Source organism: Dermacentor variabilis, chromosome 9 (assembly GCF_050947875.1).
Source record: "Dermacentor variabilis isolate Ectoservices chromosome 9, ASM5094787v1, whole genome shotgun sequence".
Classification (NCBI taxonomy): domain Eukaryota; kingdom Metazoa; phylum Arthropoda; class Arachnida; order Ixodida; family Ixodidae; genus Dermacentor; species Dermacentor variabilis.
In genome coordinates, this window is record NC_134576.1 from 82,537,023 (window position 1) to 82,609,111 (window position 72,089).

Here is a 72,089-nt window from a genome sequence, read left to right on the forward strand (position 1 = left end):
TCGCCGCGATGGAGTCTCTCGAACCGGCTTCTTGCGTGAGAGGTAGGTAAACGCTGAGAGTAAACTATGTGAAATATATTCTTATAGTGTTTGTGTAACTAAATGGAGCATAACAGAATGAAGCCTCAATGCAGCGATCGCACAGACTCGCAGCCACCGACTGCGCGTCTGCATGCTTGTCCGCGCACTGTTTCGCATTCGCCGCGTGCGCGTTTTCGCACCGTGCCATGAGCTTTAGGCCGCATAATATGAGCATTTGACAGTATACAAACAACCATTGTTGCGTGGGCGCTATCAGAGCTGTTCAAAAATAATTTCCTTGTAGAGACTTCGATGCCTAGGGTACTATGATGTGCTGTCGCGAAGATTCAATCTTTTTTTTCTTCTAAATTCTTGGACGTTTCAATATTATTTCTCGAGCTGCGTCGCACTGTATGTTTATCGGTGTTCTCAGCGTGCGATTTCCCGCTGCTTCTTTTTTGTAATCCAGTGCGTTAATTCATAACACAAACATGATCATGTGCCATGCTTTCTTTTCATGTGCTTCTTACCGCTCCCTTTCCACTTCAGTGAACTTGCCAGTATGTATAGCATCGAGAAGTTCATAGACCAAACCGTCATGACATTAGTCGGGCAGTGGACACGGGCGAGCTTCTCAATGCGCGTTTTCCGAACATCGCAGACCCGGCGCCGTAGCAGAAATCTTCCTCGCGTCTGTGCTTGCTGCATACCCGAGTTGTAGCCGATGACTGTTTGCCGGTTTTGTTTCGCGAGCCAAGCTTCACGCAGGTTCTTGTCCTGCGGCTACGTGTGATTAAGGCTGACACCCGACTCCATTGCGTACGTCCGGCACTGCGGCACCGAGCAGTAGCCTACCATGTTGCGCGCCTTCAAAGGAAGCCGCTACCTATTGTAGTGCTTTCAAGCGTTGTAAAGGAGACACTCGAAATCGGGAAAATCTCGCCACTAAATGAGCACCGCAGCGTAGGAGGGTGTTGCGTTTCGCCTGCGACACGTGGTTTTGCCGGCGCGACTGCGGAGGGGCGGCAGACATTTTGGCCCGATCGTCGTCGCCGCAACACTCATCGGCAGGTGTTTCCAGGCGCGACTGCGGCGATGCGACCGCAAAAGATCATCCTCTCATTCCAGTCATTGTGCCCGAAACAGGCGATGCCAAAGCAGGGACCATCCTCTCATTCCAGTCATTGTGCCCGAAACAGGCGATGCCAAAGCAGGGACCATCCTCTCATTCCAGTCATTGTGCCCGAAACAGGCGATGCCAAAGCAGGGACCATCCTCTCATTACAGTCATTGTGCCCGACCGGCAGCGCTACAACAGGGTGCTACGAGATCGTGCTCGACAGGGTGCTACGAGATCGTGCTCGTCATGGTGCTACGGCATCGCTACGACAGTGTGCGTCACCATTGGCCCATTGTACATTCGCGTGCTCGTCTTTTGAGGGGTTCCTTCTTGCCCTCAACTGCGAGAGTATAAAAACAGCTGCCCCCGGACGCAAAAAGGAGGGCTCCGATTTCTTCTGTTGAGTGAAGTGCTCTCCCGTCTCTCTACTTCGGTCAAACTGACTGCCAACTCTTTGCGATGTTAAAATAAACAAGTTGTTTTGTTGTTACCAGTCGACTCATGCTTTGCCGGGACCTTCGGATGCTTCCAGTTGTACCCCAGGCCGCCAGGCCAACGCTACCCTTGGGGCTTGCGACCCAGGTACAACCACGGGCGTCAGCGCCGAGTTCCCAACAGATCGTACCAGCAGTCTGATCCAAACAACTGGTTGGCAGCGGTGAGATCGCCTCCGACTTCAAACAACTGTCTGCCAGCGGTGAGATCGCGACAACGGAGGCCAGCAGCGAAGAGATGCAGTTGACTGTATGCTGAGCAGCTCAACGACGATCCGGGAGCAGTGCAACGAGCCCTGTGTGATGACTGGTTGCCTGCAGCGGAACGACTGCGCTGGACTCTTGGCTGCGAGGTTTGGTGAGTGCGGGACTTTCTTCTTCTGAGCTTTGCCAGGCTTTTGTTAGTGTCAGAAACAGAGCTGGTAATTGTGGTTGTCGTTGCTGCCGGGTTAGTTTGCGGCAAGACAATAGTAAGCAGTAGAGAAAGCAGCATTCAGAGCAGCCATGGATTTGAAGTCGTTGCGCAAACCGAAATTGTTGGAGCTTGCAAGAGAGTTGGGTCTGGATGTCTCAGACAAACTAAGAAAACCAGAACTGATAAAGGCTATTCTTGAGTTAGAGGCTGAGGATGACGAGCTGTCGGAATGCCTTGAGACCATTGAAGAGAGAGAGACTGCAAAAAGACAGGAGCGCGAACTTAAAGAGCAAAAAGAAAAAGAAGAGCGCGAACGTAAAGAACAGAAAGAGCGAGAGCAACAAGAGAAAAAAGAAGAGCGTGACCGTCAACACGCTTTGGAAATGAAGCGTCTCGAGATAGAGATGGAACGCGCTCGTAATGGAAGTCAGGCACACGGTGCAGGAGAACGAGTATTGTTCAAAATGACTGACCTGATGCGGCCGTTTAAGCTTGGAGAGGACATTGGTTTGTTCCTGGTTAACTTTGAGCGAACGTGCGAGAAGCAGGGGTTCTCTCGGGAAACGTGGCCACAGCGCTTGCTCACTTTGTTACCCGGCGAGGCGGCCGACGTAGTCGCTCGCTTGGATAGAGAGGAAGCAGAGGATTTCGACAAAGTAAAATCGAGTCTGCTAAAAAAGTACCGGCTGTCTGCGGAGGCGTTCCGTCGGAAGTTTCGGGAAAATGAGAAAGGCAGAAGTGAGTCATATACAGAGTTTGCGTATAGGCTTATGTCGAACATGCAGGAGTGGCTCAAAGAAGAGAAAGCGTTTGGTGACCACGATAAAGTTCTGCAGTGTTTCGGGCTAGAACAGTTTTATAGTCGGTTACCGGAGAACGTGCGATACTGGGTCTTGGATAGGCCAGACGTTTGTACGGTGGCTAAAGCCGCTGAGCTAGCCGAGGAGTTTGTGACGCGTCGGGCTCGCGGAGCTAAGGACGGTCAAAAGGGTGAATTTGGCTCGAAGTTTGAGAGGCCGAAGTTCACGCCCATGAGATTAAAGGGGGACACGCGTAGTGCGGATGCGAGTGAAAGCAGTCCGACCAGACGTAAAGAGACGGCGGCAGCCAAACGCAGAAAGCGGTTCGAGATGAGGCGAGCGGGCGTTTGTTATACGTGCCAGAAGCCGGGTCACTTTTCGGCGCAGTGTCCGGACACAACACCAAAAGTTGTGTTTTTTTCAATAGGCAGCACTGACGAGAACATGAAGCTTCTCGAGCCTTACATGCGAGACCTCCTCGTGAACGGGAAAGAGTGCCGAGTGCTTCGCGATTCCGCAGCTACGATGGATGTAGTTCACCCATCTTACGTAGAACCCCATATGTTCACGGGCGAGTGCGCGTGGATCAAGCAAGCCGTGGAAGCTCATAGCGTGTGTCTGCCAGTAGCAAGGGTGCTTATTGAGGGACCTTTCGGAGCGCTTGAGACAGAGGCGGCAGTGTCATCTATGCTGCCACCCCAGTACCCGTACCTATTTTCAAACAGGTCCGATCACCTCCTGCGCGAGAAGGGGCTTTTGTTTGGTGAAGCTAGTGTTCAGGCCTTAACCAGATCGAAGGTTCGGGAGCTCGCTGCAAAGGCGGTAGTTGCGGGGCCGACGTTATCAAACAACGAAAAAGGGTCAGAGGCGCAGCAAGCTGATATTCAGAGCACGCCCGAACTGAATAAAATTGAGTCTGTAGCGTTGAAGGCGCCAGATACTGGAGAGGAAAATCCCGATTCGGGAAAGTTAGAAGAGCTATCTACTGATTTGCTCATCGCGCCTACGTCAGACGGACTTGATAGGTTGCTAAAAGTCAGCCGGTCGGCTTTGATAGCCGAGCAAAAAAAGGATGGCAGCCTGGAAAACGTGCGCTGCAATGTCAAAGAAGGTATCGCCAGGAAAACTGCGCGTTTTGTGGAAAGAGGTGGAGTCCTGTACCGGAAGTATCTAGACCGAAGAGGAGTGGAGTTCGATCAGCTGATCGTGCCTCAATGCTATCGTCAGGATCTGTTGCGCTTGTCGCATGGGGGTTCGTGGTCCGGACACCTAGGAGTTAAGAAAACTAAGGACCGTCTCTTGCAAGAGTACTATTGGCCAGGGTGTTTTCGGGACGCAGACCATTTCGTGAGGACATGTGACACTTGTCAGCGGGTGGGCAAACCAGGGGACAAATCGAGGGCGCCGTTGAAATTGGTACCTATCATTACGGAGCCTTTTAGACGGCTCGTTATTGATACTGTGGGACCTCTGCCGGTAACAGCCACGGGGTACAGACACATTTTGACTGTGATCTGCCCAGCGACAAAGTTCCCTGAAGCAGTGCCGCTTAAAGAACTCAGCTCAGTTGAGATAGTTAATGCACTACTGTCCATATTTGCGCGAGTTGGTTTTCCTGCGGAAATCCAATCAGATCAGGGCACAGTGTTTACTAGCGCTTTGACGACAACTTTTCTCGAAAGGTGTGGGGTAAAGCTGCTACACAGCTCAGTGTACCACCCACAGTCGAATTCCGTTGAGAAGCTCCACTCCGTCATGAAGCGCGTGTTGAGAGCGTTGTGTTTTGAACATCGAACTGACTGGGAGCTGTGTCTGCCTGGGGTGATGTTTGCTTTAAGGACCGCGCCGCATGCGGCTACGGGGTTTTCGCCAGCTGAACTGGTGTACGGTCGCTCGCTTCGATCTCCGCTTCGCATGCTTCGAGAATCGTGGGAAGGTAGGGGCGACGACCCAGTCGTGGTGGAGTACGTACTTAAGCTCCTCGAACGCTTAAGAAGGGCACAGGAGTTGTCAGGTGAAGCAATGACAAAGGCCCAGCAGAGGGCCAAGGTTTATTATGATCGGACAGCCAGGGCCCGTCGTTTTGAGGTTGGCGATGAGGTCATGATATTGCGCACATCGCTAAACAACAAACTAGACGTGCAGTGGGAGGGCCCAGCGCGAATTGTTCAGAAACTGTCGGACGTTAACTACGTGGTAAGTCTGCCAGGAAAGCGGAAAGCACAGCAAGTTTACCACTGTAATCTGCTCAAACCTTATAGACAAAGGGAAGCAGTGGTGTGCATGATGGTAAACGTTCCTGAAGAGCTTCCGGTCGAGCTTCCGGGACTAGGCTCAGTGACGAACAGGGAAGACACCGGTCGAGTCATTAGTGACCTTATCAGTAAAGCGCCGCTGTCGCCTGAGCAGAAAACCGAACTACACCAGCTATTACAAGAGTTTCAAGGTCTGTTCTCTGAGAGGCCTGGTAGGACTTCTGTACTTACTCATGATATAGAACTTACCTCCACAGAGCCAGTACGATCCAAGGCGTATCGGGTGTCACCCCGCCAGAGGGATATTATGGAGGCTGAGGTAAAGAAAATGCTACAGCTCGGTGTTATTGAGGCAGGTGAGAGTGATTATACCTCCCCTTTGATTTTAGTTGAGGTACCGGGCAAGGAACCTCGTCCTTGCGTCGACTACCGCAGGCTTAATTCCATCACTAAGGATCAAATTTATCCGATCCCTAACATCGAGGAGCGCCTTGAGAAAGTTAGTAGCGCTCAGTTTATTTCCACCCTAGATCTTGTCAGGGGTTATTGGCAGGTTCCACTTACAGAAGAGGCTAGTAGGTATGCGGCGTTCATTTCACCAATGGGAACATTCCGTCCTAAAGTGTTGAGTTTTGGTTTGAAGAACGCGCCATACTGTTTTTCAAGTCTCATGGATAAAGTGTTGCGGGGACAGCAAGAATTCGCTTTACCGTATCTAGACGACGTAGCGATATTCTCCGCATCCTGGTCTGAGCATATGACACACTTGCGGGCAGTGCTAACCCGCCTGCGCGAAGCAGGCTTGACAGTCAAGGCTCCTAAGTGCCAGTTAGCACAGGCCGAGGTTGTCTACCTCGGTCACGTGATTGGTCAGGGTCGTCGCCGCCCCTCTGAAATAAAAGTGGCCGCTGTGCGAGACTTTCCGCAACCGCGCACAAAGACCGATATTCGGTCGTTCTTAGGTGTCGCCGGCTACTATCAGAGGTACATCCCTAGGTACTCTGATATCGCGGCTCCCCTGACGGATGCTCTAAGAAAGACAGAGCCTCAAACAGTCGTCTGGGACGAGACAAAGGAAAGAGCTTTTAGCGCCCTAAAGAGTGCCCTAACAAGCCAGCCTGTACTACGATCGCCAGACTATACAAAAGGGTTCATTGTTCAGTGCGATGCTAGTGAGCGAGGCATGGGCGTTGTACTGTGCCAACGGGAAAATGGAGAAGTAGAACACCCCGTCCTGTATGCTAGTCGTAAGCTGACCAGTCGTGAGCAGGCGTATAGCGCCACCGAGAAAGAGTGTGCGTGTCTCGTGTGGGCCGTTCAGAAATTGTCATGCTATCTAGCCGGCTCGAGGTTTATCATTGAGACGGATCACTGCCCTCTCCAATGGCTGCAGACCATCTCTCCCAAAAATGGCCGCCTCCTGCGCTGGAGCCTCGCTTTACAACAATATTCCTTTGAGGTGCGTTACAAAAAGGGGAGTCTCAACGGTAACGCCGATGGCTTAAGTCGAAGCCCCTAACGTAGGAATCAGCCTCAAAATTGTTTGTTACTGATGTTTTTTTTCCTGAGGCAGGATTTTTTTTAACATATTGCTTTTGTTTAGTGTTTCAAAGTGATGATATGCTTTCTAGTGCAAGTTTTCAATTTGTGGACGCGTTCTGAGTGATGCTAGACTACTGTAAGGAACTAGGCAGTGGTATAAAAAGGGGAAAGAGCCTGGCAGGGCTTAGTGAGGGTTGTGCCGTGCTTGCTGACTGAGCGGTTGAGTTTCAGCGTAGTTCTAACGCTTACCGGGAACGAGAACAAAAATGTGAACTCTCCCGAAGTCACTTTGCAGTGTCCCGTGCGAACCTGAACAAGAGAACGAGGCCTTCTCTGTGCGCTGCGCTCAAGAAACGTCGAGGGACGCCCGACTTCGGTTATGAGCATCATCGAGCGACATCCCTCCGGACAGCGGATGCAGTCCCCTGTCCATCGGGATCTCCTTCCCCCGGCGGGGCGGTCTGTTGCGTTTCGCCTGCGACACGTGGTTTTGCCGGCGCGACTGCGGAGGGGCGGCAGACATTTTGGCCCGATCGTCGTCGCCGCAACACTCATCGGCAGGTGTTTCCAGGCGCGACTGCGGCGATGCGACCGCAAAAGATCATCCTCTCATTCCAGTCATTGTGCCCGAAACAGGCGATGCCAAAGCAGGGACCATCCTCTCATTCCAGTCATTGTGCCCGAAACAGGCGATGCCAAAGCAGGGACCATCCTCTCATTCCAGTCATTGTGCCCGAAACAGGCGATGCCAAAGCAGGGACCATCCTCTCATTACAGTCATTGTGCCCGACCGGCAGCGCTACAACAGGGTGCTACGAGATCGTGCTCGACAGGGTGCTACGAGATCGTGCTCGTCATGGTGCTACGGCATCGCTACGACAGTGTGCGTCACCATTGGCCCATTGTACATTCGCGTGCTCGTCTTTTGAGGGGTTCCTTCTTGCCCTCAACTGCGAGAGTATAAAAACAGCTGCCCCCGGACGCAAAAAGGAGGGCTCCGATTTCTTCTGTTGAGTGAAGTGCTCTCCCGTCTCTCTACTTCGGTCAAACTGACCGCCAACTCTTTGCGATGTTAAAATAAACAAGTTGTTTTGTTGTTACCAGTCGACTAATGCTTTGCCGGGACCTTCGGATGCTTCCAGTTGTACCCCAGGCCGCCAGGCCAACGCTACCCTTGGGGCTTGCGACCCAGGTACAACCACGGGCGTCAGCGCCGAGTTCCCAACAGATCGTACCAGCAGTCCGATCCAAAACAAGGGAAATTAAAGTCTGGTTTTCAGCTCGCTTCGGCGCTCCCGAAGCAGCCTACGCGGCCGCTTTGTCCACGTGATCCCTAATAGCACGTCACGCCGATGGCGGCGCCAGCTTTTCCAGTGGAGGTGCTCGAGGCCAATAGCGACGCGGCATCAGCCTCGGCCAGAGGGCGCGAGGAGGAGGCGGCGGCATTCTTCAAAGCATGCCGCTAGTTTACGAAGTTTAAGGGGATTTAGGTGGCAGTAAAACCCCTCAATCTCTCAAAGTAGCGCCATTCGCTTCCCTCCTCCTCTGCTCGGCGCGGCCTCGATGGTGGTGCCGCCGGTGGTGGGCCTGCCGTAGCAGACGACGGCTAACACGCTTCGGGAGGAAATCCGAAGAGAAGAAAAGTTCGTTCGAGCCCTGCGGACAAGTTTTTTCAATCAAGATCTTTCTTCGTCAGTCGGTAACTGGCCTTTAGAATTTCGTCTTGGAATTGCGGAAGAAATAGAGAAAATGGCCATTATTCAAGGCGTATTTAAGGCGTAAAGCGCGCGACGTTGAGAGTTCGTGTTGCTGAAACACGACGCAAGCACGCGGTGTACTCAAACACGCGCGTAATTATCAAAGTTTCAGGTGTTGACAGCGTGAAAGTATGTGCACGTGGTTTCGTAGGTTCATTCACGTACCTGCAGGACACTTTTGTTCGGTCGGCGCGTGAAAGATTCCGGCTGTGTGCGGTCACAATGCCTGGCAACAGGGCTGGTTTTTTTTTTCATTGCGGGGTGCTTTGGTAATCGTGACGATATATTGTTTTTTTTTTACGAGTACTGCTCCAGGAGGGCACATGTAATGACTAACGGAGGCCTCTGAAGAGCACGTAACATTGCCCTAATGGAGGCGTCGCAGGGAGTGTTCGCATACAAAATTGGCTGTCCGCGATCTTATACCCCCTTCGCATGCACAGGCTTCGGCGAGCCCCATCCAGCCCTGGTTCTAGCTTTGGTGTTCCCGTTGCCGCTTTGGTGCCCTGGAGGCGCCGTCAATAATAGAAAATAATGACAAGCTGTTACAACTAGTAAATAAAATTTATTGAAGAAATACAATCGCGCCGAGGCGCCAACTTCTAAAGCAGCGCTAACGCGCGAGTATTATGAAACGCCAACGAGGAATTTACCGGCGCACGTACGACTCCACGATCAAAGTGCACGTTAAACATCACCAGGCGAGCTAGATAAAGTTATCTGGAGCCATCCACTACGACCTCCTAGCTTTAGTCGCTGCGGAACGTTAAAAACCTTAATCACCACAAACCAAATCAATACATGCGGGCGTACATTCGAAGCTAAAAGTCGGCATCGTAAGTCATAGTGAGCCTTGCAAAAGCGTCGAGAATGTGCTAACTTCTGGTGGAGCTCAAAACACACCCTGAATAAAGTCGCTTTTATGTCACAGGCCAGCTACAGATGCGTGCATTTCACCGCAAGACGAAACTACATGAAACAAAGACAGCACATTCGAAAAAAAAGTTAAAGAAAGCGCTAAAAACCACGCAGAGCATGAACACACACTTTTTCGAAGCGGAAGGCGTGAACTAGGCTCAAAATAAGAGGTTGTGAGTAGCCGTGGCCCTTACTTCACTAAGCCGTGCGTTCTTTGCCACTTCCTCGAAGTCAGCCCGCCCGATCCTGCGACTCCACACTTCTTTTTGCGTTGCGCCCGCCGGACGGCAAAGCAAAAAGCTTTTTGCCCTCGCTGTGTCTGTTGCGGCAACCGAAGGCGCAGCAGCATGGTATCGCAATTATGTTCTCGGCCCTGCACATTCTATTACGCTAACGCACTCCGTCAGTCCGCCTGCCGTACTTTCGTCGCGCAGGCCCAACAATGGAGGTCGCGCGCGCTGGAAAGAAAAAATATACAAAAGCACGGCGCCTGCTCCGCGCTGGAAAAAAGCTTCCACGTGACACAGATTGGCCAATGGGGGAGCGGAGGAGGCTGGGGCGACAGGAGGCGTGGAGGAGAACACGCCAGGGTGAGAGGGGTGGCGGAAAGATCTAAGAATGGCGCTACTTTTGAAAAATTGAGGGGTTTTAGCTGGCAGAAGCAATTGGCGCCATCCATCGGGAGGGCAGGAAATGAAATCCGCTTCCTCTTGTGCGACCTCCTAGATCGCCGGGCACCCGCGCTCACCGATCCAGGAAGCAGTGCCCTTTCGCGGAGGGAGGTGGTTTCGGTATCGCTGCGAGAGGACGCGCTGTGTATGGGCTCCTCCTCCGACGTCCACAGCGACCGGTCATTTCGACTTGAGGCTCTCAACATCGCCACCATGGTATCCGGGAAGGTGAGCCGCCCATGTTGAGCCCACCTGGGTGTCACTATCCCGCCCGGGTCGGATTTCTCGGCCTTTTCTCCGTCTCCCTGGTGCCCGCCGAGGCTACGCCTGTCTTAGGCCTAGCATCCGTGACCCCCACAGCCCACCCAGCCATGGAATACCAAGTAAACGGCACTGAGATCGACTCCGCCGAAGCCCTAAACGGGAAATGGGACACTGTCCTGCGTCTCCGCAAGCAGTACCGCCCGGCGACTGCCACTCACTCTCCCCAAACGGAACCCAAAGGCGGCGACGGCCGTTCAACCGCCGAGATATCCCGAGCTGCAGCGCCGCCGGCTGCGCAGCGCCCGCTCCGTACAAGACATGCGCCTGTCCCGCAACCCCCGAGTGGAGACTTCAAGATCGTATTCCGACCACGCGGCGGTTTGGACGTAACCAAGGAGACTCCTCGAACGCTCTTCGCAGCAATCTGTGATGCGACGAAAATCCACCTGCAGGCAGCGTTCGCTCAGGACCAGGTGCAGCTACATCCAACAAACGATACCTTGACCATCAGCACTCCAGAGGAGGCTGGAGCTCGCGCTTATGCCCACATAACGTCAATCCGCATCGGCACGAGCGCAACTGATGTCACCGCATACCTCGCTCAGCTCGATGATGCCGTGAGGGGCGTCATTCACATGGCCCACAGTGGTGAGTCGCACGGTGAAATCCTGAAAGGACTTGATCCCTTCAATCCTCAACTACCAATTATTGACGCTCGGCCCTTCGGGAAAAAGCGATCCATTATTATCACTTTCGCCACCGGCCCCTTGCTAAAACCTGTCCGCTTTTGGGCGGGTATTCACACTTGCTTTCCCCATCGACCAAAATGGAGGCTTGCTATAACTGCCGCCGTATCGGACACCGGCAGGATGTCTGTCCCACCCCAACTAGCGGATGTTGCCACAATTGCGGTGACAAGCACACGCCAACTGAACTCCCAACCTGTACACCAAGTGCATTGTCTGTGGGGACGAGCATCATACTGGGAATATTCAATGTAAGTACCGGTACGCACGCCCGCCACCACGCACCCAGCCAACCACCGGAGGCCAGTCAAGAACCCGGGAGCAGAAGCCAGCCCCGCGGAAGTCATCGCCCAGTGCAAGCACTGCGCGCTCCATTTCACGTGATTGTAGCCACAAGCCCCAGCAGGACCTCACCTGGGCCGACCGTGCAAGGAAATCGCCGCCCGCCCCCGCCCAGAAAACACCGGACCACAACGAAGGGGAGCTCCGGGCCCTGCGGGAGGAGGTAAGACGCCTCGCAGTCCTCACTCAGAGCTCACTTCCCTCTCCTACTCTTTCTCCCTCCCCTTCAACTTCACCTCCTACTCTATTGCAAACTAACACCGCTCCCTCTCAATCACACCCCTCAAAAAAACATCGTATCACTCCCCACCCCTCACTTCCGAGCCGATCGACGTCGACTCCAAATTGAAAGACCTCTCCGACCAATTCGACAAAAAACTCAGATTGAGGTTCGCCTCGAAAGCAAATTCAATGCTCTCATCACTGACCTCACTACGAAAGTGGAGACGCTCTTGGAACGCTGCATGGAATCTATACTTCAGAAAATGGTCAACCTCCTCGAAGCACGCCTCACGCAGCTCCCCCCGCTCTCTACCCCCCTTCTCCCCACAGCACAACGAACTTCCATGGAACCCCACATCCCAATAGATGCGAGACTAACCCCTCTTATCCATCTCTCTACGCTCCAATATGGCGCGACGGTGCAACAATAACTCCCTTCCCATCATAATATGGAACTGCCGCGGCTTCCGGGGCAAGCGCGCGCCCCTGCCGCTCCTACTTCCTACACTTTCCCCAACACCCCAAGTCCTTCTCCAAGATACCGCCAATCAGGCCACACTCCCCAGTTACAACTCCACACACTCTAACACGACAAACAGAGCCAGGGCGTCCACACTTGTGCACCGCACTCTAACGCACAAGACACATTACATCACACCAGAGACGCCCTGCGTGACCACCGAAATTATCCATCATACACATACAATCCCATCCATCTTTATTGCCAATATCTACCACCCCCCATCCAAACCGATGGCCTCGTTGGACTCCCTCCTCGGAGAGTTGTACCGCCTAGCAGGGAAGCACCCTGTACTAATCGGTGGGGATTTCAACAGCCGGCACACTGACTGGCGATATAAAACAACCACACACAGAGGTCGCAGGCTCTGGCTGCTCATGTAGAACCTCCAACTTTCCGTCCACAACAACTTTCAGATGCCTACGCGAATCGGCAACAGTGTCAGCATGGATACTAGTCCGGATCTGGTGATCAGCCGCTCCCTCCATGATGTGACCTGGACGAGAACACAACACACACTGGGCAGTGATCATTACATGATTCAAGTCACTGTCCCATTCAAACCACCCCGCCACGCCTACATGACACACAAACTCATTAACTGGGACGCTCTCCGCACCGCGCAGACTGCCCTCCCTGACAACCCCATCACCGACATCACCGACTGGGTAGACTCTCTTCAGACTGACGTCCAACACCATACGCAGCTGATTGAAACCACCACAGACACCCCAACACTAGACACCCGACTCGCCCACCTCTGGGAGGCCTAACACAGCCTCCTAGAAAGGTGGAAATGGAGTAAACATAACAGAACACTAAAGAAACGCTTAGCCGCTTTACAATCCCAAATTAAACTACATTCGGAGGAGCTCTGCCCCTCAAATTGGGGGCAAGTATGCGACGGCATCGCCGGCAAACTGACAACCAAAAGGGCGTGGCACCTCCTCCGACACCTGATCGATCCATCGAAAACAAAAAACACCTCCCAGCACCACGTCACCCGGCTCATACACACACACATGGGCAACCACGATGCTCTCTTGGGTACACTCCGCGACACACACACTTCACCTGGCATACCATCTCCTCTCCCCTCATACACAGGACAGCCGAACCCCGAACTCGACACCGACATAACAGAGGCGGAGGTCAGAGCAGCCTTCATGACTGTCCGTACCAATTCCACGCCCGGCCCTGACTAGGTCACCAACACAACGCTTCGTAATCTGGACAATCAGTCGATTACTCGCATCACGGAGTACTTCAACCAGTGCTGGAAAGAGGGCACCCTCCCCCAGTCCTGGCGACACGCAAAGGTAATCTTCATTCCGAAGCCCAACAAACCACTTACACTCCAATACCTTCGCCCAATCTCGCTAACCTCGTGTCTCGGAAAGCTTTTCGAGCATGTCACCACGATAAACGCCGCAGAGCTCGAGCTACAGCACTGCACCGTTATTACGGCTCGGAACCGGACGCCGTATGGGTAGACGCAGCCTGCAAGGGTGATGAAGCGGTCGCTGTCGTGGTGGATCACACTCTCGCTGCGATTGGAACGCACACACTCCCCCCAGACACCTCTCCCGAAGCTGCAGAGGAAGCCGCCATTGCCCTAGCTATCATCAACACAGAAGCACGGTATGCTTTATCAGACTCCAAAACTGCAATCCTAAATTTCGCACGAGGCCGAGTCCACGTCCCTGCTTTTCCAAATCAGCTCCACCCAAATCAGGTCCACATGACGGGGTGTCATGTGGAGCTGGTTTGGGTGCCCGCGCACTGCGGGAATCCGGGAAACGAGGCCGCCAACCTCTTAGCCCGAGGCTCTTTAAACCGGGCTCTTGCGGCCTCCGATCCGGGATTCACGAAGGAGCGCACGCACACTTTCAACGGGCTGACGAATGCCTCCAAGGCGGCGTGTCAGCTGTACCCCACACCGCACAAATCCCTTAACAATCGACAAGCAACCCTTTGTTGCCGATTACAAACTCACGCTCTCCCATCTCCTCTGACTCTTTCTCACTATCACCCACTTTTCCTCACATCAGCCTGTCATCTCTATCCCGAACCTCGCGCTTCTGCTCTCCACCTCCTTTCTCATTGCCCGGCGGATCCTCCCCCGCGGGGCCTCGAGCACCTGAAGACCTGGGAGGACTAGGAGACCTTGCTGCGCTCTGGAGACCCGGTCGTGCAGACCATGGCTACTGATCAGGCTGCCAGCGTTATGGAGCGAAGCAACATAAACGCTTGAGTGCAGTGGGGTCGTGCGAGGGCCCGGGAGCCTGCATGCCCCAAACTCTTCAGTCTTATAATAAAGTTTTTATGATGACGATGATGTCCTTTCGCCATTCCCCTCAACTCCTCTCCCCTTACCCTCCCTCGCAATTCTCTCAACTTTGACTGTCTCCGCGCGCGCCCAATGCAAGTTTAGCCCGCTGCATGATGTTTGATGTCTCATTATTTGCTGTTATCGGGAAGCGTGCGCTGCTGTGCGTTGACCGTCGTGGGCAGGTTCGTCAGTTTCGTTGTCCTCAATAGCTGTGTGCTTGAGCTCCGCGATGTTTCACCCGTATCACGACTGGCACCGCTAGTGCAGTGTGGCACGAATACTTAAAAACAAGCCCTGCAAAGGTTGTTCCCGGTGCCTAGAGACGACAGGTGAGCGCGCAGACCCAAGGACATCAAAAGGCGCATGTACAGGAACACGGTTCTGTCCATGTGTGTGCTCCGTGAGTCTCCGGACGTCGTTGTGCATTGATTGTGCTACACTTCCATCTTACAGGTAGAGAAAGCTGACAAATAGATGTTCCTCCTCAATGTCACCTGGTCTATGACTTGTGTTTATCTGTGCCAAGTCTTATTCTGTAATTTCAGTAGCTTGCCCAACTTTCCATTCCGCCCATGTTTCTGTGTGTCACAGTCTACAAACGTACTAACAGCTAAAAAATTACTGCTCATGTCTGTATATTATCTCAGTAATTGCCGACGGGAAAACCGCGCGAACAACCTTCATGTGTAGGCATGATACGTTCTTTTTCTTCTGGAAAGCATGAGTATTGTAAGTGTCCTAAATGCAGATTTTTGCAGTTCGTGTGTATTACACAAAGGAGTGCCCATTAGGTACGACTTAGTGCCTTAGGTGACGTCATTTTACTGCGAAGCATTGCATTCAGGGTGAAAGAAAAGTAGTGTGGTTGGCTTATTTTACCTGGTCTTCGATTGAACAATAGGCATTTCTGCGAATGTTTTCTATGTGCTGCTGCAAAAGCTGACTATCTTCTGTTCCCCCTGGCCACCATTACTCTAATTGTGGCGTAGTGCAAAATAATGCAATAATGTGTATTTGAATTTTTAGTATTGTTATTTTTGTTCTGCCATGTCTTTTTTAATTTCTTGAGTAGTAATGAACATGTCACGCATTTCATATACTTTTGTGCAGGTTTATAGCTAAGCACTTGCTGTATTTCTCGCTATGGCTGTCAGTCAAACAATCTTAGCATTTTATTCTATTCTTTAGGTGTTTTGCATGTCATTGTTGTGACATTGCCAGTGAATTTTCCGTTTCTTTAGTTTTCACCACTATCTCATGCACGCCATGCAGTTATGTGCAATATCTCTGAATATATCAGAAGTTCTGCTACTTTGGTCTTTAGGGCATTGTATAAAAACCTTTTATATGTGTACATGAAACGACCTTCGCGTTGTTTTCAGTTTATATATATATATATATATATATATATATATATATATATATATGTCTTTGTCTACGAACTGTTGTGTTGGAAGTTGAATTTATATATGTCCTGGCAAATGCTGGCATACTGAAAGTATAGACAAGACTGCGTGCGTGGGTGTGTGCTAACGCATAAAGAACGGATGGTGCACCACGCGCCAGTTCACCAACAATGGCTGGTGTAGCGCACGCGCGCGATAAAAAAAGAAAAGCGATACGCGCCGCGGACAGGCAAAATGGTAAGTGCACGCGGGGCATGGGGAAGGGTGGGGAGGGAGCGGAGCGGGTTGTCATAATGAAAAAATCAACAACACCAAAAACAACAACCAAAGAGCGCTAGGCCGAGGAGGTGCCACGCGCCGGCTGTTTGTGTTGCCTTGACAGCGTAGAGAATCGCGGGGGCCGCCATTTTGTCAGTGTATCGCCCTGATGATAGGGCCGTAAGTCAAGGGGGCCTTGGCGCTAGCTAGCGTAGAAAGAGTGTCCGCTCAAAAACAGCCAATGGCAGCCATGCGGAGATTCACCCCTAGGGAATAACTGCGAGTCAGCCTAGTCGGAAGAGATTCATTTTTAAAACGATTATAGTGCGCAAAACAAGCAGGGACGAAGAAAAGGAGCAACAGAAGGACGAGCGCTTTCTTACAACTAGTTTTATTTTCGAAGAACCATCTGCTTAAATACCCAAAGATCTGCGCAATCTAGTCAACAGAACACGCCAATAGCGCATATATTGTGATAACATGTGATAAATGTGATAAACGGCTCGTGATAAAATGCCGCGGATCAGCGTTACCTGCTCAACTTAAAAACAGCAAGGGCATAAAACAAGCACTCAAGATGAAAATGTGTTAGAGATATGATGACAGAAGCGAATTCTCTTTATCCAACAATGAAACTGAAGCATGGCTAATGCATTTTCCCTTTAGTTTTGCAAACCAGTGAGCTTCCACAATTTCTCTCGCGGTTGGATTTCTATTTGCGAAATTGTGAAAGCTCAATGGATTGCAAAACTAAAAAAAAAATACGACGAACCACTCACGATGAGTGGTTCATGGTATAATATCGAATGTTTGCATTTTTTCACAGAAACGCTCGGCAGCAACACGAGGACTTAACACTGCAGTTTAGATTCTAGAAGCACCACTGCTTCTCAAAATTAGACGGTTCTTCATGTGTTTAACTGGTGGTAATTTGAAGTAAAACTAATGAAGGCTTAGAGCTATTTGCAGAATACGAAAAGGAATGTATCAATATATATTCCCTTTTCTGTGTTACGCGTTGAACACACTTGAGAAATTTATTGGTGCTTGTTTCTTGAGGGATATACATGACGAATCTGTTTGACGAACTGGCACAGGCTGCTCGGCCGAAACGTTTTTGTGAAATAAGCCTTTTGGGTAGTATGGTTGCAGCCAAAAAGAAGTCGAAGTGTCAATATTCGTAGTATGGGACATAGAAGATATCATAATTCCCTGGTGGAGGGTCAGAATTCAAGTGAAATATCTAAGGCTTGTGGAGTTTTCTTTATGAAAGTTTGCGAGGTTCTCTTTTATGTACCGACGAAACGAATAGTTCTCCGTTTGTAACATTAAACAACGCTGGATCGAACCATGGTGAGGCAGAAGCAGCTTGAATTTTCCTTCTCTAGGCAATCTAAGCTGCGCTCTAGTACCTCGAGAATACTTTAGGCATTCGAAACGGCGCTGTAAAAATGCTTTCAGGATTCACTTCGAAGTGGCATTGAACTGATGGGTTTCGCGAAGAATGGGTGCCTCGCCATACCGACAGTCGGGTGCTACCATTGCATGAGGGGTGTGCCATATTGTCGATAAAAGCTACTGAGGGCCATCATGAAACACTTCATCGCTTTAAATTGATTGGCTCTCAATCTTTACCATGAAACTTTTCTCTCAGGTGATTGCTACTTTGGTATTTGTGAATTAACTACGTAAATACTCTACATGACGCGCGGTCGAGTTAGCAGCAATGAGCATATAGTTTTTAGGGGCCTGTTTCAGAGAGGCATGAAAGTAGCAGCAAACGTTTTCATAAGAAATGCGCGCCTAATTCTTTCTTTTAAGCATTAATAAGTGGCCATACTTGACTAGAGCTCACGAGAGTAATAAGAATCATGATGACAGCTTCGCTGGACAGTGTCTTTCTAAGACAGATAACATGTTGGCGCCAGTTACCAAGATCTTTCTCCCATGTAAAATGCAATGTCTCTCATAGCTAAATACCAAGGGAATGTTAATTGTTTAGCGAAGCATCATACACAACTTCGCGTGTTGAATTTGCAGTCATTCTTCTTACGAGAAATTTATGGACAGACACGGCACATATATGGATCGTAAAACCAGTAGACCCCTTCAACGCTACAGAGCTTGCCATATCCAAGCCGTAAATTTTCTCGACTCACACGTTTCGAAGAAGGAACTGTGGTTCAGGCATGGCAGCAGAAAGAAGCCGACACACCCTTCAGTAAGTACGGCTCCAGCCATCCACACCCCAAGCATACTCGAAGGAAACGAGCGCGCGCGGCAGCTGAGCGAGCCGCAGCGAGCAGCGTCCTGGCCATGACGTCACTAGCGAGTGGGCGCCACTCCAAATTCTCGCCGCTAATACCGAGCCTGCTGCTAGGAGGAGGCCGTCCCGCCTCCTGCAATTGTAGACGCCTGTCCGTCTCCTTTGCGCGTTGCTGGTTCGTGGAAGTTCTCCTGTAGAGTTTGACCGTTCGAGGAAAGGGTCCCTCTAAACACACACACACACACACACACACACACACACACACACACACACACACACACACACACACACACACACACACACACACACACACACACACACACACACACACACACACACACACACACACACACACACACACACACACACACACACACACACACACACGCACGCACGCACAAAAGAGGCCTGCAAACACTGCGGGGCTTCCGCCAGACCGGCAGACACTCGAAATAGTCATGGGGAATTAGGAAGTCACGCTTCATTTCGACGAGGCATGGCGAGAGAAGGTCGGCTGCAATTTCTTTCTGCACATGGTGCCAGACGCCAACCGTGACAGCATCTCCGGCGGGGGAGGAACATCCCGACGCGTAGGGGCCAGCATCCGCTGTGCGAGGGATCGACGTTTCAGTAGCAGAATTCCCCTTAGAGGTGACGAACCCTTAGTCCGTAGCTGATAGTTTCCTGGGAGTTGTCATCACTCCTCGTGGTGCTGTTGTGACTTTTCTCCCTGGTCCGGTCCGGTGAAATTGGTCATGCAAGCAGGTCTCGCTACTTTTCGTCTCGTGCGTGGGCAAGCAGTCACCCCAGAACAGTGCAGGACCCACGACCACAAAGCAGCGAGCACAAGGCCACCTTCCATCAAGACACACCAGGCTTTAAAAAAAAAGAAAACCCGCTAAACTTTTCCCATTCCTTACGCGCGTCCCTCCCCCCTGAACACTAAAAACAGCCATTTCTTGAAACCGTTAAGAGGTGGTTAATTAAATCAGCTAACAATCGGCTGCGCTTCGGAAAAAAAAACGTAGGAACGAACGTAAAAATGCCACGGAAACCCGGATGAGCATGAGGCTTTCATTACTCTAGGGGCAACGATTCAAACCGTTGGCATTGCCGTTAAGCTTAACCTTCTTGTACAGAATATCGAAGCTGTACTGTTTAAGAGCCAAACTCCAGCGCAAAAGACGACCGTTTTTCGTAGGCATGTACTGCAGCCATGTGAGGGGACAGTGGTCAGTCTCTATGGTGAACCTTGAACCAGTGATATAGCAAGCTAGCTTCTGCACCGCCCATACTACGCAGGCGCATTCCTTTTCTGATGCACTGTATGCTTCCTCACGAACTGAAAGCTTTTTACTGGCGTACAGTACAGGGTGTTCGTTTTCGTCATCTCTCTTTTGACTGAGCACCACCCCCATACCCCTGTCGTTGGCATCACACAAGAATGAATGGCTTAGAGTCGTCGGGCGCGTTCAACACTGCCTGACTTGTTAGTGCTTTCTTCAGCCTTTGCTTTTGCGTCATTGCATTTTACCGTTTGCGGTTCTGTTTTTCTGAGAGCATCCGTGAAAGAACTCGCAATCTCCGAATGCCGCCGGATATATCTTTGGTAATAACCTGCCAAGCCAAGGAATGACATGATGTCCCGCTTGGTGCGTGGTTGCGGGAAGTTGTCTATTGCAGTCAGTTTAACCTCGGAAGGCCGACGATGACCTTGCCCTATTACATGACCTAGATAAGCTACCTCCGCGCGCCCTAATTGGCATTTGGGAGCCTTAACAGTGAAGTTGGCCTGTCGTAGACGACACAGCACAGTTCACAGGTGTTGCCTATGGTCGGCCCATGATGAAGAAATGATTGCTTTGTCATCGAGATACGGAAGTGCATATTCCTCCATTCCTCGTAGCACCTGATCCATAAGGCTAGAGAAGCAATATGGCGCAGTCTTCAATCCAAAACTCAGGACTTTCGGACGAAAGGTTCCTATCGGGGAAATAAACGCCTCAAGCCTCCTTGCTTTCTCGGTCATGGGAACTTGTCAGTACCGTCTGACTAAATCGAGCGCAGAGATGAAATTAGCACTGCTCACTTTCTCAAGCCTCTCTTCGATATGCGGTATTGGATAAGTCTGGTCTTTCGTGATTAAATTGAGCCCGTGGTAGTCGATGCACGGTCGCGGCTCCTTTCCTGGGACCTCAACTAAGATAAGAGGCGAGGTATAATCACTCGCTCCTGGCTCGATTACACCTAGTTCTAACATCTTGTTTATTACAGCGGCCATGACTTCACGCTGAGGAGGTGAAACGGGATAAGCTTTCGAACGAACTGGGTCCGATGAGGTAAACTCGATGTCGTGAATGATCGGAGTGATCCTGCCCGGTGTGTCTGAAAATACATCTTTAAATTCAAACACGAGTTCCCTCAGTTCGGCCCTCTGATTGGGATTCAACTCCGCCTGTTGTACTACCTTGTCAATGGTCTCGTGAATGTCTTTTACCTCCGTCACCGCTGTTAACTCCGGAAAGTCGACAGGCATCTCCTCAGGTTGGTTAAGGGAAATGTTCACAATGACCTCCCTCTGCCGGTAGGGTTTAAGTAGATTGCTATGATACACTTGGGTGGTGTCCTCCGTTTTCCCGGTACCATGATTACGTAGTTTGTTTCAGATAATTTCTGAATTATGTCAACTGGTCCTTCCCACTGAACCTCTAGCTTGTCTTTCAATGAAGGTTTCATGATCATTGCCTTTTCCCCAACTTCAAAGCGTCGCGTGCGAGCCGTCCGGTCATAGTAATGTTTAGCATTGCTTTGTGCCTTATGCATTTCCCGCCCCGCTAATTCCTGAGAAGCGTGCAGACGGTCGAAAAGCTCTAGCACGTATGCCACAACTGAAGGATCGTCTGCCCGGCCTTCCTAGGCTTCTCGAACAAAACGAAGAGGGGAGCAAAGGCAGCGTCCGTAAACGAGCTCTGAAGGTGAAAAACCTGTTGATTCGTGCGGTGCAGTTCGAAGCGCGAACATCGCTGCAGGCAAGGAACTCTCCCAATCGGCTTTGTGTTCATAACAAAGGGCTCGCAAAACCCATTTCATGACTGAGTGGACTTTCTCTACCGCGTTTGATTCCGGGTGGTACACTGAGCTATGAATGATTTTAACACCGCACCTTCCCAGAAACGTTGAGGAGAGTGCGCTCGTAAAGACGGATCCTTAAACTGATTGGATTTCTGCGGGAAACCCTACTCGCGCGAAGATAGACAAAAGCGCGTTGACGATCTCCACCTAGCTTAGTTCTTTGAGAGGCGCTGCCTCAGAAAATTTCGTTGCGGGGCATAGTGAAGTAAGAATGTGTTGATAGTCAGACTGCGTTGCAGGAAGTGGTCCCACTGTGTATTATGAGCCTGCGAAATGGCTCCATGATAACAGAAACAAGTCTCATTGGCTCTCTAGCCTTATCTCCGGACTTGCCTATGCGTTGACATGTGTCGCAGCTTCTTATAAATGCTTCTATTTCTCGAAAGCAGCCGGGCCAGTAAAATTCCTGCAGTAAGCGGTCCTTTGTTTAGCGAATGCCCAGATGCCCTGTCCAAAAGCCCCCATGAACCAGGTGCAGGAGCTGCTCACGATAGGGATGCGGCACCACTAGTTGGTCGATTTGCACTCCCTTTCGACTGGTGTACTTCCTATAGAGGACGCCTGTCCTCTTGAGGAACGTTACGTTCTGTTTGGCCACAACTTCTTTAGCGTCTGGCCTTAGGTTACGCAGGGTGAAATATTTTTCCTGCTCAGCAATCAATGTGGCAGGGCTTACATTCAATAACTTTTGTCTGCATTCTGTCTCGCGAGACATTTCAGGCTCCGCTGCTTTCTTGACCTTTTCATTAGCTGGCGTACTTTCCGCATCATGCCCTATAGGGCTGTCCTGTTCGTTACTGGCTGACGAATCCTCCGTCAAACCTGTTCCCTCCACCACTCAACACTCATACAGTGCCTTGGCCGCGAGCTTCCTTGCCTTGGAATGAGTTAGGGCTTGCACTATCCCTTCACTAAACCCGATCCCCCTGCGTCGCAGCAAATGCTCAGATTTGTTAGAAAAGAAATATGGATACTGAGGCGGGAGATGTGCTGAGACGGCAGCTTCAGTGTCCAGTACTCCAAACGGGCCTTCGATACAAATCTTGGCCACAGGGTGACAAAAACTGGAGGTTTCCATGGCTTGCCTTATCCAAGCACATTCTGCCGTGAAGTGGCCTTCGTCTACGTACGACGGATGCACCACGTCCATTGTGGCTGCCAAGTTGTGAAGCACTCTACCCGGTTAGCCGTTTACCACGAGGTCTTGAATGTATGGTTCAAGCAATTTCAGATTTTCCTCGTTACTAGTTGGTGACATCAACACAAGTTTGGGATTTTGCATCCAATGGAGATATATCCTGTTTGCTGGGGGTTGTAGCCAACTATTGGTTTCTTGGCCTCGAAAGCTTTCTTCTTTTGCCTTTCTGCCCTCTGCTCGAGTGACTCCTCCCTTCCCTTGCTGTTCTCGTCACAAATTTTCACAGAATCAGACCTTTCCTTTGACTTATACTGATTTGACTTCGACCATCGCTCTGGCTTGTCGGGTCTGCATTTAGTTACCTCCTTCTTAGGAGCTTCGTTGCCTTCGAACGCACGGCGGGTTACGTACTGCTCAGCGAGATTGGCCGCTCTCGTAACAGTGTCTACGCCTGGCCTATCCTGAACCCAATGCTTGATGTTTACTGGCAGCCGGCGGTAGAACTGTTCTAAAGCAACGCACTGCATTGTCATTTCGGCGTCGCCGAGTGCACCCTCTTCTCTGCGCCATTCCTTCAGGTTTACCTCCAAGGTGTATGCAAAATCTGAATATGACTCACTTTTGGTCTTCTCGACTTCCCTGAATTTTCGCCTGAATGCTTCCGCTGACAATCTGCACTTTTCTAGGCAGCTTCGCTTTGACTTTATCGAAGTTCTCTGCTTCTTCTTTCCACATGCGGGCGATGATATCAGCTACCTCACGTGGCAGTAACGTAAGGAAGCATTGCGGCCACGTGTTTGTCGCAAATTTTGCCTTCTCACACGTACGCTCAAGCTGTACCAGAAAAAGGCCTATGTCCCCTCCTACTGCGTAGTGTGCCATAAAGTCTGTCATTCTGCGCTCGCTTTCACGTGCCTCTGGGCTATGTTTTTCAGAATTTTGAGCTTTCAGGAGCTCAATCTATAGGCGCTTCATTTCGAGTGCGTCGTGTGCAACGCGGTCGCGCTCCTCTTTTCCTTCTAGGCACTTACGCTCTTCCTCTTTCTCTGCAATGCTCTCTAGGCACTCCTTCAGTTCATCGTCGTCGGCCCCGATCGCTTCTATCGCCTCAACGATTTCCGCCCTTCTCTTTGATTCAGCCATTTCGAGACCCATCTGTTTGGCCAAGCTCAACAATTCCGGCTTCTTTAGTGCCTTCAAGTTCATGGCTGCCCTCAGTGCTGCTAACACTTCACTCTATAACAACCTTGACGTACTCAAAACTTCCGTCAACGGTTAAAGAAAAAACACACTGCACTGTACTTTCCAAAATATACGTAAAGCCAAGTTATATCTTAGTGAACAAAAGCCGTGCACTCACCATATGCAGTCATGAATACAGACACCTTCCTTCCGAACGTTGTTACTAGGAGGAAGACGCTACGATCTCGTAGTGTTTGTCCAAGTTGGGGCCTCCTGGGTAGCTTATCCCAATCACTGTCAGTTAGTTTGTTGCGTACTCCAGGGTAGCGTATCCTACTCCTGCCGAGTTGTAGCGGCGCCTGCCTATCGAAGCTCGACCGACGTTACTTTTTGGGTAGTGTGCTGTTGTCGGCGGGCTGCAGGCATCCGGTAGACCATGGCGACCAAGCAAGGGTGAGATGATTTCTAGTGCGAAACTTGGATTGTTTATTCAAAGATTGATGAAAGATGATGAGAAGAGAATGAAATGATCAAAAATACATTTCGGAGCCCCTTAAATGCGCTCTCTGCAATCGTGGGAGGGATGTTGCTTCCATCGACGTCACATGACCGGCACAGAAAGAGGGCCCCTCCACCTCTGGTCATACCCAGCCTGCTGCAAGGAGGAGGCCATCCCGCCTCCTGGAATTGTAGACGCCTATCTGTCTCCTTTGCGCGTTGCTGGTTCGCGGAAGTTCTCCTGTAGAGTTTGACCGTTCGAGGAAAGGGTCCCTCTAAAGTCACACACACACACACACACACACACACACACACACACACACACACACACACACACACACACACACACACACACACACACACACACACACACACACACACACACACACACGCACGCACACACACACACACACACACACACACACACACAAACACAAACACACACACACACACACACACACACACACACACAAAAGAGGCCTGCAAGCACTGCGGGGCTTCCGCCAGACCGACAGACACTCGAAACGGTCATGGCGAATTAGGAATTCACGCTTCATTTCGACGAGGCAAAGCGTGTGAAGGTCAGGTGAGAGAAATTCCTTTCTGCACGTGGTGCTGGACGCCAACCTTAGCAGGAGCAGTCACGCCTCATTTCGGCAAGGCGTGGCGAGAGAAGGTCGGGTGAAATTCCTTTATGCACGTGGTGCCAGACGCCAACCGTCACAACATGCAGCACTCGCTGAACAAGGGCACACAGTGCTACAGCGCACACAAAGTATTTCAAGCCAAAGGCTGCAGTTCATCGTCAAAAAAGGGACCATAAATTGTCATGACTGCACCATGACACCGTAACAGCATTGACGAGAAAGCAACGCCGTACACGCACGTGTGCGCATTCTTTACTAGCAGAGGGCGCCATGAGCTATCTACTCTAAGCATGCATGGCGACTGCGACTATTCCACTCAGTTTTGTCAGAAAAATGTGTTCTGTAAAATCGCATATAAGCTGTTCCACAAATCAGCATACTCACATTTCAAAGAAAACTGAAGCAGAGAATATCGGATGAAAAAGCCACGTTGCCTTCACGTAGCGAGCGCGCAGGGCAGTTCCCCCGCTTACGGATGAAGGATGAATGCTGTGAGCGTCCGCTTTTGAACAGGGTGGTGGGTTGCACCACCAAGCTCTTCTCACGTCACACGCATGAGGGCGACATTCAAAGATTTCGTAGCTAATACAGGCAGCTGTAGTTTATGCGAATGCGACAAGAAAAGTAGGTATAATTCGTGGTTAGAATTTTCGAAATGGTTAGTTGAATAAAACAATGGTAAGATCGACCGAATATCAGAATCTGATGTAAACATAATGTCTAGTAAACAGCCACATTGTGTGGAAGACCACGGGACTGAAGAAGAGAATGAGGTTCATCTCGGCACAGAACGTCTACGCTTGCGCTCAGTAAAGTGCTAACACCTGGAGACTCAGCTTTTGCTTCAACAGGGTATACCCGACAATTTTTTGGGGGTTGCTGTGTAAATTCGACTTACGCAGGACACACAACTAAGCAGCAAGAACACCACCCCACAAGTTGAGCTGGCTCCAGTTAACCGCAAAGCCGGTGAATCCAAGGCATCGTGAAATCCAAGTCTTCGTGAAAAAGTGAGGCCCTTCGGCCTCAGGAAGATCTTAGGTCCTTGGCCGACATACTCGCCGCAAGGACGAGCATTACTTATCCTTCAAAGATATTTAGAAGGGAGCAATATTCTCGGAAAGTGTTGAATATAATGTTTGTGTGGGAGAGGGCATTCTACCTTTTTCTGTTAACGGACTTTAGCCGCTCCAATGGATGGTTTTTTGTAACTCCATGCGACTTTACTTCATGATTTCTTATGTGCCCTTATTTTAGTCAAGCTAAGTGACCGGACTTTACGTTTACTGCGCATATGTAACTGGACTCTGTGTTGCTGTGTTACTGAGTTGACTTTCAGTTTTAGTGTGGCATTAGTCTACTTACGTGACTGGACTTTGTTTTTAGGAGTTCTAGTTTTGTTTCAGTTATAGTGTGACATTAGTCTACTTATGTTACCGGAGTTTGTGTTGTTGATTTCACTACTTTTGTTACGATTTATTCGTTTTTTTAGATCTTTATGTGAAAAGGAGCATCTGGCGCCAATTAAAGGCGACTTTAATCTCCTGAATACCGTATAATAAAACAACGTGACGACTGCGACCACTTCGAACACTATAGAAACGGTGATGCCGTCTTGATTGACGCTGCTGAACCCATGAGTGCCTACGGCTTTTCATGGCGACACATTTGAAGATGTGGAAGATTGTCTGTTTGAGTTCGAGCGCGTAGCCACGTTCAACGAGTGGGACAACAATGAACTCAGGAACGTCTTCTTCAGCCTCGAGGATGGCGCTCACACGTTATGAATCGTGGAAGTGCCTTATCGTGGCTTGGGTTCCAGCGCAAGCTACAGGAGCCTAATAACTCCAGCCCCGATCGATGGGATAAATCGGAGCGAGTCCTTCCGTCACGTGTTCACAAGCCCAACGAGAAGGTCACAATGTGCGTGGAGTACATGACGCGTCTCTTTCAGCGTGCCGATCCGAGCATGTAAGAAGAAAAGGTGCGTCATCTGATGAGAGGCGCAAAGTAACTGTTCTTTGGCAGTCTTGTTCGCAATCCGCCGAAGACTGTTGCGGAATTCCTTACCGAAGCCACCGCTATGGAGAAGAAACTTCAGCAGTGGTCCAACATGTACAACCCCCAAGTGAAGGCCACCTCCTCTCCGGATACGTCAGTAAGCTTCGGGTATGATGACACCTTGCTTTGCAACCTGATTCGCTCAGCTCCCTCGCCAGCGTCGTATGCAACAAAACACAACACGCGCCTGAGGCATCTCTTCAAAAGGTAAGCACACCCTCTGCCAAGCTAGTTTCAGTGCAAGACTTACGCAGAAAGATTGCTGCGACCCGCCCAAGCTTTCACCCCTCCTTATGTTGCTTCACTAGTAGTGCTGCAATCTGCGGAAGGAGCTCCGACATCTCCGTTACCATACTTCTAAGACCGCTGAACACTCACGCGGTATAGCGAGCACCCGATCGACGACCACTGTGCTACCACTGTGGCGAAGCTGGTCACGTGTATCGGGAGTGCCTCTACCGAAGACTCGGTCAGCGGGGTATTTCTGTTGACTCGCCACTACCCAGACTCGGCGAATGGTCTCGCAACATCGCAGAATTCCTCGACTAGCATCGCAGGCCGAGCACATCGCAGCTTCAGTCAAGCCCACCCTCAATGCGGCGATATTTCCCTGCTATAGTGATACCGCCTTGAGGACAGCGCAGGGGGGATCACCAAGTTCAGTGCGGCAAAACTGATGTCAGCAGCCTACCGAGGGGACGCCGCTGATAGTAGACGCGCTGAAGACATCGTATCGACCCGACTGTAGCACATGGAAAATATGATGGCGCCAGAACCCATTCCCACAAACAAGATACAAGATTTCACTGGAAATACCAGTGTTGATGGGCGGCAGAAAAAGGAGTGCACTGGCGCAGATCACTATATTACTCTATTCTCACTGGTAAGGTGACGAGCGTTCTGCAAAAAGTTGCGTCGTCCTGCACTGGGATGTCAGTTCGTACAGCAGGTGGCCACGTGGTCACACCACTTGGCTTATGCAACGCTACAGGAGAAATTCGCGGTGTCGCTTTTATTGCCACTTGTTTGGTTCTGCGCCAGTGCTCCCGCGATTTAATTCTCAAAATGGACTTTCACGAGGAGTATGGCGCCATCATTTACCTCTGCGAGTGCTGTATTACTTTCTCGACAAATAGGGCGACAGCACAAACCGATGCCATCGAACGCCGATTCGAATTTCGCGTTTCGGACGACAGCATCCTGATACCGCCGCACACGTGTGTGATGGTTCCGTTGAAGTCCGACGAGCTACATTACACTTAAGCCCTTTGAAAAGGCAACATCTCGCTTTTGCCGAACCAATGTATCCGTGTTGCCCGAAGCCTTGTTCAACTTCGTGATAGCCAGACAGCGGTCCTCCTTACCAATTTTACCCTCGAACATCGGCGCATCTTTTGTCGCACTGCCGTCGCCAACGCCGAACAATCAACCGACATAATCGAGTGTTTTACTTCTGAACTGGGCTAAAGACGACGGCTCGCTCAGTGGCATCGATGTAAACTCCGAGCTTATGGAATATCAGAAGGGCGCACTGTAGGGACTCTTAAAGGAGTTCCACGCGTGCTTCGTTCGATTTACAAAGGTGAGCCTCTATACGCAAAACACAAAGCACCAATTAGCGACAAACAACGATGCACGCCCTATCAAGCAAGAGCCCTACCATGCCTCGCTGAAAAAAAGTGGGGCAATTCAAGCTCATGTCAAAGAACTGCCAGATGATGCCGCATTCAGCTTTCGCAGAGTTCGTCGTCTTTCCCTGTCGTTCATGTCAAGAAAAGAAAAAAGATGGAACAGTTTGTTTCTTTGTTGATTATGGGCGCCTCAACTTGTTACCAAGAAGGACATGTATTCGCTACTACGTATCGATAATTCCTTAGACAGGTTGGAACAAGAGAAACACTCTTCGTCTCTCAATGTAGAGAGCGGTTACTGACAAATTGAGGTATATGAACGAGGCCACGAAAAGAATGCTTTTGTCCCTCCACATGGCCTTTACGAATTCGGAGTACCTCCTTTCAGCCTCTGTACTGCCAGCAGCGTTCCAGCGAATGATGGACGCTGCCCTCATAGGTCAGAAATGGCAAAGCTGCCTGGTCTATAGCGATGTCCTGGTTGTTTTTTGACGACGTTTGCCGAACACCTGAAGCGTCTGCGGCAAGTTCTCGAAGGCATTCGAACGGCCAACTTCACCCTTAAGCCTTACACGTATCAGTTCGGCTTCAAGGAGCTGATGTACTTGTGACACGTGGTCAGCGCGAAAGGCGTTAGACCCGATCCCGAGAAAATTGCCGCTGTAGCCGCATTTACAGCGCCCACAGACAAGAAAGGTGTCCGAAGAATCCTTGGCCTTCGCGCATACTACCAGCGTTTCATGGAAAATTTTCCGCAGATGGCTGTACCACTGACTCGCCTCAAAAGGGAAGATGCATCGCTGGTCTGGACCTCAAAGCAAGGGACGTGTTTCACCGAGCTTCGACAGCACCCGGTGTCGGCGCCACTTCTGGCCCGTTTTGAGGGGGAGACGCGGACACGGAAGTCCCTACCGACGGCAGCAACAATGGTCTTGGTGCAGTGCTTCCACAACGGTAGGAAGGCATTGAGAGCGATCGCCTACGCAAGTCGCACACTATCGTGTGCAGAGACCAACTACGCTACCACCATCACCAGAAAGAGTGTCCAGCCATAGTAAGTGCACGGGTTAAATTTCGGCTTCACCTCTACCTAGCCTATTCAAAGTTGCGGCCGATCATAACTGGTTATTCTAGCTTACTAACCTGCGGCACTCTTCTGGACGACTGGCGAGGTGGAGTATATGTTCGCAGGAATATGCCGTTACCATGGTGTACAAGTCGGCTTGCATGCACGAAGACGCTGACGCACTCTGGTACGCCGCTATCGACATGACCGACCGAGACATTAAGAACGACGGCGTTTTTCTTGGGAACGTAAGCGTGACCGATTTGCCCACACGGCAGTGCACAGACGATGCACTATACGACCTATATTTGAACACTTAGAAAGCAGAAACACATTAATATCCCAGCATATCGCTCTAGGATTGTTCTCTTTAATAAGACCTGCCTTTTTGTCGTTCCAGTAGACCTCCGTAACGAACTTTTGTTCACCTGCCATGGCGATTGACGCGGTTGACCCACGGGTTGATCTGAATGTGACTGACCCACTTGGCAAACCTTTCAACTAGGTTCGCATGAATTTTTTGAGCTCGTTTGCACTGTCATCTTCTAGAAATATGTAGATAATCATCGCCGCAGAATATTTAACGCAGTGTGCTGATACGACGGTGCTGCCATGAGGCACAGCTTCTGAGGTTGCCCAGTTTTTCCTACGAATCATGCTGAGGAATGACGCCCCATCGCAAGTCATCACAGGCTAAGGCAAAACCTTTATGTTGACACGTGTAGTTATCTTTATCGGGCGACCACGTTTCGTCGCCTAACAAATGTTATCGCACAGCGTGGGACGCGTCTGCATGTATCCGAAGTTTCTGGAAAGTTATTGATGCTTCTATACGCTGTCTGTTGTCGCCGAACCTTATGTTATCTGATTTCATCGCCTGACGCGAATGGTGTAGAACTTTGTGGAAGGCACGCGGGTCCCAACGATTAGTCTGGAACGTTCGACGATTGATATATAAAAGCCGACGCGCTTGACCGGTTGATCAGATTTTCGACGATCGCCGACTGTGTTCGCCGCTATCGTGGCGCTTTAAGTGTAGCCTGCCTTTGTGGGCACAGGTTCTCCCAATAAAAGCTAGTTTTGTCTTTAACAGTATTGCTACTGTGTTCTCTAACGTCACTACCACGTGACATATGGTGGAGGTGCTTTTCGTCCATGTACCGGACGCCCCCAACAAGCCGTGATCCAAGCCCGGACCGCAAAGAGAGCACAAACGTAGTCCCGGACCATCGAGCAAGCCGTCGTCTACAACAGCTGCCCCCGGAGCACGGTCTTCTACCTGAGAAGACCAGAAAGATTGTGACCAAGACGACCACAATGGCAGCCTCAGTGTCACCCGTCGTACTTCAACAACCCAGAGAGCCCCCTACCTTCCGTGGAGCTACTTCGGAGGATCCGGAAACCTGGCTCGAAATCTTCGAAAGGATCTCGACCTTTAACAACTGGACATCTGAGGATAAGCTACGACATGTGTACTTCTCCTTGGAAGATGCCGCGAGGACTTGGTTCGAGAACCGGGAGTCCACCCTTGCAACATGGGACCTGTTCCGCAGTAATTTCCTGAGGACGTTCACGAGCGTTGTCCGGAAAGAAAGGACCGAAGTTTTGCTGGAAACCGGAGGCCAACTACCCGATGCGACTATCGCCATCTTCACAGAGGAGATGACTTGTCTTTTCCAGCACGCCGACCCGGAAATGACTGAAGAGAAAAAAGTACGTTTCTTGATGCGAGGCACAAAGCAAGAACTTTTCGCCGGACTAATCCGAAACCCACCGAAGACCGTAGCTGAGTTCCTGACAGAGGCTACGACGATTGAGAAAATTTTGTAAAGGCGCACTAGGCAATATAACCGCCAAGTGCTCACGCCTCACTGCGCCATCCAAGTGCTGGGCTCCGTTGATCTCCAAGAGACCGTCAGGGCCATTGTGCGCGAAGAACTGCACAAGGTCTTGCCTTCGTCGCAGCCTCAAGTAGCTTCGATCGCTGACATTGTCAAAGAGGAGATTCAGCGACCGCTGGGATTTCCTGAGGTGCAACCTCAATTGCCGCATCCCCAGCCAGAAGCGATGAGCTACGCCGCCATCGCACGCCGTCAAGGTCCCCCTCCGCGACTGCGCCAGGGCCCTGTGACGCCGCAATTCCGTCGTCCGCCGCCACCGCCAGCACGCCCACCCGTCGCCCAGCGCACCAACGCGAGGAAGACGGACATTTGGCGAGCCCCCGACCACCGCCCGCTCTGCTATCACTGCGGAGAAACCGACCATGTGTACCGCCGATGCCCATACCGCGACACGGGACTCAGAGGGTTCGCCGTCAACGCGCCGCGTTCCCAGCTTGGGGAGCGCCAACGGGACATCGCCGATTACCTAGCCGCCACCCAGTGGAACTCTCGACGACCGTCCCGTTCACCGTCACCAGGCCGCTACCTGTCGCCGCAGCGCCGACCGTACACCGGCCCAGCCCAGGGCCGCTCTGCGAGCCCATATCCGGAAAACTAAAAGCAGCAACCGATGGAGGTGCGGTTGCTGTTCGTCGAACTGACGAAGATCCTCCGTCGCCGACGAAGACGACGAAGAGACCATCTCGACGACATAATAACGACACGCCGCCGTCCCGACGATGTCAGGAAGCCAGGACTACACCGACGAAAGACGACTTGAAGATGCGACGTTGCAGCTTCAGTTCAACACGACGCAGCCGTGATCCGACGCCAAGGCCTAACTGCAGCGCCAGACAGAGAACCACCGACCTCGACGTGCTCCTCCACGGCCACGCAGTTACCGTCTTAGTGGACACAGGGGCCGATTACTCCGTCATGTGTGGACACATCGCCGTCCAGTTGAAGAAGGTTAAGACTGCATGGGAGGGCTCTCAATTTCGGACAGCTGGAGGACACCTCATCACGCCGACTGGAATCTGTGCGGCAAGAATTACCATTCATGACCGGACTTACCCTGGCACCTTCGTTATCCTCCAGCAGTGTTCACGAGACGTCATTCTCGGTATGGACTTCCTGAACCAACACGGCGCAATCATCGACCTGAAGTCGAAGTCAATAATGCTGTCGGAAGATAAAGCGATGCTGCCGGAGATCCCTCGTAGTCACCACGCCTTCAGTGTGCTCGAAGATCAAGTGAGCATGCCGCCTCGCTCTAGCATTGTTATTTCGGTCGGCACCGAGACACCGGCTGACGTAGAAGGCGTCATCGAAGGCGACCAACGTCTACTGCTAGACCGTGAAATTTGTGTCGCAAGAGGGATCGCTCGACTGCATGGAGGGAAAACTGAAGCGTTGCTGACAAACTCCAGCCAGGAGTTCAAGCATTTCAACAAGGGCACGACGATCGCGTACATCGAGGACATTCTGGAAACCAGTAATGCGTTTGTCCTCTCGGATTCCGCCGCATCTACCCCGACGACCATGGTTCCCGAACCAGACTACGACATTAATCCAAGTCTCCCCGTGATTAAGCAACACCACCTCAGAAGTCTGCTCCGACGATACAAGGGCTGCTTTTAGACGTCATCGAGGATTCCACAAACACCAGTCGCCAAGCATCGCAAAATCACCGAGGAGTGCGCTCGACCACTCCGCCAGAGCCCTTACCGAGTTTCGCCGCGAGAACCTGCAGCTATAAGAGAACAATTCGATGAAATCCTGCGCAACGACATCATCCAGCCGTCGAAAAGCCCGTGGGCATCCCCTGTAGTCCTGGTCAAGAAATAGGGCGGAACCCTACGTTTCTGCGTCGATTATCGTCGTCTGAACAAGATCACAAAGAAGGACCTATACCCTCTCCCACGGATAGACGACGCATTGGATCGGCTCTGCAACGCTAAACAATTCTCGTCGATGAACCTGAAGTCTGGCTATAGGCAAATATAAGTCGACGAACGAGATCGCGAAAAGACCGTCTTCATCACCCCAGACGGCCTCTACGAGTTCAAGGTTATGCCATTTGGACTGTGCTCGGCGCCTGCAACGTTCCAGCGCGTGATGGACACTGTTTTAGCTGGATTGAAGCGGCAGACCTGTCTCGTTTACTTGGATGACATCGTTGTCTTCGCCGGAAATTTCGACGATCACCTTAGGCGGCTTACAACAGTACTAGAAGCCATCAAGTCATCAGGGCTCACTCTGAAGCCAGAAAAGTGCCGCTTCGCTTACGATGAGCTTCTGTTCCTGGGCCACATCCTCAGCAAGTCTGGAGTCCAGCCCGACCCGCAGAAAACAGCTGCCGTCGCAAAGTTCCCGCAGCCCATTGACAAGAAAGCCGTGCGTAGATTTCTTGGCATGTGTGCCTACTGCAGGCGATTTGTCAAGGACTTTTCACGCATCGCTGAGCCGCTGACACAGCTAACTAAATGTGACGTCAAGTTCAAGTGTGAAACGCCGCAGGACGACGCATTTCAAGAACTCAAACGACGCATGCAGTCGCCGCCCATACTTGCGCACTTCGACGAGCACGCCGATACCGACATACACACTGACGCCAGTAGCCTAGGCCTCGGTGCCGTGCGAGTCCAAATAAAAGATGGACATGAACACGTGATAGCTTACGCTAGCCGGTCGTTGTCAAAAGCGGAAGGCAATTATTCTACAACCGAAAAGGAATGCCTCGCCATCGTTTGGGCTACAGCGAAATTTCGCCGTTACCTCTGTGGCAGGCCATTCAAAGTGGTCAGCGACCATCACGCGTTGTGTTGGCTAGCTAACTTAAAGGATCCTTCAGGGCTGCTAGCACGGTGGAGCCTCAGACTACAAGAATACGACATCACTGTAACATACAAGTCCGGACGAAAACACTCAAATGCCGATTGCCTATCACGCGCCCCCATTGACCCGCCGCCGCAAGATGACGAGAATGACGACGCCTTCCTTGGAATAATAAGCGCGGGAGACTTCGCCGCACAGAAACGAGGAGACCCGGAGCTAAAAGCCGTTGTCGAGCATTTGGAAGGGCACACCGACGTTGTCGCTACGGCGTTTAAGCGTGGATTGTCTTCGTTCACGCTTCAAAACAACCTACTCGTGAAGAAGAACTTCTCACCAGTTCGCGCTAACTATCTTCTTGTTGTTCCGTCAACCCTGCGTCCAGAAGTACTGCACGCCCTATATGACGATCCGACCGCTGGACACCGCGGTTTCGCCCGGACGCTATCGAGGATACAAGAAAGCTATTACTGGCCGCACCTAACTGCCGATGTCGCCCGTTACGTCAAGACATGCCGAGACTGTCAGCGACGCAAGACACCACCGACAAGGCCAGCGGGATTACTACAGCCGATCAAGCCTCCTTACCGACCTTTTCAGCAGATCGAGATGGACTTGTTGGGACCGTTTTCGACATCACCTTCCGGAAATAAGTGGATCGTCATGGCGACGGACTATCTCACCCGCTTCGCTGAAACTAAAGCTCTACCGAAAGGCAGTGCAGCCAAAGTGGCGAAATTTTTCGTCGAGAACATCCTGCTGCGACCTGGTGCTCCAGAAGTCCTCATCAGCGACAGAGGAACGGCTTTTACAGCAGAGCTCACGCAAGCCATTCTGCAATACAGTCAGACAAGTCACAGGAGGACAACTGCCTGCTATCCACAGACGAATGGTCTCACGGAGCGCCTGAACAAGACCCTCGCCGACATGCTTGCAATGTACGTCGACGTCGAGCACAAGACGTGGCATGCGGTCCTGCCGTACGTAACATTCGCTTACAACACGGTGGGGCAAGAAACAACACAGCTCACGCCATTTAAGCTGGTTTACGGCAGGAATCCGACGACGACGTTCGACGCCATGCAGCCGCACGTCACTGACGAGGAAAATCTTGACGTCGCTACCTATCTCAAGCGCGCCGAAGAAGCCCGACAGCTGGCCCGCCTGCGGATCAAGAACCAGCAGGGGACCGACAGCCGACACTACAACCTCCGACGACGCTTCGTGGACTACCAAACCGGCGACCGTGTTTGGGTATGGATCCCCATACGCCGAGGAGGACTCAGTGAGAAACTACTACGACGCTATTTCGGACCCTACAAGGTCATCCGACGTATTGGCGCACTGGACTATGAGGCCGTGCCAGACGGAATTTCGCATTGACAGCGGCGCCGCGCACGATCTGATACGGTCCACGTGGTGCGCCTTAAACCCTTTTACGGACGCTGACGAACTTCCTTATTTTGTTGTTTTCGTTGCTACGAGTGCTTTTCTTTATTACTTTCGTTTGTTTGAAGCATCGGGTCGATGCTTTTTAAGAGGGGGGTAATGACACGTGTACTTATCTTTATCGGGCGACCACATTTCGCCGCCTAACAAATGTTATCGCACAGCGCGGGACGCGCCTGCATGTGTCCGAATTTTCTGGAAAGTTATCGATGCTTCTATTCGCTGTCGTCGCCAAACCTTATGTTATCTGATTTCATCGCCTGACGCGAATGGTGTAAAACTTTGTGGAAGGCACGCGGGTCCCAGCGATTAGTCTGGAACATTCGACGATTGATGTATAAAAGCCGACGCGCTTGACCCGTTGATAAGATTTTCGATGATCGCCGACTGTGTTCGCCGATATCGTTGCGCTTTAAGTGTAGCCTGTCTTTGTGGGCACAGGTTCACCCAATAAAAGCTAGTTTTGTCTTTAACAGTATTGCTACTGTGTTCTTTAACGTCACTAGCACGTGACAATATAGCACAGCTCAATGAAGAAATTTTTTTGAAAACGCAGCTACATGACCCATTGAAGGACTACTGCTTATAATTCGCAGACAAACGGCTTGACCAAACGAGTGACTAAAACGCTGACTGACATGCTGTCTATGTGCGTAGACGTACAGCACAAGGCCTGTGACGAGGTACTCCCGTATATGATGTTTGCGTATAACACTCCTACGCAGGAAACTACACCCTTCGCATGATTTTACCTCGTTTAAGATATTGTGAAGTCCAGGCTATAGTGGAAGAAATGCTGCCATGCGGCAACATCGATCGTCTTGACCTCGCCCAAGATAACGAAATTTTCGTGCAACGCGCTGAAGAAGCACGACAGCTGGCCCAAATGCATATAAATAACCGCGAAGCATCGATGCGCGCTGGTAATATCTCCGCCATCGACAAGTCGAGGTCCAACCTGGTGATGAAGTTATCGCCTCGAACCCCGTCTGCCAACAAAGACTATCCGAGGAATGCTTGAGGCGCTACTTCGGACCCTATAGACTGCTGCAGCGAATTAGTGACGTAAATTATGAAGTCTCCACTGACCGAAGCCAGCCTCCCCGACATCGCCAACCGCATTCTGAGATTGTGCTAGTTGTGCGCTTAAAATCGTGAGCCAATATTATTACAGCTTATGTTATTTCTTGTTGTTTCTCGTCGCTCGGTGACTTGTTACTATACCACAAACTACAGCGTTTGTGACTAAACCCTTTGTGTTCGTCCTAGGCCCTTTCGGCCTTCTCACGTCAAGCCTGTTTTTCTTCATTTTTTCAATATTTTGGAGTCTATATAGGCTAGCCTTTCTGTCAGATTTAAGGCTGAAAGCTGGGCTAGTTGGTGGTTATTCGTATCAGGGGACATTGCACTAGCGCGTAAAAAAGGGACACGGCCAGGAACATGAAAAAGATACACCGAACGCTAGACATCAACTGGCTTTATTCTCAGGGGGACACAAATATATAGGCAAAAAGATGCTTGCTACATGATCAATTCGTAAAGCGATTGCCAATAGCACCCAATTGTGCAAGAATTTTATTTCTTTTGTCGTCAAAGGTAAGTTGGGTTGGCTGACGCAGGCATGTTTTTCCCCATGTATAAGGAAGGCCTCGAATATTTCACGCTCTCTCTGATCTGTGCTAAACATGCACAGCTTTCATGTATAAATGATAAGACTCAAGTGATTACTTCTAGCACAGATCAGAGAGAGCGTGAAATACTAGAGGCCTTCCTTATTCATGGAGAAAAACAGGCCTACGTCAGCAAACCTATCTTTCACGGCAAAAACAATAAATTCCTGCAACATAGGGTGTCATTGTGCGTGCGCTTGAGGGATTGATCATGTACTACTGGTCTTCTTGCCTATATGTTTGCCTCCTGCCGAGAATAAAGCCAGTTCAGGTCTAGCACTCGGTGTGTCTTTTTCTTGTTCCTGTCCACGTCCCTTTTCTACGCGCTATTGTAATGTCCGCTTTCTCTCAGACCCAACGATGATTCTGAATTTTTGTAAGAACCATAGGTGCGAGCGCGATCGTATCTCGAAAGCGCGAAACAACTAATTATTTTGGTTTCACTTGGGGTAGCAAATTCTGTGTCATTATAGACGTCTTTAATGCTGTCGGCGTGAAGTACTCGGCAAAATCACGTTACTATGACTCACCCATACCATCACAATGGAAGAAAATGGTAGGTGACTAGACGAAAGCTCTATCCTGAGTGCTTCATTAATTTGTGACGTGATGAGCACGCCTCCCTTGCCTATATCAAGATAACTCTCTAGATTGTCTCAAACCCTTGGACGTGCCATATGAGCTACCATAGAATGGAACATTGCACGTTCTGCGTCTTCGCTTATCGCTATATAATCACTTTTGTTGGCACTATCAGCCACATGCAAATAAAGCCCTGCTCCCTTACCACTCTACGCATCCTAAATTAGCTAAGATGGCGATTTCTAGTCTGTCCTTCAAGAATGCCCAATTCGCGTCACGATTCGGTTACCTCGAGTTTGGCCAATAAAAAGTGAGGCTGATTGATGCTGGATACCTCCAGCCATTGCTGGTCTCTGAGATTGAGAGTATATTGAGAGACAGCAAGAATGCCGGTTAAACTGTGTCCAGATCGGTTCAGCGCGCGAGTCCCATGTGTTACTGTCTGCCATTATTAGAAAAAAAAAATGACGCTCAGTGGACTAACGTTCGTGTGGTCTTTTCCAGCCCGCACAAGCTGGAAAAACTGCGCAATGTCACGGCTACACACGCGTACAAAACACTTGGTTTCGAAGAGAAACACAAACGATTTGGAGGATGCTTAAGCTTCGCCTTTAAGAGGAAGCTTTAGCTTGGGCCCAACTCCAACGCGGCCTATTCAAATACATGTAAAAACGCAAAAACCTTTTTCTGAGATAACCCCTGGACCGATTTTGATGAAATTTGTTGCATTTGAGAGAGTAAGATAAATTCTAGTGACTGTCGGAAGCAGAATTTTGATTTAGGGCTTGAATTTTGTTAGAAAGATTTTCAAAAATTCAGAAGTTTGAAAAAAATAGAAGCATGAAGTTTACAAACTAATAGCTCTGCATCAAGAACAGATATCGCGGTTCTGTAAACGGCATCCATTAGATCATTCAAAGCGGACAAAAATTATGTCATTTTACATCTTACGTGAATTTGTTACATTGTTTACGAGGGTTCTGCAAAAGTTGTAATTACATATTACTACATTTTTTGTGATTCATGTGTAACATATCAATTTTGTCCGCTTCAGATGTGCTATCAGATACAACTCACAGAATTGCGACATCATTTTTTCTTGTTGAGTTACAGAGTTGTAAACTTGATAGTTTCGTTTTCTGAAAATTTGCAATTTTTGCCAATTTTTTATAAAATATTGACGGCCTAACTCAAAAATTCGAAACAAACAGTCACCAGATTTTAAGTTTTTCTTTTAAATGCAGCAAACCCAGTCAAATTTAGTGCAGTGGTTGCCGAGAAAAACGAATTCTCCTTTTACATGTATTTAGATAGGAGCACCCGAGCTAAAGCTTCCTCTTAAGGGTGTGTTTGAATCCCACCGATGGCAACGGTTGTTGTGGTCGCACCGATGGTACGACCTGTTTGGAACTCGGCGCTGACGCCCGTGGTTGCACCTGGGTCGCAAGCCCCAAGGGTAGCGTTGGCCTGGCGGCCTGGGGTACAACTGGAAGCATCCGAAGGTCCCGGCAAAGCATGAGTCGACTGGTAACAACAAAACAACTTGTTTATTTTAACATCGCAAAGAGTTGGCGGTCAGGTTGACCGAAGTAGAGAGACGGGAGAGCACTTTACTCAACAGAAGAAATCGGAGCCCTCCTTTTGGCGTCCGGGGGCAGCTGTTTTTATACTCTCGCAGTTGAGGGCAAGAAGGAACCCCTCAATAGACGAGCACGTGATTGTACAATGAGATAAGGTGACGCATACTGTCGTAGCGCCGCCGGTCGGGCACAAAGACTGGGAGGAGAAGGTAACTCCTACTGTCGTATCGCCTCCGGTCGGGCACAATGGCTGGGAGGAGAAGGTAACTCCTACTGTCGTAGCGCCTCCGGTCGGGCACAATGGCTGGGAGGAGAAGGTGACTTCTACTGTCGTATCGCCTCCGGTCGGGCACAATGGCTGGGAGGAGAAGGTGACTTCTACTGTCGTATCGCCTCCGGTCGGGCACAATGGCACATACACTCACACACGCACATGAAGACACGTGGCATCGGAACATGCCTGGACGCGCTTGGCGGGGAGCGTAGCGGCGACGCTGAACGGGCCAAAATGTCTGCCGCTTTGTTGCAGTCGCGCCGGTTAAACCACGCGTCGTAGGCGAAACGTAACAGGTGGAACGCGATTGAATTGAAAGATGCCTGACTGCTTCTCACGCTTCCCGGCAATTGCAGGTTATGTAACCGTAATGTTTACTGGGAAACGCTGGCTGCGAACGCTATGCACGAAATCTGGTAGAAACGCGGCGACTTTAGTGGGCCGCGATGAATGCACGGATGGATGTTGTGAGCGTCCTCTTTGGAACGGGACGGTGGGTTGCGCCACTAAGCTCTTTCTATTATACTGCCTAATGACCTACCTTGGTTAAAAAACAACAAAATAAAAAACAATACGAACTTCCCCAACCAAATTTTCTGATCCCCTATTGCGAACTTTGCTTTTGGACGTCTCCGTTTTTTTGTCGTTTCCCTAATTTTCCTCCACGATCCTCCAACCGCCTCTTACTAATCCGTATGGCTGACATGTTTCCTTGTCCACTGCTCCCGCTGAACCCAAGGGCTACAACGATGCATCTGGTGCCTAAATTGACCGCTGGGTATACCTCTTAACATTATAATAAAACATGCTGCATAGTTTCCCTAGCTTTACCGCAGCTAGCGCATGCTTCGTCTTCCTCCTTATATCTCGCGTTATAGGTGCATGTTCTAAGGCATCCCAATCTCGCTTCGAAAAGTAATTTGCTTCCCTTTGAGTTATCCGAAATTGTTTTTTTCCTGATTTCGTTTTTCTTCTTCAGTAGTTACTCATGGCAGGTTTCGTTTCCATTACCACCACCCATGAGATTATTTCAGCCTATCTGACTTTCTTCTTGGCATTTTTGTTGCTGTGTTGCCCACGCTACTGGCCGCATACTTGCTGGCAAGCTTCCTAGTTATTTTCCTCCACTGTGAATCAATATTTTTCCTGCACAGATACCGAGCCCATTTACTTTTATTCCTATTCCTCAGTCATTCTTCATGGTTAATTTTACTGCGAGCTTCCCCTCACTTCCAAATTAGTCCAGCCCATAATACTTCCTTCTGGCGCCCTCTCCATCCGCACCATGTACATCATATACAGCAGTGGGGATAAAGGGCACCCCTGCCGCAGTCCTTTGTTGATATGAACTTTCTGCTGGCTCCTCAACCCTTCCCATTCAACGCAAACAGTATTTGCTTGGTAAATCGCTCTCAAAAGCTGTAGACAATCGTCACCTAAGCCGTCCCCTTTTAGAATATCCTACAAAATGTTGCGGTCTACGTAGTCATAGGCTCCTATTGTTAAAAAAGCCACATATAACTATCTGCTTTCTACTTTTGATATTTCAATACATTCAGTAAGAACCAATAATTTATCCTCCAAACGCCGACCTATTCTGAATCCATTCTGAAGTTCTCCCAAAATGCCATTATTCTCTGGCCATGCTCGCAGCTTTAATTTGATTGCCTGCATTGCTAGCCTGTATATTACCGATGTAATACTCAACGGTCTATACGAGTAAATTCTATCTTTCTCCCCCTTACCCATATAAATTAAATTCATTCTACTTTGTCGCCAACTGTCTGGTATACGTCTCACTTTCAGAATTTTTTCCACTGCTTTCACCAGAGCTTCCTTATTTTTTGATACTAGGTCATTAACCTAACGGAAACCTCATCTAGCCCTGTGGCTGTGCGCTTAGGAATTTTCTCTTCAGCTTTCTTCCAGTGGAAATTTGTCAGCTCCAACTCCTTTTCCACCTGGGTCTCTTTCATGCTCATTTTTTTTTTCAAGTACAACCTCGTCATTACCTTGGAATGATTCGCCTGTCATTTTTCGAATGTAATATATTGCCACTTCCCCTTCCACTTTATTTCCACCTTCGTCTAGGATATGTTGTTGTATTCTTGTCGACTTCCTGCCTAATAATTTTATGTGGTTCCGAAATATTCTAGGTGCGGCCTTCTTTTTCTCACGTATTTCTGATAACGAACGTTTACTTTCACTTTTTATTTTCGCTTGCACCAGTAATGGATCACCTTGACACAGACTTTTTGTCCCGGTATATTTCACATTTACTGGCTACTTCATCCTGCGGCAACTGCGCCTTCTTTGCCTGCCTGTGCTCTGGAGATGCTCTCTGTCGTTCGGCGATCGCTTCTCGTACCTCGACGTTCCACCAGCTTTTCGGTTTCTCTTTTCCTTTCTAACGAACATATTTCCGTTTATCCGTATTTCTGCCGTTATTATACTTAGAAGCTCACCATATTCCCACTCTTTACTTGGCCATTTGCCAATTTCTTCCTCGACTCTAGTGACTATATTTGCTATTTGTTCAGTCTTCAAATTTGGACTGGCCATTTTGCACTCATTGCTCTTTTTCCCAACTACATATCCCATATTCAAAATGAAGCGTTTATGATCACTCCCTATACTGCTATACCCTTCCTCATCAATGACCATTTCTCTCAGCTTATCATGAATTTTTTTCTGTGATCAGACAGCAATCAATAATGAATTGCTGATTTCCCGCTTCCCACGTGGTCTGCCCTTCACACTTAGGCCCTGTATTCACGATAACAAGGTTAGGTTGCTCACAAAGGTCTAGCATTGACTTCCAGTTGTCGGTATTCCCATGTATCTCCTGTATGTGGGCACTGATGTCACCTTATAGGATAATTTCAGCATCATTCCCGAAAGCCTTAATATCAGCACTTATGCATACCACTAACTCGTTATTCTTCTCTGTGCAATCATTTTTGGTCCACAAATACGTAACGTCCAGCCAAATTTTCCCCACTTATTGTACTTGATCACCAAAGGTGCTCTTGATAATTTGAATTTACTGTTTTCCATTTGGCTCCCTGATAGATGAGCATTCCGACTCCCCGTCCCTTTCTTTCCGACTTAGTTCTCTTCCACACTTGCCAAACAGTTCCCAATCACTGGCGTCTCTTTCACGTCTCTAAGATGCGTTTCTGTAACCGCATACGCCCCTATTTGGAATCTATTTAACTGCTTCTCAGTGTCTGCCCACTTTTCCTTTCTTCTCCCGCCCTGCATATTTACTTAGCCTGTTGCATGGCGAGCTCTCTTTCTTGCTTTCCCACTTTTTCTATTATTAACAGTGAAGCTATACTGAGGTTCCCTTAGGGGACCTTCTTCATTGCTATCTACTCTGGCCTTCTTAGCGCCCGTGGGCCCCCTGAAAAAGCAGCAGCGCGACCAGCAAGTCGCCAGCTCACTTTTCGTGCAAGCCTGTAATTGAAGTGGATCCCGTGTCGTTTAAAACAACCACACCTTATCACTTCCCTGTTTAGTTCGACAACCTCGAAGCCTTTCTCACGGCTGATTTTCCGTATCGCCTCATTAGCAGCCACTACGGCTCTTTGTACGTGACTGTCGCGTACAGGCACCTCTGGCACTGTGCACACCACGATCTGCACCTGAGGGGACAGCTCGCGCAAGTCGTCCACCCCTTTTCGCCAAGCGCTGGGCTAGTTCTGTTCCTTTCCTGTTTAGGACGTCATTTAGCTCACCTGCTACTATGACAAGGTTACCCACGTCAGCATTTTCCGCGAGCTTTGCTTTTGCTTGATCCATGACAGAACCCAGCGTCACCCCGAAAATGTCCCTACCAACACTCTTTCATCGCCTTTCACCCTCTCCACAATTGCTCCGGAGCACCTAGCTAGGTTTGATTCGCAGGTGATAATCACTATTTCACTCTCTCCTACCTCTCCCTGCTTCCCTTTGTCCTTTTCCGCGTGACTCGGACTTGACAGAGAGCATTGATTCATGCGCACTGCTTTTTGCGCGTGATGGCCTCAAGGTAGGTGCCACTCTTTCCAGCTAACCCCTCAACACAGTGCATGCATTCCACGTACTTTGCTGATACTCCCTCTCCTGACACCTCCGGGGACTGCGTTTTATTCTCACGACCATTCTCGTTCACAATGGCGGCCCTGTTCAGCTTTTCCTCGGTTGCTGCAAGTCTTTTTCTACTACCTTCCGTGCATCATGCTCCCTATTTAGCTCATTTTTTCACTCTTCCACCTGCATGACATGTTCTAACTGGAAAGCCTCCATTTTCTTCAGCCGAGCAGACTCGATTCCCTCTCCATTGTCATCCGTCCCCTTACCTTCCTTGAGGAACCCCCCGCACACTGCCCGCTTTCCCGGCTCTCTTCCCATGTATTGCATGGCTTTTTCTAATGCAAATACTAATAATACTATAAAAAGCCGTAATGGTGAAACAAGAAAGAAAATTGACTTCATAATTTCTGCTGATCCCAGCATGGTACAGTATGTAGAAATGAAAAGTAGGCTAAAGTGCAGAGATCATAGGATAGTGAGGGCTAGGAGTCATATCAATTTGAAGAGAGAAAGAGCGAAATTGGTCAAGAGAGAGCTAAACCTGCAGGTAGTAAGGGTAAAAGCAGGTAACTTCAGGCTGGTACTTGCAAACGAATATGCATTCTTAGAACAGAGAGAATGCTGACATAGAGCTACTGAATGATACCGTGGACAGGTTGGCTTCAGAGGCAGCAATTGAAGTGGGAGGCAAGGCACCAAGGCAACCAGTAGACAAAATCTCCCCAGTAACAAAGGACTTACTACAGAAACGACAAAAAATGAACGTGGCCAACACAAGAGATCAGATAGAATTCGCGGAACTGTCAAAACTGATCAGCAAGGTGAAAATAAGTGTATTAGAAACTATAACGTGAGGAAAACTGAAGAAGCCGTAAAAAGTGGACGCTGATATTAACTGATTTTAGGCTGCGTCATCTTTTGTGGGAAATAAACTTGGAATAGGAGAAACCAAGATGTATGCACTAAAACATAAGCAGGGCAATATCATCAGCATTTTCGAAGATATAGTAAAGGTAGCGGAAGAATTCTAAACTGACCTGTACAATACACAGAGGAGTCAGGATACCTCAATTAGAAATAGTAATGAACAGGGTACAGGAACTCCTATGACTAGTGATGAGGTCAGAAGGGTTCGCAAGACATGAAACGAGGAAGACCGGCCAGATAAGGTGGCATAACAGTTGATTTATTAAAAAGTGAAGAAGACACAATGCTTGGAAAACTGGCGGCTCTTTATACGAAGTCTACCGACTGCAAGCGTCCTAGAAAACTGGAAGAATGCAAACATTATACTAATTCACAAAAAGGGAGACGTAAAGAATTGAAAAATTATAGACCCATTCGCATAATCCTGGTATTATATAAAATATTTACCAATATATTCTCCAATAGAATCAGGGAACACTGGACATTAATCAACCAAGGGAACAGGCTGGCATCGGGAAGGTATACTCAACAGTGGATCACATTCGTGTCATTAATCAGGTTATACAGAAATCCGAAGAGCATAATAAGCCTCTCTATATGGCTTTCATGAATTACGAAGAGGCATTTGATTCAGCGGCATTAAATACCGAGGAGCACAGAATGCTTACGTAAATACCTTAGAATATCTACAAAGCTTCTACAATTCTAGACAAGAAAAGCAGGAAGATACCTATGAAGAAAGGGGTCAGACAGGGAGACACAATCTCTCCAATGCTATTCACTGCGTGATCGGAAGAAGTATTCAAGCTATTAAACTGAGAAGGCTTAGGAGTAAAGATAAACTGCGAAAAGCTCAGCAACCTTCGCTTTGCCGATGACATTGCTCTGTTCAGCAACAATTAGGACGAATTACAACAAATGATTGAGGACCTTAACAGAGAGAGTTCAAGAGTGGGACTGAAGATTAATATGCAGAAGGCAAAGATAATGATAAATAGCCGGGCAAGGTAACAAGAGTTCAGGATCGCCAGTCAGCCTCTAAAGTCTGTGAAGGAGTACGTTTACCTAGGTCAATTCATCACAGGAAACCCTGATCATGAGAAGGAAATCCACAGAAGAATAAAAATGGGTTGGATCGGATACGGCAGATATTGCCAGCTCCTGACTCGAGGCTGACCATTATCATTGAAAAGGAAGGTGTACAATCAGTGCATTTTACCAGTACTGACATATGGCGCGGATACTTGACAAAGAAGCTTGAGAACAAGTTAAGGACCACGCAAAGAGCGATGGAACGAAGATGGCTAGGCATACATACTTAATCATACATCCAGACATCCTACATACTTAATCGACATGCTTGAATCAGTCCAGAACCGAGCTGCCCGTTTCATCTCACGTAATTATAGCCATCACTCCAGCGTAACGCAAATGAAACTCGATCATTCCATACAGCCTTTAGTTCTTCGCCGTAATATCGCTCTGTTATCCTTGTTTCACAAATATGTTTATAATGCCACACAATCCACACTACATATCCAGACCGCCTCGAACACGTCTCGTAGATTAAATAACCACTTAAGTTTTGCGCGCATGTACGGTACGACACATGCTTTTAACTTTTCCGCACTCCCTACGGCCATTCGCTTGTGGAACAATCTGCCTGAGCACATTGCTTCTGAGTCAGATCAAGAAAAATTTCGTCATCTCCTACACGAGCATTTTTCATAATAGCACTTACAAATCACTTTATCTTTTTTCGTACACTTTGCAATCTGCTTCGAACATCCTGTGATATTTTTTTTCGATGCATTGCTATCTCGCTCTTGTGAATTTCTATTTTATGCTGCGTCGTGTGTTCACTTGTATGCCTTGTATATATTATTGCTTTTTAGCGTCTTTTTCCCTGAATATCACTTGAAGAATTGTGCTCCCTGATATGTTCATCTTTTGTGTATTTTACTTTCTTGTATTAATGCCTTGCGTTACGTTTCACTCATGATATTTTTTTAAGTGTACCTTTGTGGCCTTTCATTACTTCAGTTGTTCCTGCTTCATGTTTTAAACTTGGTAGTATTGTTGATGAGGCCTGTATTGAGGTATATCTTTTGTGTACTACATTAGAAGGCTGCTTACTCTGTAACCCCCCTTACACAATGCCCCCATGGGGCCTGTAAGGTATTTTAAATAAATAAAAAAAATAACCTTAAGAGACAGAAAGACAGTGGTTTGGATCAGAGAGCCATCGTGTATAGACGATATTCCAATTCACATCAAGAGAAAACAATGGAGCTGGGCAGGTCCTGTAATGCGCCGGTTAGATCACCGTTGGACCATTAGTGTTACAGAATGGTTACCAAGAGAAGGGAAACGCAATCTAGGACGACATAAGACTAGGTGGAGCGATGAAACTAGGAAATTCGTGGGCATTAGTTAAAATCGGTTGGCGTAGGACAGGGGTAATTGGAGATCGCAGGGAGGGGCCTTCATCCCGCAGTGGACATAAAACAGGCTAATGATGCTGATGATGATGATGATGACTATAATAATGTAGAGCACGTGCCTTGTGGCAAAAAAAAATACGAACAACATCTAAATCCTTTAAATTACGCAAACTAATTCTCACCAATGTTTTAAAATCAATCAATGCAGTAGATACTTAAGGGGTGACACGTTTTAGCACGGGTTCAACCACGGTTTTACACTCTCACTTTCCTACCAGCACACACACAGTAAAATCACTAATAGCTATTAGTCTTGCCACTTCCAAGCTACTATTTAAAGGCCATAAAGACCGAACGTCCCACCCGGTGGCATGGAATGAAGCACGTGGTGCGAAAAGCCACTCTGACTATCCTGTAAAACCAAATGGACACGAAACACACCCGCGCACACAAAAAAAAAAGAGAAAAAAAAGGCAAACCTACCCAATTATTGAAAAGCTAAAAAAGCGCAAATCAAAAACAGAAGCAAGCTCAAAGTAGGCACAAAAGCTTATGATTTCGTTGCCGCTACGAAGCTCTAAAAAGCATCTCCATCCACCACAAGATTTCAATCCACACCGGTGCGGTAAAGCCCCTTAAACTTCGTAAAGTAGCGGCACGCTTTGAAGAATGTCGCCTCCGCGCACGCTCTGGCCGACGCCGCGTCGCTACTGGCCTAATAGTATCACGTAGGCCCTCGCGCCATGCACCAGCACTACTTTTGCTAGAGAAGCGTCAACGAATTGTCGAGGAGCACATGTTGGCTTCTGCTGCTACGGTAGAACAGTGTAGGCGGCGCGACGGTCGAGGAGGGAGCATGAAAGAGAGGAGAAACATGGAGTGAAGCGGAGGAGGAGAGTGTTACTCGTTTATGAAGTTTATGGGGCTTTACGGTGCGGTAAAACCCCTCAATTTTTCAAAAGTAGCGCCATTCTTAGATCTTTCCGCCACCCCGCTCACCCTGGCGCGTCCTCCTCCACGCCTCCTGTCGCCCCAGCCTCCTCCGCTCCCCCATTGGCCAATCTGTGTCACGTGGAAGCAGGCGCCGCGCTTTTGTATATTTTTTTTCTTTCCAGCACGGAGCAGGCGCCGCGCTTTTGTGTATTTTTTCTTTCCAGTGCGCGCCGACCTCCATTGTTGGGCCTGCGCGACGAAAGTACGGCAGGCGGACTGACGGAGTGCGTTAGCGTAATAGAAGGTGTAGGGCCGAGAACTTAATTGCCATGCCATGCTGCTGCGCCTTCGGTTGCCGCAACAGACACATCGAGGGCAAAAAGCTTTTTGCTTTGCCGTCCGGCTGGCACAACGCAAAAAGAAGTGTGTATTCGCAGGATCGGGCGGGCTGACTTCGAGAAAGTGGCAAAGAGCGCACGGCTTAGTGAAGTAAGGGCCACGGCTACTCACAACCTCTTATTTTGAGCCTAGTTCACGCCTTCCGCTTCGAAAAAGTGTGTGTTCATGCTCCGCGTAGTTTTTAGCGCGTTGTTTGACTTTTTTTTTCTTTCCGAATGTGCTCTCTTTGTTTCATGTAGTTTCGTCTTGCGGTGAAATGCACGCATCTGCAGCTGGCCTGTGACATAAAAGCGACTTTATTCAGGGTGTGTTTTGAACTCCACCAGAAGTTAGCGCATTCTCGACGCTTTTGCAAGGCTCAATATGACTTACGATGCAGTCCTTTAGCTTCGAATGTACGCCCGCATGTATTGATTTAGTTTGCGGTGATTAACGTTTTTAACGTTCCGAAGCGACTAAAGCTAGGATGGAGGTCGTAGTGGATGGCTCCGGATAACTTTATCTAGCTCACCTGAGGATGTTTAACGTGCACTTTGACAGTAGAGTCGCACGTGGGCCGGTAAATTCCTCGTTGGCGTTTCATAATACTCGCGCGAGCGCGCCAGCGCTGCTTTAGAAGTTGGTGCCTCGGCGCGATTGTATTTCTTCAATAGATTACATTTACTAGTTGTAACAACTTGTCATTATTTTCTATTATTGACGGCGCCTCCAGGGCACCAAAGCGGCAACGGGAACACCAAAGCTAGAACCAGGGCTGGATGGGGCTCGCCGAAGCCTGTGCATGCGAAGGGGGTATAAGATCGCGGACAGCCAATTTTGTATGCGAACCCTCCCTGCGACGCCTGCATTATTGTAATGTCACGTGCTCTTCAGAGGCCTCCGTTAGCCATTACATATGCCCTCCTGGAGCAGTAGTTGTAAAAAAAACAATATATCGTCACGATTACGAAAGCACCCCGCAATGAAAAAACGGCCCTGTTGCCAAGCATTGCTGACCGCGCACAGTCGGAATCTCTCACGCACTGGCCGAACAAAAGTATCCTGCAGGTACTTAAATGAACCTACGAAACTACGTACACATACTTTCACGCTGTCAACACCTGAAACTTTGGTAATTACGCGCGTGTTTGAGTACACCGCGTGCTTGCGTCGTGTTTCAGCAACGCCAACTCTCAACGTCGCGTGCTTTACGCCTTAAATACGCCTTGAATAATGGTCCTTTTCTCTATTTCTTACCCAATTCGTACACAAAATTCTAAATGCCAGTTGCCGACTGACGAAGAAAGATCTCGATTGAAAAAACTGCTCCGCAGGGCTTGAACGAACTTTTCTGCGGATTTTCTCGCGTAGCGTGTTAGCCGTCGTCTGCTACGGCAGGCCCACCACCGGCGGCGCCACCGTCTAGGACGCGCCGAGCGGAGGAGGAGGGAAGTGAATGGCGCTACTTTGGGAGATTGAGGGGCTTTACGGTGCGGTGGAGACAAGCGCCATCTGGAGGAGTTGCAAGGAACCAGGCGGCATTTTTACAATTACTAGTTGGTACAATGGGGCGTGGCGCTTTTCGCGGCGCTCGACGTTTCTGCGCAGGTGCGAGTAAGAGTGGGTGCGAGAGAGAAAGTCTGGGGGCCTTTGCTCCTTGAATATGCGAGTCTGCCTAGGCACAATGGAGGATGTTTCTTAACGCGTGTTGTATGCGTTCGTCCACTAGGCATTGCGCAGTTCGCTCTGGTTTGTTTCATGCTCCGCCGCTGGCTGCCCGCGCGGTGAGGCAGTGGCCACGGACGCCCCATTTGGCGATCGCTGTGTCAAAAGGGGAAAGGTTCTGACTGGTGTTGTATAGGTTCGCGGGTCGCGTTTGCAACCCTCGAACTTATACAAATAATTCGAAATAATGCGAATAATACAAATGCGATATAATGGCACGTTGTTTTATTTAGTAGACAACACGATTGAATAAATATAATTGCGTCGAGCCGCCAACTTGCGATGCAAAGTTCAGTACTACCGCACCCCGCGACTTCTGCTGGCACGCCTAGGCAGAGTCCTATATTTAAGGAGCAAAACTCCCCACATTTCCTCTCTCGCACCGGCTCTTACTCGCGTATGCGCGCAAACGTCCATCGTCTCCACAAGTGCTACGCCTCGTTGTACCTACTAGCAATTGGAAATACGCAACTGGAGGCGCAGCTCCGTGGCGCCCAAGATCTGCGCGCGCAGCGCGCGCAAATTTCGGACGCAGTGGCCGGTCATTCAATGGTTGAAACGCTGGAAAATGTTTTTTTTTGTTTTCGCGTAACAGAATTATGTTTTCTCGCATATTCAAATTATATTCCCACGGTATCATGCCTTAGGATGTGTGTAAGTCATACTTTACAATTTTTCTTGCGTATTTTACTTTGAGAAATTTAATTAGTTCAGTAGGTTATTTGCACTAGACCGAGGGTCTGCGTGGTTGGGTTTGCATGGTTCGGAGTCATTTTTGCCGAAATGACGGTCGATGGTGGACACCGATGCCGGACGCGGGACGCGGGACGCCGACGCCAGATCTTCTGCGACACGGGGCCCTAAGGCTGTCGCGTTAACAACATATTTGCAGATTGCGCTGAATGTGTAGTTTACTGCTTACCGTTGTCTTGTGGTAGCAGCTATGTAGGGAAAACTAGCCGTTTCCTTAACGATCGGTTGCGCGAGCACAGTTATGCTATCAAACGTGGTTGATGGCTTTCTAGCGAAGCCTTGTGAGATTTACGGTTGTGTTTGTTTGACAGTTCCAGAATTGTAGGCCGAAATAGCACTCAGCTTACAAGGGAACCTATCGAAGCTGAAGAAATAGAAAAGATGGGCGCAACGTGTATAACGATGCCGCCTATCACCCTGCCCAGAAAATATATTGATCTTCTGGGTGTGCCAGCTTTGCTAATGTAGAAATGTGCTCTCGAACATGATTATTTATTTAATCATCTATATATCTATTACAGTACCTTGAAGGCCCAGAGAGCGTTAAAGTGGCAGTGGAATAAAAGAAAGTAGTCATAAGGCAGCAAAACGAAAACAGTAGGGCACACAGCAATGAAAAAGCGAAGGTTTAGGCGAAATGCAAGTTCAGAATAGTAACAACGCAGATTAAGCAATCACGTAGTTTTTCATTGGCAATTAAAAAAAAATACATGTCAGTAATATCAGCAACGGGGGTTGGTAGGTGGTTCCAATCACTAGCCGTCTTTGGCACAAAAGAAAAGAACATAGTATACAGCAACGAAAAGGCGTAGGCTTACACTAAATACAGATGTGATTAGTAACAAGGCAGATTGGGTAAACGCATAGTTTTGAGTGGCAGTTTTATTGAACACCTGTCAGAGATATCGGCAACACAGGTGGCCAAGTGGTTCCGATCGCTAGCGGTCTTTGACACAACAGAGTTAAAGTACGCATTAGTTCGGCAGTACAATGCCTTGGATTTCTACGAACTAATGTGCTGAGATTGCACGATTGCATAAAAAGTAGCGTTTGGATCGCAAAAATAAAATTGTTGGAGGTAGCGCCAGTGTGTGTCTGTATGCCGTTATTTCGTTCCTTGTTCTCCTTGCGTTTATCCCGTTCTTAAACGCTTAAGAAAAAAATTAAGGGGTTTTACGTGTCAAAACCACTTTCTTATTATGAGGCACGACGTAGTGGAAGACTACGGCGTGCCTCCTGGGGTTCGACCACCTGGGGTTCTTTTACGTGCACCTAAATCTAAGTACACGGGTGCAAACGCTCAACAACGTATGCCACGAGAGTGAATTGTAATGTAACGTTGTCTATTGTTCGAATATTCTGGAGCAAAAAAAATGAATATTCCGGAGCGTTGCTATTAACAAAGATCGCAAAAAGTGGGAGGAAAGCCTCACTTTCATACTGTTTGAAACATCCAGGGCCAGGACAACTGATGCAGCCATGCCAGGTTCTTGCCAAATTTCTACAATTTCCACGTCGATTCTCTTCTGCATGTCGGGTGGACGTAGCCTGGATGCAAAGTAGGATACAGAACAAATTTGTGACCTAATAAGAAATATACTCGGCATAATTTAGACAAATTGCACGTGTTAACACAGATGAAGACTGGATGAGCATATTGGGAGCCACAAGGACGTGGTCGCTTTCATGTTTTTATCGCGGTAAATAGAAACTGAAGCAAAACTCTAAGGAAAGGCAAATATTAAAAGATGCCACCCCTTGCATATTACGGTACTGCCCAACCGCGTAGTATAGGGTGTTTTTCGCAGTTCTCTGCACTTTTTACAACACTGAGGTATTATTTCACATGAGCTTTTCAACCTCTTTTTACCTCTGAAAACTTGCTCTGCAGTTTAACAATGGTGCGAAATTAATTGTGACATGCGTTGCAGTAGCACAGTTTTATTTATTTCAGCTAAGATGGTGTAGAAAATATGCTATGCCTACTTCTATATTTTCCTGAATACTGGTGATCACAAAGGGTAACATGCAGAGCACATAATCCTCCTTGTTAATGCGCGCCCTCATACTAGTCAGAAAAGTGAATCGAATTGCACGTCCTTGGCAGTGTAAAACAAGAAAATTCTTAGAAAATCAAGAAAACACCGTTAGGAGCACATACTAGAGCAGCTCAATCTAACAAAACACAGTTGTTCATCTTTTGTATTTAGAAAATAAAAAGTCTATTCCACATATTTCATTCACAAACAGACACAAACTGCGTGCATACTCTGCTGGGTTAGGAGATTAAGCGGCTTTATAATCGGAAGTCATCTAAAAAAAATCACCAAGATATGCAACGAGAGGCATCTTATTCAGAGGCTACAAGTAACTTTCTAACATGCTTCTAAATATGTGTGTATGATATGTTCGTCTTCAACTTCCACCTAAGTTCGGCTGGCGTGCCAGCGAATAAAGTACACAACTACACGGTGAGCAGCGGAAAACTACGATAGCTCAAAAAATTGTGGCAGAATACTTTTCATACCAATGTATTTGAGAAAATGCTGATGTAATGTATTCCTCATTTCGTGGCGCGATTTTCCGCGGTTCTCGTGCTTCACAGAAAAGAGCAGGCAGAGGAGAAACTGCAACCCATTTTTCTGCCAAAAATTCTGGCAAGGCCACAGGGGAAGAAAAATAGGATAGGCACTCAAGTCCCCTTTTTGAAGCCGAAAGTGCAGCCTTGTTGGCGCTCCATGTCTCTGCGTCTCCAAGCAACTCGCCTGAGTGGATGGTGCGAGTTTTGCACTTACATTGTGACAAGACACAAGAAGTGCACACCGCTGACACGCGTCAGGAAAAAAGCTACGAAACTTATGTGACTGCTTTAGTTAAGCAGATTGAGCCCAGTATATTCTAGTGCCACGTTGAAGACCGAAAATACCTGCGTCGGTATTACGCGAGAACATTTGTTGCTAGCTCATATTAGCACTTACAGAGCCAAAACAGAATTTGACTGCTTTGTTCGTGAGGCAGCTTGTCTCAGGAACCGAATGTGCTTCGAGAAAGGACCAATCCAAAAACTTTTCTCTCTCTTTCCAAAGGCCCAGCGCAGCAGCGAAACCTTCACGGGCTAGGTTGCTATGGAAACGATCATGTTTAGAACATCACTCTCAATGTTCTCTTGAGAGAAACAGCGCGCGATTTATACCACATTCTTTCCAACACATCTGGGATGATTTGGGCCTCTTCTAAGCTTTCGTCCATCCATGGTCGAAGTTACGCTGTGCATGAACAATTGTAATGTCGTCAGCATTGTCATAGTCGGGTGACCGCCATCATCTTTCTGCCACTGTACTAGATGCCATCAAAGCGGAGATTACCTAGATTTTGAATTACGCCTAGAAGTTACGCCATTCATACTTTTTAAAAATCACATGAATGTTCAATCAGAGAAGCCAATAAGACAGATTAGCCATTCAGGAATGAACACATGACTGTTAAGACAAGTTAAGGCATTGAGACTTGGCTGCCGCAAGATTCCTCCCCCACAGCTCGGTCCATCTCGTGCACACGGCGTCTTTATGCGACAAGCTCTGACCGACTCCCCTTCTCCCCCCCGTTGCACCTCCTGCGCACATTGGCGGTAGGACCGCCCGATCCGTGACACCATAGGTGCAGCTGCCATCCCCCCCTCCCTCCTCCAACATGAACCAGCCTGTACCCAAGCTCTACGGCTGTTTGACTTTCGCGAAATAACTGGTGGCTCAGCAGCACCTTGTCGCGAAGAGAGTATACCGCAGGCCCTGATGCCTCTCGTCGTCGACGTACTTCCGCATCTGCACTTGCTCTCTGCCGGAGCTAACCCCCCTTCGTCGTCTCCCTGGTGAGCTGATGCGTCCGAACAATGACAGCTGCATCAGTTCGCTACAACCTGGTGGTGTGCATCGCTGATGCGATGAAAGGCGTCTCTGGTGAGACCCTGGGCTGAAAAGACCCTCTTCAGAACCACTACTGCAAATTTTTTACCTAATACATTCATTTCCTCTTCAGGGTAACGCATTTCCTTGATCTCAGAGTGCAGTCGCCGGCAGGACCTGCTGGCACGTCGCGGAAAGAAACGCCTGTGCTGTTGCTGGTACCCATTGACCGAGTAACGATAAACAGCCTCCTTTCGCAGTGAGGCTGTTGTATGGCGCTGTGGAACTCTGCAGATTATTGTTCCGCCATACGTGCATATTACATATATTTTAATTATGGACGCTGTCGCGTGCGCGCGCAGACTCCTTCACGCACATACAGGCATAGTAACAACACTTTTCATACATTTACTAGGCATTGTTTCTTCGCAAGGAAAACAAACAGCTGGTGGGTACCACGCTGCCAATATATCACTTTGACGTCTGCTGCGATTACTTACAAGTGCACAATTGATACCTTCACAGCGAGAACAGCAAAAGTAATATCAGCTTATTATTTCTTAATATATTTCAGGGCTTTAAATTTAGCGACAGTTTCTCAACCGTGCTGCAAACATACATACGAGTGCAATAATGAAATTTTATGCAGGTTCTTGCTTGATAGCTTGGGCTCGTTGCAATAATCGTACTGAATGTTAACAACAATAATAGAAACCTTCATATATTTTAGCTTCCCCTCAGAAACCAATAAGTGTACACATTTAGCGTTATGCTACAGCGTCATAGCACAACATCACAAAAAAGCATTCTGCTCAAAATAAGTTTGCTGCGGTGTCACTGATGTGCACATATAAAAGAAAGTGTACGTACCCTTTGAAGTCCTTGTTCTGTCTAATGATGTCCCAGGTAGGTACTTGGCTGCATAGCTTGTTGTGCATGTTAGGTGCATATATGTTATGCATACGATTTTTGTTATGTGAGCTACAAAAATGAGTTATCTGTAAGGAAAGGAATGCTTGTTAGAAATATACATATGGCAGACTAACGTCCATATGCCCCCTCCCCAAGGGACCATTCGACCATGAATTGAATTTCAATGCTCTCTCGTCATACGCCATAAAGCGGGTGGCTCATTTTCTTGTTGCACGAGTGAAAACATTAAAAAACTGTCGATAAGGATTATGCACGAGCGCAGCTGAAGGGTTCTATAAAGCTGCTCGCTTTATCAAATAAGCGATCCGCTTGAAGACAGACTTATTGTAGCGAAAATATTAAGCATGAAATGCTTTTAGCTCCCGTTGTCGGTGACTTTCAAGAGATTTTGAGCCAAAAGCCAGAGCCCTTATCCAGACACCGAGGACGGGAACGAAACGAGAACACCCGCGCATCGTCGCGGGAACAGAACGAGACCATTGAAGAAAGTGCGGTGTCTGGCCCTCAACCCTATATGTATAGGACCACATTACATACGCTAGTTACTGCCCAAGCAAGTTACAAAGAACATTGATTCTGATTTCTTGCTAATGCTTGTTCACAATGTCACTCAAGCTGCAACGTCTGTAAGACTGAAGTTTTATTTGTCATTGCCACTAGGCGACGTTCAGAAGACAGATACAGGGCACCATAGACTTGATTGTCATCTTTTGCTTTGTAGACAGGTTTGACTGTGCTCTTTTCAACGCCAGCGGTCGGTGAGTTTCGCGGCACGGGTGTTGCTTCACCTCGAGAGACGGCACCACGTTGTGTGACCAAGCCAGCAGCGTCCGGCGCGCCGCGGACATCCACATAAGGCCGCGCATTGGCAGCGGGCCACTTCGATGCGACAAGGAGAAAAAAAAATGTCACCGTTTCGCCCGCCGAAACACGGATTGCGATAGGAAATATTAGATAGCTGTGCGAAGTAGACATAGTAGTTTTATCGGCTGTATAATATTGTAGACATTCGCTTGGTAAATAAACTAACAATGATGTATGTACGCGCGACGGAATGAGGACGTGGAAAGAGACAGAGACAGCGCTGTCTGTGTGTGTGTGTCTGTTTCTACGGCCACATTCAGTCGCGCTTACACATTATGTATTGAATTCAAGCCAACTAGCCCGTCAACATGTTTTAATTAAATTAACAAGCTTGGTGTCAAGCACGCACAGATAATAATAAACACATCTCGCTCGATGGACGCACAAACTGGCTGTCAAAATGCTGTAGCGAGGAATCGCGACAGCAGCAGCGATCCATTAGACCGATCCCAACGGCCAGTTTGACGACGCCACTGCTGCCGCGGTGCATGCTGGTACTTGTAGTCATACTGCCGCTCCAGCCGGCCAGAGTACCTGTGCATCCTGTTTCCGTACGGTTTTTGGCAATTTTTGGTTTGTGTGCAGCCTTCGTACGACGGGAGGATTCACCTGCTGCGTCCCTGCAGTACCAGTCAATCTGTGCTCCATAGTCCACACACGAGCCAGGCTAATGAAACAGCTGCATGTATCGAAAGCGGTAAATGCCTTCACTACATTATGCTTCTTCCCTATCGTAACAATTCTTTCTGGTGTCACGCTGTACTGCTAATCTGATGAAAGTAACTATAGTACGGCTGACATCAGCTAGACTGTATGGTCATTCTCCTTTTCATTATTATTTATTATCCAAACATCCCCAAACGCCACAAAGATGGGTACAGTAAAGGGAGGGCGCCCATAAAGTACACAGAGAAAACTGTAATAAAGAAAAAAAACTTAGTAAGGTAGCAATTACAAAAGCCCATACTAAACAAGTGAGCTTAAGTAAATAGCAAATAAACATATGATGTAATAGCCGTGCAAAAAAAATTCCTGCAATGAAATAGGACGGGAGGAACACAAAAATTATAATGAAGAATCAATCCAACGCATCTAAGAGTAATCAAAGGGAAATCATTTACCATATTGAAATGTAGCCATTGCGCGAGTGAACTGCAACGATAATGCAGTGTTTTACAAGATAGTTTTAAAAAGTGACCTGCAACCCCAGCAACTGCTATGGAAAGGGAAAATAGGCAGCTCTGAATTAACTGGGTGCACATGTGACTCGAACGCTAGCGCGGTACTTGTTGGCTCTTGGTCCTTAAATTCGGCTTACTCGAGCAGTACGAATCACTGAAGAAAGTATGCCACAGCTGCTCGTAATGGGGAGCGGCGTGTATTCACGTGCGCAAAATATTGGACGCTGGCCTCACGCTCGCAGTCGGAGTTTTCGAAGCAGCAACCGTACTGTTCGCTGGAATGCAAATAAAAGGCGCCGCCTAGCTTACCAAAGAAGTTCTAGATATCGCTGTTACCTAAGACTGCAAGTCGAGCACGGAAACCATGTCAGTGAACATCATTAGGGCACGAAAGTTTCGGCGCCGCACTTCAAACCTTTCTCCAAGAGGTTGCAGTATACAAATCCTAATATGTCCGTCGCTAAGCAAACATAACGTTGCAGTCACCGAAATGCATGAGTGCCAAAAAAGTAACTAAAAACGACCGTGTACATCAGCATGTGCTACATATATAGCTCGAACAAATACAATACTCAACACGTAATCAGCAGGTAACAACCGAAATGAAATAGCAGCAGGTACTTTTGAATATTCGCCTCGCATGCTGCAATGAACAGCCTATGTAATTTCTTAAAAGACTCTAATTAGGAATTTTCCTCGGTTGTGGAGTCACAGAGATGTCTGGAAAGCTCGTGCCCAGAACTCAACGAGCGGGGGCTGCGGTGCTGTGGTTGACCAATTGACTACAGCCAAGAGGTGGCAGTGTTACTACCGGAAAACCAGCACATGCGCTTATCGGTCGGTAGAAACGGTCTATTAATATTCATGCATTTCTCGCTTCAACGCGAACGAAACGTCGAAAGCACAGCGCATACAAAGCTACCGGCGCTACGCGCACTCTGCAAACATCACAGGCAACTTTGATAATTAGGCGTGCGCGGGCGTTGTGCCCGCTGGCCGTTCAGAGGGCGGTGGGGGGGATGCCACCCCGGCGGCATGCAGTTGTCACGCTTCATGCTACGATTCTTCACCTCTGTCAGCAGCCCAATTTGGCCTGTCCACGCCAGAGCTGAGGTGCGTGCAAGGCTACGCTTCTTCACATCTGTCAGCCACACAAATTAGCACGACCACGCCGGAATCGGAGTCAGCGGACGTTCCCCCTCTTTCCCTGTTTGCGCCCTTCGGAGGAGAATGGTAACCGACCTCGTGATGCCATTGGTGGGCCCGCCGCCCTGGGTGGCCCGACGCACTCGGTGTGCCGACACCATAGTTTCCCCGACGCCGAGATTCGTCTCCTGACGCCATCTGTCTTGACGCCGGATTGGTGGAAACCATGAACAATGACGACACTGGCATAAGAATCGGATTGAGACTACTGGAAGAGGAGGAGGGCGCTCGGAAAAAGTGTGACATTCGGACATGCTAAGATGCTACCATAGTGTGCTCCGATAGTTGGAGTCATACTGCAAAATCAGCCATGTGTATTTTTTGAATATATTTCTTTTTCTTCATTCCCTTAAATGTCGCTCGGAACCCTTCCTCGCGGCACCTGGCACGGCACCATCGATGGAAACTTCGTTGGCCGCACGGACCCCCGACTTCACAACTGCGTGCACTTTGGCCAGGCCCCGCACACTCTTATGTTCCAGCGATCGCCACAGAGGGCGAAAAATGAACCGCAGCGCGTTCCAGCATGAAGAGCGCAAGTTGAGCTACTACAATTTGGTAGAATACTTTAATTTGTATTTTGTCTGCTAGGGGCGCTCAACGCGGCTAAATATTTGATTTAAATATGTACATATAGTAACCGACAAACACAGTTAACATGCAATATCGCTGGAAAATAAGTAGAAAGTTCTTTTTAGTGGACTTCTGTCAATAAAGTCTCTGTTTTATTACTTGAATAAAGGTTTTCAGATCTCACTGACGTGTGATATGGAACAGCCCACTGGTATCGAGGGCAGTATGTGCCATTTATCGATTCGAATTGTACTGGGGTAATGTTTACGAACGGGGCGGTCGTTTTCTTTTCAGCAGCATCACGCAGGTTCTTTTCATTAAATAATAATAGCTTAGTCAATTTATGCGTCCAACATTCGATAGCCGCCACCAAGTGAACGTGTTTGAAGACGGTGAAATTTAGCAGCCGCAGCGCTGCACTGGAATAACGGCTGTATGCACGGCTTCCGTGGTTAGTGCTCTGTTGCGTCTGGACGCGTAATGGTGTGTTGCTTTAGAAGAAAGCTGGTAGCTAACGTGAAAATTTGGTGACGGAATTGAGCACTGTCCGTTTGGAAACTACCCACGAAAACGGATTAACCTTGCAGCCTCGGGTGTGTGTACCGGTGAGTAAAAAAGCACTGCTTCGCATTTTCAACTTAGAATATTTGTTTGTGTGCGAGGCGGAGAGGACAGATTTCGATAGTCATTTCTTAAAAGTAAAAATAATAATTATAATGCTATTGCTCTTCAAAGCGATTTCAAACAAGGCTCTTATTTTCCCACGTCGCTAAAATTCCCAACGCGGAGTACAGCATAAGCAATAAATAGTTTTGGCTCTTTCTACATAAACGATACGCTGCGATAAATTTACTGCACGTTACTGCAAATGTACTTCCGGCGATACAGTTGGATTATTCGCATTTGGTACATAATAAAAGTACTGTGTTTATAACCTAGTAGCTGGCAATACATTTCATCTAATCGAGGCTTCACTAAGCACAGCCGACACATGGACGCCATTGATAGAAATGCAAACTCAGAACAGTGTTGTGTGTGTGTGCTTTTCTGTCATGGAGCGTTTTGTGCACTGTTCTTAGGTTTACATGGATCAGAAATTCGCCCACAGTTCCGCCATAGCAATCCAGGGTGTTTTTTTTTCTTTATGCTACAGCCTCCAAGATGCTGCTGATATTTGTTCACCCTTTTAGACTCTTCCCTCTGAGCAAATAATTCAACAGTGCATGTGTCGTCATTGGGCCAGAACCCTAAGAAGGTATCTTTTTGAACACTACATCTAGAACTGTGATTTGTTCATTTATTTCGCTAACTTTTGTTTCACCATTTTTTGCTTGCATGTTTGTCATGGCTTCATCATTTCTTTTTTCAAGACGGCGGACAAAAGAGAGATTATTGGTCTGCAAGCTGCCCACGCCAAGCCATAAGAAGCTAAACAGTCACCATAATGACAACAGGCCCTCTTGAATGATGTGCCTCACGATGAAATGAAATATTCGCTAGTTTACCAGATAGAGGCGTGTGACCACCACGGAAGCAGCAGTCTACAGTTTTGTATCGTAACGAGCGGGAATGTTGAAATTTCGCATACATATACAAGCTTACTTGAATTTTAGGGCAATTTACGACAACCGGAGAACTAACATCTTGAGTGCCAACTTGTTTCTCTTCAAGTCGTTATAGCCATGACGACCAGAAGAGAAACGATGTAGCAAGCTCCTACTTGCTAATGCACAAACTATGTCATCTGCTCTTTGCAAATCAACTTGCCGGGCATTACCACCAAGTCCACATGCTCTCTCATAACGTTAATTTGTTACAGAAAAATGCAAATAATATTAAAACCTTCTAGAACGCTCAATGCAATTTTGAGGAAATTATACTTCATGTTGACTGACACCCTAGAAGCCACTCATCAGTTCATTATTCTATATATTTTTTAAAGTACCCTCAGAGCCAAATGGCATTAAAAAGGGGAATGATTACAAAGTACTAGAGTAAAGCAAATACACATACAAGTGCAGTGAGTTCTGGTAGCGTGTAGGTGCTCTGGAGTATACAATGTTAGCTAATGTTTTGGAAAATGTTTGCTATTGGTGATGGCTACCATACTTGAGGGAAGGTGGTTCCGTTCCTGAGATCTACGGGCGATGAAAGTTTGAAAGCCAGACTTGATTTTCAACCGCGTTGAAGATCAACACAGTTTGAAATGTACTGAGGCCGCAGGATGAAGTCGTTGTGAAGTGTAGTGTGATGGAAGCTTTTATAAAATAGCGAAAGTCTGGCGACTTTGCAACCGTTATCTAACGGAATGTGCGCTAGGTTAGTTTTCATTGAGGTCGTGGAGCGCTTATAATGAGAAATAAAATGAAACGAGTACAGTGAAGTAATAAGGTTAACGCTACAGGGAACCCATATTGCGGATGCATAGTCAAGTTTCGAGCGTTTTAGATTCGTGCAAATCTGTAAACGGTGCTTTCGAAAAGTTGCGCCATAATTACCCGAGCATATGATTAGCATTGTTAATGACGTATTTCATATTGATGCTCCAATTAGGGCTCTTTGTACTGTGTACACCAAGATATATATAACATGATAAAGTCTCAGAGAACGTGTTCAGATGGTAAGTGCTAGGATTAGAATTACACCTGGATATGCGTATTATTTTATATTTTACATTTGTCAACTACAAAAGGCTGATGTACAGTTTGCATGAAATCAATAACTAGGCTAGCCCTGTAGCCTAAGAGCCTTAGCTAGAAAAGGCAAATGCACACAACTGGCTAACTCCACACTTCTCAAACGGGACAATTCACTAAAAACAATTTTTCATTCTCTTCAAACAGCAGATGACAAACCTGAACAGTGTATTCCAAAAACTTTTTGAGATACACTCGGAGTAAGTTAGGCTTGACATTCAGCCAATCAACAATGGACGAGCGAGGGAAGCCTCAGAGTGGGAGCTTGTCTTCGTCACGGCCCTCACAGGTATGTTTTCTTGTTGAAACGTGGCTCCAGTCGAAGGCTTCCCCTGCACACCTCTGTTACTCAACTGAAATGTTCATCTGCTTGCAACCTCTTTGATTTCTTTGAATACACAAACCGGGTTGTTCTTTTTAACATGAAACCGTAAATTGCATTTTCCAAGGAACCTTGAGCGTTATTTGGCCTTACTTATATGTTTATTTAGTCCCCCTGTTTATGCACGCAATATTTGCAAATGTCCTTGTAAGCAGTGTTGCCTCCACAACGTTCCTCGCTTCCCTACAAGTACTTCCTTTGTGTCGATGCCTTTACTGTCGCACCTGAACACTAACTGTGCCGCAGAAGTATCAAGAGCAGACAATGTGTGGTATAAAATTTAGTATAACGTGTTTTTCCTCCTACACTGCGTGCCTCTCGCCAATGCGTTATGAAAAACAATGGAAATTGCAGTTCGAGCTTATCTTGTGGAAAGTACAGCGTTGCCGAGCACTTTTTATGTTTCTTTTCTTAATATAGCTGAATCGTTGAATGGAGACAATATGCTCTGAAACACGTCAAGGAGCACTGTACGCAATACAAGAACGAGGGTTGCCTAGCATGGATATCGTTGTCTGAAGCATCGTTCTCCCTACTTTGGCCGAACACGATGAGAAAACTCAATTTCAGCTTTCATTTTCATTAAATAGATGATTATCTGTGTTTCTCTATTTGTAAACTCAGTGACTGGCAGTATTATTTCCACCTGACCTCTACGAAAATTATGGCATGAACTGCTTCATTCACCATTGACAACAAACAATGTAAGCTTACTTGTATGAAGTGTTTTTTTGTCAGTTGAGGCCTCTCGGTCACTTGGCTACCTAATAAAGGTATCTGTAGTCATGCTAGAGTACTGTACACATGAATACCGCCCCCAAAGCGGTAACAAAGCGGCCAAAACCAGCGAGCGAGGAGCGCGACGAGCCCCACCAGCCGCTACAGTAGCGGCCACATTGCTCACTACGTGTTAATATTACTTTTGATTTTGCTAGATCGATCTCTTGGTCGCACACTTTAGTTCACAACAGCGCCGCCACTCATATTTCCGTTGCACTGTGGAAGGTACAGTTTCCCTTCTCTAAGTGTATCAGGCGTTCTGTGCTTTGGCCACGTCGCAGATCGCTTTCAAGCATGGAAGAAGGAAAAAAAAACTGAGGAGGGGCCCTGACCTCACTCGTTGTGAAGTCAAGTGAAGCCAGAAGTTTGCGCTACTCCGCCATCATTTCGGGCCAGTTCTCGTCTCTTGTTACATTTCTCGCGATAACACGACGCGCAGCGCGCAACAGGCTGTTCGGACGAGCGCGCTCCGCAGCAATACTAAACCAAAGGTTGTAATCACGACGTCTCATTGAATTGCCGTTGCTGAAGTCATGTTGAAAGAAGTTCGCAATGAGCTTCGCAAATTGGGCCGTGAGGTCGAATCGGCTGCTTTTACCGGCCTTTATGAAAATGTTTATTTTCATGAAAGCTGAAAAAGGATGTTTATGCTTTACCAGCCCAGCCAACTGAACTCTTCCCATCAACGGCAGGTACCGGCCGCTGCCCAGTTCTTGCGTGTTCCTAAAAAAGGTCACCTTTATCACTCCCTTCTGCTTGCTTTTCTCTGCTTGGACTTCCTGGACTTTTCATACCAGCTTGCGAGGTAGACGCCTGGCAATAAAAAAAAAATCTACGCATTCTCGTTGCGCTCCTAGAATGCACAGACGTACGACACACCGACCCATCAGCGATCCATCTGGAGTTTATGAGAATAAACACGTATTCTCGCTTTAGCTTGTGGAATCGTCGTGCTTTATTGAACAAATTTCGGGTGGCCACGCACCACTACCACAGCCTGGCAGTGAGGAGGCAAAACGTCATTTCTTACTGAGCGTTTAGATACATTGACTGCGGCCTGAAGTGTGCTCTTCTCACGGTAAGTGAAGCGTCACGGAACCAAAGTTTTGAGATAGGCGACGCACGGTGCAGAGCTTTAGGCGCGTAGACGCGGCCTACGTGCGACCATGGAACAGCCCTTTGATGTGTTCGCCGGCGTACGTTCTGTGGAGCCTTGCTCACTTATGCAGCGCATCCTCTAATCTTCACTTCCTTGCGCTTATCACGCGCACAGAGACGATACGCCTGCGGTAAGGAGGAATCGTTGCTTAATGAGTCAAAGCAGCCGCTTCTTTTGCATCTTTCAAGATGAAGCGTAGACTGTCCGGCCTATGGTGCCGAGGGCAGCAAAATGCTCCTATTTTACATAAAGCTTTATCAACAAGTGTATTGTGGTACACCTGTGCAGGCGTGTATGACCTTCGAACGCGCTCCGCTTAAAAGAGGTCGTGCTGTCGCGAGTACTAAGAGAAACAATCAACAATTGAGCAACTTTGTTTTAACATGCACCAGAACAAGTTGCTACTGAACACGAAGTTCTATAACCAGGAATATGCATTCTTGAATAACGTACGTTCTACGCGCCGCAAGTGCACCCTGCGCTGTCGAATGCAGGAATCACTGACCTGCAAGGCGTTCATTGTACAGATTCTGAAGCGCATCGGATTCGGCCTGCGATAGCACGTTAGCATGATTTCGTCGAAAAGGGCAAAATTTCGCGCGGATATTCCTTCGTCGGTTGTGAGTGCCGTGGCGCATCACATTGCGTGCAGCGTTGCATGCGCGTTCATTTAACACAAGTTTTAGTCCCTCGTGTCCCACCTGCCACAGCAAGATCCGGAAGAGCACGGTCAAGATAAAACAGCACGACAAAACATGGAGACTTAGGGAGCAATGTGTGTGAGCACCCACAACCATTACAAAGCCGCTACTGTTGCCTGAGAACATGGACGCTATACGAAAAGAAAGGAAAAAAAACAAAAAATGAAAAACACGTCTCTTCCACACTTTTCTCCTAGCGCGCGGAGGGAGTAGGGCCTCTCCTCAGTTTTTTTCCTTCCTCCATGCTTTCAAGATACCGCGTCTGCATGGCCGCGCCGTAAGCAGCAGTCACCCATCTAGGCCCATTCATCATGTGCTTGTAGTCTGCGATGGCGTGAGCGCCGGCGAAAGATAGCATTTGTCCTGTCGCCAGAGAAGCGCTAGCGTTTGTCAAAGCAGGCGTTTGTCAATCGATATGTTGTTGCTACTGTCATTTTGGTGCCTTTTACTGCTGCCATCACCGACACTATGGCCGGCATCTGCACTGTATGCATGAGACTATATTGGTCTTCATCTCCTCGCTTGCTGCTTGGGCTTGTTGCGACGCGGTTTCTCGCAGCTCGACCGGCGTTACTTTTGGGTAGCGTGGCGTTGTCGGTGGGCTGTAGGCGCCCGGTAGACCAAGGCGACCACGCAAGGATGAGACGATTTCTAGTGCGAAAGTTGCACTGTTCATTCAATGGTTGGTGAAGGATAAGAAGAGAATGAATGACGTCAAAGTGCATTGCGGGGCTCTTTAAGTAGGCGCACTAAAATCATAGGCGGGATCTTGCTCACGTCAACATCACGTGACAGGCACCGAGTCTGGTTGTAGATGGGCGGCGGATTCTTTCTGCCCGGTGAGCTTGCATGGGCTTGCCTCCGCAGGTGGCAACCCGCAGGTCCAGGATTGTAGGCGGTTGATCCCTTCTCCCAGGTGACCTTTGACGAGCCCGCCTCCGCAGGTTGCAACCCACGGAGTCTTTATTAGGGATAGGGGGCGGATCCCTTCTCTTTCGTGCGTCGTTGGTTCGCGGAAAGGGCGTCTGCTTGTGGAGGGGTGAATGATCCCCTCTCCCAGGGGACTTTTCACGAGCTCGCTTCTGCTGGTGGCAACCCGCGGGTCCTGGGGATTGTAGGCGCTTATTATTTCTTCTAGGTGACGTTGATTCGGGGAAAGCGTTCTCCCCTAGAGATTGGACAGCTCGTCGAAAGGCTTCCTCTAATGTCGCACACACAAAAAGGGGCCTGTAAGCACTGCGGGGCATCAGCAAGACCGGGAACCCGTCGATTTAACCATAGCAAACCAGGAATCCATTCTTCGTTGTGCTTAGGTATGCACTCGAGCTAACCACAGCAAATTATGAATCCACCCTTCGTTTCGATGAGGCATGGTGGTTCAGCATCCTTTTTGCTCGGGGAGTTACACGTCAACGGTAACAGGCGTAGCAAAGCACGACACATTTCGGTCCACCATATGTACTATTCACACACCTCGTAGGCTTTGCACACGTTTATTTTAGCTTAGGCATGCACTCACACGAAGGGGCCAGTAAGTACTGCGGGGCACCTGCCAGATCGGTAACCACTTGAAGCAACGACAGCCAATTATGGATCCGCCCTTCGTTTCGAGGAGGCATGATGGTTCCGCATCCTTTTTTCCCGGGGAGTTACACGCCAACCGTAAGAGGCTGTAGCAAAGCACAACACATTTCTGTGCACCATATGTACTGTTCACACACCTTGTAGGCTTTGCGCACTTTCGACACACCGTCACTGCACCGTTCCTTTTTAAAGTCTAAGTCATTATTCTCCGTTGGAAGTGCGTTAATTTGTGATCTGTTACAGAATTGTACATTTACTTGTAAATATTCACGTAAGGTTCAAGCAACTTTATTGAATATTATTTATTCATATACTCGGTGTAAATAAAAGCATGTAGCACATCTTTCGGTGTATTTATTGAAAGTAAATGAGCGTCATGTACACAGGGCGCGATTTCGTGCTAGGAAAAGCATAACCTGATATCGAAATATATGGAATCGAGTGCACTGTAAATGAACAGTTTGCAAATATGAAATCACACAAATATCTGACATGATCATAACGACTTTTTAGAAGCTCATGCATAATCAAAACCTCAAGCTACCAACTTCACAGCAGAAAAGGTATCGCGAGTCTTGACCCTTATGCATTCAACATTTCGGTAGCACTAAATAGAATTTCTGTTCAACGACTACTGTCCTCTTATAGACTACCAGTATAAAACAGCAGCCACATGCTTTTAAAGAACACCGTAAATGAGAAACTACTTCGCACTTCAAATATCTTGTCATCATCAGCCTGGTTACGCCCACTGCAGGGCAAAGGCCTCTCCCATACTTCTCCGACCACCTCGGTCATGTACTAATTGTGGCCATGTTGTCCCTGCAAACTTCGTAATCTCATCCGCTCACCTAACTTTCTGTCGCCCTCTGCTACGCTTCCCTTCCCTTGGAATTCATTCCGTAACTCTTAATGACCATCGGTTATCTTCCCTCCTCATTACATGTCGTGCCCATGCCCATTTCTTTTTCTTGATTTCAACTGAGATATCATCAACTCGCGTTTGTTCCCTCACCCAATCTGCTCTTTTCTTTTCCCTTAACGTTACATCAATCATTCTTCTTTCCATAGCTCGTTGCGTCGTCCTCAATTTAAGTAGAACCCTTTTAGTAAGCCTCCAGGTTTCTGCCCCGTACGTGAGTACTGGCAAGAGACAGCTGTTATAAACTTTTCTCTTGAGGGATAATGGCAACCTGCTGTTCATGATCTGAGAATGCCTGCCAAACGCACCCCAGCCCATTCTTATTCTTCTGATTATTTCAGTCTCATGATCCGGATCCGCAGTCACTACCTGTCCTAAGAAATTGTATTCCCTTACCACTTCCAGTGCCTCACTACCTATCGTAACAACGGCTAAAAGAACAGCCTGGCAGTGAATCTTTTAAATCAGTGGCCATGTCTGTGGCTACGTTAGGTATATTACAGACTATGCTTAAGTTCAATGGGTACATTATATTGGTATCACTGGTAAGAACACCCGGGATATCACAACAACTATCACACGTAACAGGCACTTGCTGTTGACAAGAAGGGTATAAATATGGCCACTTGCGGCATCAAAGATGTGACAATGTAAAGTTCACAAAATTTAGCATGAAAATAGAGGGAATTTCAGTACCAGTTGTCACAGCATGCTATTTAAATGCATCTATAGCTAATGTGTGTGAAAAAGTGCTATGTTTAAATTACAAAATAAAATTATCCCACTCTATATATGTTCTCTGAAAAGTAGTATGTATTGAAACATGACAGCAACAAAATAAAAACACACACCCAACCAAAAAGGCGAAAAATGAATAGACATGCAGTTTATACTAACTGTTTCATCAAGAAGAAATTGTATGATAAGCAGAACTACACATGAAAAAATATGCTTACAAGAAATTACGAAGTAGCAACATCCATTTTTCAACCTTTTGTGTGTTGCTGTTGGCCCGTAATCTTATTGCGTAGCCACTGCTTCGCCTGTGTGCTGCAGTCATATCATCCTTTCATGCTATATAAAAAACGTGTCATGTGCAATCGTGTTTCATGCGACATTATCGCACTATTAATTTTGTTGACACTGTAATTCATGACCTGCACATCATTTCCCGAAGCTGGCTAGCACTGATCACGATAGTTTAGGAGCACCACCGCCAAATGCCGCCGCGTCAATTTAAATGGAAAAACAAACTACACTTGTTTGGTTGCACTCAGGTGTGATACGTTAACAAAAAAAAATCAGTGCTCTTCCACTCTGTGAAGATGGATAACCAGCGAAACTGTGTATGCGGGTCCCTTAATGGCGAACTGCACCTGCACCGTCGGCCGGCCCGATATTGCACTATCTTCTGGATCGGCCCACGTCTAGGGAGTGCTTAAAGCCTGCTTCACCTCCACCGCGGGTTGGCCTGGTAATGCACTATACTCGGAATCTGCCCGCCTATGGGGAGTGCGTAAAGCCTGCTTCTCCTCCGCCTCGGGTCGGCCCGGTATTGCACTATCTTCGGGATTGGCCCACGTATGGGATTGCTTAAAGCCTGATTCTCCTCCACCGCGGGTCGGCCCGGTAGTGCACTATTGTCAGTGGTGGTAACGGTCAAGAAGACAATAGAAATAGCCAATGAGCGTTGGTGTACGCCGCTATTCGAACAGTCCTGAGCCAGTCCGGGACGACAAATAGAAGAGCACCCACGGCGAACTACATTTGGAGGTCAACGGGGCGACGGACGTGAACGTCTAAAGTGGTGGCAGCTGTGTCGCCGAGGCAGCAGCAGCCGCCATGTTGCGTAGGCAGCGGTGGTGGGGAGGCGGCCGTCGGCGCCGCCGCTGATTCCTTGACCGCATTCTCATGCAAGCTCCCGCTGGTGCTCGGGACCAGGGGATTCCATCTTTGGGAATGGTGCCCCCCACAGAAAAACCTTCTCATTGCCTCTCTTCCTCGCGCCCTGCACAGCCTTTTATTGGTCGCCTCCTCCTCCTTCGCCATCGCTTCTCTTCTTCGGGAGAGAGCACCTTCTGAGGTCATCCCGTCTTAAAGAGCCCCTACAAGGTCTGGCCATTTTGAGCTGACAAGCACAGAGCATACTACGAGCGCTAACGACCGTGTTTGCAAATTAGATCGCAACGCGCCACGGAAAGGTCTGAAATTTCAATCCGAACGCTGTCTTCTCTTTCGCTCGCGGCGACCACGCTCTATGCCGGACGGTGACGTACTCGTGTTCCTGCGCCTACGTACTCGTGTCCGCAGTGCGACGTTACTCGTGGTGACGCATGACTTCGAGTATTCAAGGCGAGATCTGTTATTTGTGGGACCTGTCGCTTGAATTGACCAATTGAAGTTTAGAGAAATAGAACACACAAACGGAATGTCTGCGTGTCTTTTTGTTTTGCTTCGCACCGAGGCAAGAGATGTAGTTGCGCTTCGTCTGCTTGTTCCGATGGCCATGCAGCCACGTGTGGAGGTACCGAAACTATGCCGTTTTCTAGCGTGTTCCAGCACGTAACCATGCACTACGAACCGCCGTTCTGCCTTAGTATTTGTGTAGCACTGAAATATACTGTTAGGCATGTGTGCTTGAGCACAACGCGCAAAATCGTGCGCTGCACAAAACCAAACAATCAGAACAGCTCGCGCCCGACGCGGTCAGCGGAAGTGCGCAGCGCTGCAAACATAATAAGTAAAGCGCGGTGAAAAAATAATGAAGGCGAGGCCCGTGACGTATGTATCATCGAGGTGTGGTATGGGAGAATGCAAGGAAGGAATTTCGCTTGCGTAGGCTAGGCGGGGCAAGTAGAGAGAGTGTCTTTCTTGACAGTGGAGCTCGCTTCCTGAAATCATAGGTTCACGGCAATAAAATATTTCTATCTCGGCTATTAATGAGCCAACTTGAAAAATGTTTGCAGAATGCTCGCTCGAGGACAAGTGTAACAACTTCCAGCATACAACCAAAATTTGCTGTGGGGTCTGGTGAGGGGCCCTCTAGGGCTGTTTAACTTGCTGCGACTGGAACGACGAATATTGGTGCAGTCGCACGCGTCGCAATGCTTTCTTTAGAGGGCCCATTTCACATGATTGCGATTTCAACAATGCGACTGGTGCGACGACCAGGTTAGCTTAGTGCCTGGTTTCGTAGCACACGCTGCGTAATTATTTTATTGTATTAAATTAGGCGTTTAGATTATACCATTGACGAATTTTCTTTATTAGGCGCAAATAGGCGTGTTTTGTAACTTAAGAAAGTGTTGAATTGTGATTTGTTTCGGAGTGCGTACGGCGCACGTTAACGCTGGTCGCAGCTGCTTGTTCAGCGCTGTGTGTTGTTTCATCTGCCGTCTATGACCATTTCGTTTTTCCTGCGATGCAGCTGCCTACAAGACGACAAGTCCATATAGCTACTCTCACCCATATGTAGCATACGGCATTCGGCTGCAGTAAAGTCGTCGTGTTAACCAAAGGAGACCCTGACGCTATCCGTGCTCAGCGTCACCTTCTGCAGAAATGATGGTTGCATATTGCTCGTCATTGTGCATAAGCAGTTCCTGCTCCTAGCCATATTATTGCAACAAACGAAGCGACAAAAACCATCCTAAAAGCCCACATCTGCCCCTGAACAACGAAGCAAATTATTTGTGTGATTACTGAACGTGGAATAAAAATTGTGTTGTGAAATTCAACCTTAGCGCAAGTCTGGCTTGTCCATCGCGGTGCGTGTGCTCTATCTATAAAGTCCTCTCTGAATATTTGTAAAGGCGCAAAAGCCGACGCATCAAATTTTTCGGGCAGTTACCGTCACATCTGTAGAAACTGTACGGGGTATCATAGCATTCTAAAACACATACTTCTAAAACACTGTTGTCCTGTGTCTCGCGCTGGTACTATACTATGAACTTCTAACAAGAACATATCAATACGTGCAATCCCTACTGCAGGAA